Source organism: Daktulosphaira vitifoliae, unplaced genomic scaffold (assembly GCF_025091365.1).
Source record: "Daktulosphaira vitifoliae isolate Bord-2020 unplaced genomic scaffold, ASM2509136v1 Scaffold_1, whole genome shotgun sequence".
Classification (NCBI taxonomy): domain Eukaryota; kingdom Metazoa; phylum Arthropoda; class Insecta; order Hemiptera; family Phylloxeridae; genus Daktulosphaira; species Daktulosphaira vitifoliae.
The window spans coordinates 12,683,714-12,755,802 of NW_026099572.1; the positions used below are offsets into that span (position 1 = coordinate 12,683,714).

The 72,089-nt window shown below is 28.3% G+C and overlaps 7 protein-coding genes across 21 annotated transcripts; 4 read left to right on the forward strand and 3 right to left on the reverse strand.

The window, feature by feature from the left end:
- The first annotated feature begins 4,727 nt into the window (after positions 1-4,727).
- On the forward strand, positions 4,728-10,129 carry LOC126896355 (MATH and LRR domain-containing protein PFE0570w-like). The gene is made up of 2 exons (XM_050669057.1): positions 4,728-6,014; positions 9,802-10,129. The coding sequence occupies exons 1-2, from the start codon at positions 4,817-4,819 to the stop codon at positions 10,041-10,043; spliced, it is 1,440 nt and encodes a 479-aa protein (XP_050525014.1). The 5' UTR covers positions 4,728-4,816; the 3' UTR covers positions 10,044-10,129.
- A 5,327-nt stretch (positions 10,130-15,456) lies between these two features.
- Positions 15,457-16,035, forward strand: LOC126899769 (uncharacterized). The gene has a single exon (XM_050674996.1). The coding sequence runs from the start codon at positions 15,457-15,459 to the stop codon at positions 16,033-16,035; it is 579 nt and encodes a 192-aa protein (XP_050530953.1).
- A 9,811-nt stretch (positions 16,036-25,846) lies between these two features.
- Positions 25,847-28,139, forward strand: LOC126896277 (uncharacterized). Its single transcript, XM_050668928.1, has one exon. The coding sequence runs from the start codon at positions 26,214-26,216 to the stop codon at positions 28,056-28,058; it is 1,845 nt and encodes a 614-aa protein (XP_050524885.1). The 5' UTR covers positions 25,847-26,213; the 3' UTR covers positions 28,059-28,139.
- Positions 28,140-30,729: 2,590 nt separating this feature from the next.
- LOC126896174 (transient receptor potential cation channel trpm) lies at positions 30,730-46,285 on the reverse strand. 8 transcript variants are annotated; one of them, XR_007701795.1, is made up of 26 exons: positions 46,147-46,285; positions 45,919-45,961; positions 45,702-45,810; positions 43,050-43,132; positions 42,786-42,960; positions 42,498-42,711; positions 41,758-42,051; positions 41,059-41,215; positions 40,815-40,962; positions 40,359-40,542; positions 40,052-40,182; positions 39,860-39,987; positions 39,362-39,545; positions 39,112-39,301; positions 38,823-39,034; positions 38,556-38,744; positions 38,268-38,486; positions 38,044-38,201; positions 37,633-37,823; positions 37,353-37,534; positions 37,106-37,291; positions 34,341-34,697; positions 33,616-34,277; positions 32,401-32,704; positions 32,156-32,339; positions 30,730-30,851 (listed from the first exon to the last, which is right to left on the reverse strand). XR_007701795.1 is itself a non-coding variant. In XM_050668779.1 (25 exons), exons 3-25 carry the CDS (start codon positions 45,729-45,731, stop codon positions 32,214-32,216), a joined length of 4,647 nt encoding a protein of 1,548 aa, XP_050524736.1. In that variant the 5' UTR covers positions 45,732-45,810; positions 45,919-45,961; positions 46,147-46,285; the 3' UTR covers positions 31,835-32,213. The 8 variants fall into 8 exon arrangements, 6 of the variants coding, with proteins under 6 accessions (XP_050524736.1, XP_050524701.1, XP_050524713.1 ...); XR_007701796.1 differs by lacking the exon at positions 30,730-30,851 and adding an exon at positions 31,656-31,817; XM_050668779.1 differs by lacking the exon at positions 30,730-30,851 and having other exon boundaries at positions 31,835-32,339; positions 32,401-32,647.
- LOC126896285 (leukotriene A-4 hydrolase) lies at positions 44,850-49,890 on the forward strand. Of its 3 annotated transcripts, none has more exons than XM_050668937.1 (15): positions 44,850-45,015; positions 45,203-45,305; positions 46,395-46,658; positions 47,208-47,323; positions 47,383-47,516; positions 47,586-47,697; positions 47,759-47,827; positions 47,910-48,131; positions 48,191-48,331; positions 48,409-48,615; positions 48,678-48,819; positions 48,883-49,054; positions 49,113-49,340; positions 49,403-49,507; positions 49,585-49,890. In XM_050668937.1, the coding sequence occupies exons 3-15, from the start codon at positions 46,604-46,606 to the stop codon at positions 49,703-49,705; spliced, it is 1,824 nt and encodes a 607-aa protein (XP_050524894.1). In that variant the 5' UTR covers positions 44,850-45,015; positions 45,203-45,305; positions 46,395-46,603; the 3' UTR covers positions 49,706-49,890. The 3 variants fall into 3 exon arrangements, with proteins under 3 accessions (XP_050524894.1, XP_050524901.1, XP_050524910.1); XM_050668944.1 differs by having other exon boundaries at positions 46,479-46,658; XM_050668953.1 differs by lacking the exons at positions 44,850-45,015; positions 45,203-45,305 and having other exon boundaries at positions 46,385-46,658.
- Positions 49,891-51,067: 1,177 nt separating this feature from the next.
- Positions 51,068-53,157, reverse strand: LOC126905451 (charged multivesicular body protein 4b). Of its 6 annotated transcripts, none has more exons than XM_050685442.1 (6): positions 52,797-53,157; positions 52,544-52,721; positions 52,201-52,315; positions 51,996-52,125; positions 51,836-51,917; positions 51,068-51,228 (listed from the first exon to the last, which is right to left on the reverse strand). In XM_050685442.1, the coding sequence occupies exons 1-5, from the start codon at positions 52,975-52,977 to the stop codon at positions 51,856-51,858; spliced, it is 666 nt and encodes a 221-aa protein (XP_050541399.1). In that variant the 5' UTR covers positions 52,978-53,157; the 3' UTR covers positions 51,068-51,228; positions 51,836-51,855. The 6 variants fall into 6 exon arrangements, with proteins under 6 accessions (XP_050541399.1, XP_050541561.1, XP_050541311.1 ...); XM_050685604.1 differs by having other exon boundaries at positions 51,068-51,245; XM_050685354.1 differs by having other exon boundaries at positions 51,068-51,245; positions 51,990-52,125; positions 52,797-53,154.
- Positions 53,158-58,776: 5,619 nt separating this feature from the next.
- Positions 58,777-63,363, reverse strand: LOC126899844 (uncharacterized). The gene has a single exon (XM_050675110.1). It carries the CDS (start codon positions 63,361-63,363, stop codon positions 58,777-58,779), a length of 4,587 nt encoding a protein of 1,528 aa, XP_050531067.1.
- Between the last annotated feature and the right edge of the window lie 8,726 nt (positions 63,364-72,089).

Consider the following 72,089-nt stretch of genomic DNA (forward strand, 5'->3'; position numbering starts at 1 on the left):
AGTTTATCTCAGTCAATAAAAAGTTAATAAAAACATTTCTAGTCTTCATACTATAACGATTTAATAACATTGCGTGATACACATTTCAATAAATACTATTTTAACGAAAAAAAATTATAAGTGGACAATATAACAATGTATTATATTATATGAAATATATCATATTTCCTGAAGAATTTGAGTTGAGTTGGTCGAAATGAACGTTTAAAATCGTCTAAGCAAATTTTGTTAGGTCTTACACTTTAAATGCATTAAATCCAATGATGAAACCAGAGGCGTTAGCGGGCTGTAATCTCTTGCATGTCTTGGTGTGAATTGTCTTATAAAAAACCATTCAGGTTTTTTCATAATTTAAAATATTGCTGAATAAATGTACGTTATTTTGTAATTATTTTATTCTTTTGTTTACTAGATTTATGTTTGACGAATCAAATTATTAATGTCCTTACCATGCCATATTACAAGTTTGATAAAAGAAAAAAGAAAATCCTTCTGGTTCATTGGTAATAATATTCCTGTATAATAAATCACAACTACACATTTTTTTTATCAATATTTATTAGTACAAGCATTGTGTAATTTAAAATTTTTAATAAAAATCAAGTGAACGGTTGGAGGTTTAGAATGTCTACGTACATGTCCTATTGGCTACAATGAATAACTGTTATTGCCGGCAGCTATACATGTACATATCACAAATTTACTTTGCTTATGTCCTTAAAAGTAAGTTTGAGGTCAATTGTTATAAAAGTTGAAACTTTATAAAGTTTCAACACCTTATCAAAGTTATACATAACTTTGATAAGGTGACATTGTTCTTGAACTCGAAATAACTGCGTTTTGCTTTCTTAATCAATTTGTTATTTACTAATAAATTCATATTTTCTCATTTCAAGTAATAAACAACCATGACTATCCATTTAATAACTTTTTCACAACAATGTTACCTTGAAAAGTTCGATGATCGCATTTAAAGTTTGAAAACCTATCAGTTGCGAAAGGTGTGACGTTAACCTCGAAAATTCGAAGTAAAGGTGGGAACGTAGAATGTTAAGTGTAATTAAAAAAAAAACTTAAAAAGTGAACGGGATGAATTGTTATGGATGACTTAATAATATTATTTCTCACGGGTGAGTATGACGTTTGAAGTGTGCTACACTTTCAGTTAAGGACATCACGAAGGAAATCGTTTAGTGAACACGATTGTGAAGCTGGAATTGTTTGCCCATCATATATTAATAATTAATAATGAACGAAATCAAGTGATTTTTCGTTTTGATCGTTGATCCGGAACTAGGACGAGGTCTTCCGGCCATTTGTCAAACATTCACCACACGGTGGACATGGACAAAAAAAGCCCTAACCCAATAAATATGTATTCGTGGTAGGAAATAAAATGAATCAATTTTATAAACGTTCATATGAGATGCTCTGAGTCATTCACACTCAAATCAGCATACAAATTTTTTTTAAGAAATACTATATAAGTAATTATTAAGCCAAATGCATTAAGTATTTATAAGTGCACGGGTATAGAATATGACAACACAGAAATACTATGAAATCACACCACTCTATAATATATAAATGGAAACCAGATTGCCTAGAATTCTTATCGAAGAAAAGGTTATATCTGATGTTTATATGGTAGTTTATTAGTGTGTTATTACAAGTTTGCGGGGATAACTGCATTATTTTACATATGCAAATAGTTATTAAATAGCTATAACATTTTGGGGCCACGCAAATCTTAGACTATATCGACACAAGCTAAAAGTAGGGAATAAAGATCCTTGACCCTACCAATACTATTTTACCATTAAGTTAGAAATTTAAAAATCAAGATAGATCAGAAACAAATGCATACTCGTTTTATTATTGGCTTATGTATTTTATACGTACAGAAACCAGTGGCGTTGCTATAGATTGCTGGATGGGCTTCAGTTGGTCCTGAAATTTAAAAAAATATTATTATGTTATTTTGTTTGTCAATCATATCTTATCGTTCACAGTCTAAATTTAACAATTCAATATTCGAGAAATGCCGAGATAATAATTCTGAAATGTTAATATAGTCATATTATAAAAATGTATAGATTTCTTCTAATATAATAATAATTTAGAGATTTTTTTTTTCTTATTTAAGTAGTATTTATTTTTCGATTTTTGAGTGGTTAAATATTTTTTGTAATCAATCTCGTATAAGGGAAAATTAATTTTTTTAATTGTACATACATAGTATTTAACTAGTTCATATAATAGAAAATATTCCAACTAAGAAAATGACTAGACGATAACAACTTTTTAATCAGTAGTTCAGCAATTATGAATGTATATATATATAACCGTGTTGAAGTAGTAGATACGTCATGAAAATAATAACATAACTCACGTCTCATTTCCAGTTTACATTTAAAAATGTTAAGAACCCCCGAAAAACTAATTCAAACGTTGTTATCGATCAGTCATTTTCATAATTGGATCATTTTCTATTATATGAACTAGTTAAATATGTAGGTTGCAATTTAAAAGAATTAAGTTGGTACCCTTATGAGGGATAAGGGATAAACTTAAAAAAAACATTTAACTTTGCAAAAATCGAAAAATTCATACTTATAAACAAAATCAAATATTTTTTTCAAAACTATTGTAATTTTAGGACAAATTTAATGAATGATAAATCATTCACCATGCAATTATACTGAAATATTATAAATTTAATTTCTTACAACGTTATCAGAATGGTCGAATAATAATATTAAGACTATAATATTTTAACAAGTTATTAAGAAAATGTAATGTAATAATTACAAAATATTTCCAAAAGTTGTTTGCAAAACTTAAGCGAAGTATTCTACATTATAATTTTTTAACAATGTTTAACTTAAAATTTTAACATTAAACTTTTTAGATATATTTTTTCAAGATAATTTTATTATATTTTATCGATACTATTAATGATATATGTTATAAATGTATTTATCCCCGTAAATAACCGCAATATAATCAATACTCCCATTAATATTATACAATGTTTACATAAGGGCTAAAGCTCCCCTTTATTATACACGTTGAAAGTTATCTAGACCCTCCTAACTAATACCTAAGTATGCCACTACAAAATTTTTCATCTTTTCAGATATGGTATTTTTATTTCATCAATTAATTATATATACATTACTTTTATTTTACATAGCAATTCAATATTTTTCGAAGGGTTAAGTACCCCATTTCCCCTCCTGTGCTTATGACCTAACCAATTACTAAGACCATGGAATCGAGTTGCTAAAACTATGAGCAACCAATCTATTTGCAATAAAATTATCAACTCCCCTTAAAAAATTTCTGGCTACGCCTTTATCGAAACCTAAATTCGTACTATAGTGCACACCTAGTTAAAATCAATTTGTACTGTATTTTTTGACTGTATATTTTCAACAGCTTTTACAATAATGAAAAAGATGAATAAAAGTAGATTTTTTACTGTTTTCTTACTAAATAATTAAACAAATAGATACATTCTATACTTAAAAAATGTACTTTTATTCGTAATTTTATTTAATAAAAAAAACTGTATATAGAGTCAAAAATCAGAGATTTTGTCGTGGAGTTAAAACAAAAAAAAAACAGTACAATGAGGACGCGGCATAATTGGGATAAGCTGAGATAATATCTGAGAGTGATTAACACCACTATCATAAAAGCTACGACGTGAAGTTATTAAATTTTTTTAATAGATCAATTTTTAACAAATTTTGAACTACAGTATACAAAAACTTAAAATAAACATTTTCCAAACAAATGTTTTTTTTTTTTTAAGTTGCAAATTTGTTTTACTTTGACCCATAGAAGAAAACAATCGTCAAATCAGTCAAACTTTTTTATTTTACATTGTAGTACCTTTTAAATCTTTGATTTGTTACAGATAGGAAGTTTTCAGACTATCCGGAACTTTTTCAAAAATCGAGTTGAACAAATTCTTTTATACGTGTGTATGTAGTCATTTTCACACCTCTTTGTACTTAGAATTTTCATTGGATTTTTAAAGAAAAAAATACAAAAAAAAAACTTATTATTTCAAGTATACTTTATTAATATTTTATTAGCATAAGTGTTTTGAAAAAAAATTATAGTTGTTTTAATACGCAGCCATTTTTTTTTTTTTGAAAAACCCGTTTTTTTACGATAGCGTAATTTTGATATATTAAGGGATTTCTTCTAATCTTTGACGACGATACATTAAAAACGGGTTCATTTGATGTAGTATTGATCATTATAATCGGTTCAGTGAAAGCTGAAATAAAATTAATATTAATATAGTGTATTATATTGTATTATTAATAATTTGTTTTGAATATTTATTTTCTTTTATATTTTAAATGTATTTATTTTTTGAAAAATCTAGTTATTAATAGAGTTAAAAATAATGATATTAGTAATTAAATTTAACTTTTCATATATAGATCTAATAATTCCGACAGTTGAACAATTAAATACATATTTTATATAATAAACGTATACTTAAATAAATATATAAGAAAATTTATAAAAATAATACGCAATATTGTTTTTACAACTATTATCGCAATTTTTTTCAAGTTAAAACCATTAGGGATTCAACTTTACATAAAGAGGTGACAAAATGAAAATTTCTTTAATTTTTATATTAATAATATCCTTAAAAGTAAGCTTAAGTTATTATCTAAGATATTTACAGTGTTCCCATTCTCGTTATTTTTTAAATTTTTTTAATCATAATGAAAGATTTTTGTTTGAATTCGAAAAAAATAAAGATTATATCACAATCGAAAATCTTATGAACTATGGTAAGGCACTTCAAACACACAGTGAAGTAATCATGATATTTTTGGATGACTTAATGTACAATAGTGCAGATATATTTCCTTTTAATTTGATCGCTATAAATATGTACTTAAATAATGTTTCTGGTACTTTAAATATGATTACTCAAAATGGAAATGGTGAAAAAAATGATGCTAAAAATTTATTAAAAGGCTATAAGATTATTCATTTCGTAATTAAAGAAGAACTAAATATTTACATAAATAGTCATTGTAAGGAAATACAGTTTAATTATAATATGGTTAGTTGCAATCATCCTCCAATCGGTAAAAACGAGTATACTACTAGTAATCTAGTAAACATAAATAATTATCTCAAAAATAGAATACTATCGATGTTAAGTACATCAGTAGAAAGGAATTCATACGAAAATTTTCACCCGAAAAATATTTTGTTTTACCATTTAATGACCCGACAAATTCTCAGAGACAAAAATAATAGTATAAAAATAGATAATAGTCAACACATAGAATTAAATTTACTTCGATTTACTCCACTTAACGTTAAATGCTCTGACAGTACTCGTTTAACTATACAAGACGTTTTTGAATATATGAAATATAATTTTAATTCTAATGATGTGTTATCATACATAAAAATGGTAATTATGGCTACGTTTCGTCCAATAGCTATTGTTATTCGTAACTTTTTAACCTTAATTCAAGTTGCATCTTCAGAGAAGTCAGATAGTGTAGCATTGTGGTTAAAACCGAATCTTATTGTCATGGGTAAAACAATAAGAAAACATGTAATAGAATTCATTTCTTTATACCTAATCAATAATAAACATATATTTCTGAAAAAAAAAGTCTTAAATGGATTTAACATAGCCTTAAAAAATTACATTAATAACCAAAAGTTGACTGAAAGTGATAATAAAAATAATAATACATTAATTAAATCACTTTCAAATTTCTTTATCAAAAACAAATTATACTTTACATGTGATATATTTCTTACCAATAAAAGTATTACTGAAAATAATGCTGATGACATTAAAAATCAATTTAAACAAATCATGCAAAATGTTGATATCTATATGAACGATTTGAAAAAATGGAGTACCTATTTTAATATTATTATAAGAAATTTTAGGATTCGGTCTTTCAATGTTTCAGATTATAATACATTTTTTGATTATAAAGTTTTAAGTAAGTAAAAATGTTCTTTTTCAATACTTTATATTATATATGCACAATATAATCTACTTTATATTTAGAAAAACATAGCCGAGTCCCTGTGTCGTCGTCGGCCATATTATACGAAGTACATAATAATAATTCAACAATAAGATAATTGAAATAAAGAGGCTTGCTAAGTGAAAATAACAATTTTATGCTTCAAATTGTGCAAAATATTTTATAAAAATTTTGCCAATAATTTTTTTTATGGACTCATATTTTTTATAATTTTGAACGAAAATCACAATGCCTTTCGTATGACAATGGGATAGTTTTCAAAATAAGGCACAAATTACATATTTTATAATTTCTATTTTTAGCACGCTTATATTAGTTTCACCTGTATATATGTATGTTTGTATGTATGTATGTTTGTAACTCTCCACATGCCACATATCATTATTCTTCACGTGTCCCGTCGTTTATGGCCTTGAGTTTAGACTGTCGAAACACATTCGCCCCACCCCGCTCACCCCTCGCCCACAACACTATTCCTGTATAATTTTATTTTTGGTTTTCCGATCGTTTTATTCCTATAGCTGAGATAGCTCGATCATATTACGATTTTTACTAAATATATGAGTTTTAATTAGTGATGGGAAATATCGAATAGTAACTATCGAACTATTTGATAGTCATTCAAAAACTATTCGAATAGTTTTTAAAATATTTGATAGTCTATTCGAATAGTTTTTAAAATATTTGATAGTCTATTCGAATAGTTTTTAAAATATTTGATAGTTTATGCTAAAAATAAAATATTCGGTGGTATAACCACAATTCGAATAGTTTAAAATATTTGAAAATGCCCATTACTAATTTTTTAGTTTCGATGCGAAGCGGAGAAGGTATTAATTTTACTATGATGTGTTTTTTTTTTTTATGTCTGTTGCCACTTTTTATCAGCACTCACTGGACTGATTTCTTTCAAAAATACGTCAAATGATCACAAATCGTATCTAGTTGAAGACATTACCCTTAAAAATCGAAAAAAAATCCCTCGTTCCCCGCAAATGGGGGAAATATCCAAAAAAACTACAAATCGCTAATTTTCGAAATTTTTTCACATTTTTTTCTTAAAACTTCCATAAGTTTTAGAAAAATCAACAAATCTACATAATTTTTTTTTTATACTAAAACCTTAGATATTTACCTTTCATTTGATATCATTTTTTTGGAAATCTATCACTTAACTAGTTCATTAGGGGGGATTTAAAATAGCAACTTTTTTACAAAAAACTAACTTTTTCAACTTAATTTTTGAAAATGTTCAGGAAATACTGCGTCCTTTAAACATATATCAAATCAGAGCTTGTTTTATGTACTATTAAATGAAAAAAAAAAATTTGTCCCGACACTTTTTCTTCGATATTTAAACGGCTGCCGTAGTTAAAAAAACACTATTTTTGTGTTAAAATTTTCAATTTTCGATTTTAAATTTTCAACTTAAATACAAAAACCCAGCACAGTGAGGTGGTGGCACAGTGGCGTCGTGGCATAGATGATATCTGACAGTGATTAAAATCACTATCAAAAAATAACGCTTCGATGCAAATCTTTAGATAGTGTTTAATTTTAAAAAATTGGGTGGATTATTCCAAAAGCTACATGATCTGCTAGTTCATTATTAATATCCTAATTAAGATAAAGTATGTCGAATGAAAAAGGGATTATTAAAAAATATTATTTCTCATAAAAAAATAATGTTGATCCATACACTTTTCAATATGTCATAGCATTATAAAGTTAAAAATGTAAAACATAAAATCGAGAATTTTCACACAATAATAGCATTCGGTAGCCATTTTCACCATGAAGATAAAATAAAGTCCGAAATTTTTTTTTCGCATAATAAAGTAAATTACATTAGCTTTAATTTAAGATATATATAATAGATAAAAGTGTCAGACTTTCCGGAACACTTTCAAAATTTAAGTTGAAAAAGTAAATTTTTTGTGAAAAAGTTGTCATTTTAAATCCCTCCCTGTGGGCAGGTAAAGGGTCAGATATAAAAAAAATATATACCAAATGATAGGTTAAGACATCATGCATCTATAAAAAAAAAAATTATATTGATCCATACATCTTTCAAAAAGTTATAGCATTATAATCTTAACAAAAACGGTAGCACAGTGAGGTTACGGCATAGTGGAGACATTGCATAGTAGGGTCCAGTATAGATTTAATCTGACAGTGATTAAAATCACTATCATAAGAAACGCTTCGATGCAAATCTGTAGATAGTGTTTAATTTTAAAAAATTGATGGATAATTGCAAAAGCAACATCAACTTCTATTAAAATAAAATACAAAACCCATAATTATCATACAAAAATAGTATATTTTTCAATATGGTAGCCATTTGCGTATAGAAGATAGATCGTCGGGACAAATTTTTTTTTTTCATTTTGTAGTACATAAAATAAGCTTTAATTTTATATATGTTTAAAGGACGCAGTATTTCCGGAACATTTTCAAAAATTAAGTTGAAAAAGTTATTTTTTGTAAAAAAGTTACTATTTTAAATCCTCCCAGTGAGCAGAATAAGTGTTAGATTTTCAAAAAAAATTATATCAAATGAAAGGGAAATATCTAAGGTTTCAATACAAAAAAATATTATTTTTATTTGTTCATTTTTGAAAAAGTTATGGCAGTTTTAAGTACAAAAAACATCCCGATAAAATGTAATTTTTATCGCAAACATTACATTTTTTTTTAAATTTTCGACAGCCATTTGCACATAGAAGATAAGATGTCGGGACAAATTTTTTTTTTTCATTTGATAGTATATAACATAACCTTTGATTTGATATATGTTTAAAGGACGCAGTATTTCCGGAACATTTTCAAAAGTTCAGTTGAAAAAGATCTATGTTTTTTACAATATTTTAAGTTTTGAACGCCCCCTATATAAGGGGAAATTGTCCAATTTTAATAAAAAGTATGTCAAATGAAAGATGTACTTATAATGTATTTAGAAAAAAAAAATTTGTGCTGATATATACATTTTTCAAAAAGTTATAGCATTTTTAAGTTGAAAATTTAAAATCGAAAATCGAAAATTTTAACACAAAAATAGTGTTTTTTTAACTACGGCAGCCGTTTAAATGTAGAAAAAAAAGTGTCGGGACAAATTTTTTTTTTTCATTTTGTAGTACATAAAATAAGCTTTAATTTGATATATGTTTAAAGGACGCAGTCTTTCCGGAACATTTTCAAAAATTAAGTTGAAAAAATTAATTTTTGTAAAAAAGTTGCCATTTTAAATCCCCCCCAATGAGCAGGTTAAGTGATAGATTTTCAAAAAAATGATATCAAATGAAAGGTAAATATCTAAGGTTTTAGTATAAAAAAAAATTATGTTGATTTGTTGATTTTTCAAAAAGTTATGGAAGTTTTAAGAAAAAAAAGTGAAAAAATTTCGAAAATTAGCGATTTTTAAATTTGTAATTTTTTTGGATATTTCCCCCATTTACGGGGAACGAGGGAATTTTTTTCAATTTTTAAGGGTAATGTCTTCGACTAGATACGATTTGTGATCTTTTGACGTATCGTTGAAAGAAATCGGTTCGGTGAGAGCTGAGAAAAAGTGGTAACAGACACAAAAAAAAAAAAAAAAACACATCTTAGTAAAACCAATACCTTCTCAGCTTCGCATCGAAGCTAAAAATTCAATGACAAATTAAAATTATATTTAGAAAACTTTCTCATTTTGAATACCAAAGCAATTTTTGAATCCTTATTTTATTTATTTTAGATCGTATTTGTAATACTCAAGCACATTCTGAAATATACAATGCTAGTGTGAATAATAGTCATAAATTTAAAATTGAATATTATAAAGATGTAGATGCTGTGGAAGATGATATTACAAAATTTAACTTAGAGAATCTAAAAGATAATCCTGACAAAAGTAATATCGATACAAATGACTCCCTTCAAAATCAATCAACTTATAAACCTCTTTACATGATTGATTATTGGCCATATAATGTGTAAAGTGATATGATTAAAATTGTTTTTATAATAAATAATGTATATTTTCATAACTTACTTGCAAAGCCTTTGTCTTTCCATTTTAGTATAAAAAGTGATTTTTTTATACTAGCCACTCGATCTATTAAAATAATAGTTACAATAAAAAATTATTTTTGGTATTTTATTTTCATAAATTTCTTGATTTATAATTTATTAAAGATATATTTTTAATTCATCCCTTATAGCTTATAAGAGTGTTAAATTTATGTTTTAAATGACAACATACATATTTAACTAGTTAATAAAATCAAAAATGATTTAATTAAGAATATGACTTGTTGATGACAATTTTAGAAATAGTACTTCAGAAATTATTAACATTTTTAAATATAGAGTGGAGGAAGAGCACAGAAAAGTAATGATAAAAATAACATAACCTAAACTTTACCTCCACTATATATTTTAAAAGTTATAACTTCTAAAAAAAATAAAATAAAATGAATACCTTCTCAGCTTTGCATCGAAGCTAAAATAACAAAATAAACACATTATGATAAAATTAATATATTCTCAGCTTCGCATCGAAGCTGAGAAGGTATTGGTTTTACTAAGATGTGTTTTTTTTTTTTTTTTTGTGTCTGTTACCACTTTTTCTCAGCTCTCACCGAACGGATTTCTTTCAACGATACGTCAAAAGATCACAAATCGTATCTAGTCGAAGACATTACCCTTAAAAATTGAAAAAAATTCCCTCGTTCCCCGTAAAAGGGGGAAACCTCCAAAAAAATTACAAATTTAAAAATCGCTAATTTTCGAAATTTTTTCAATTTTTTTTACTTAAAAGTGCCATAACTTTTTCAAAAATGAACATATCAATATAATTCTTTTTTATATAGATGCATAATATCATTACCTTTCATTTGGTATATTTTTTTCATAAATTTAACCCTTAACCTGCCCACAAGGGGGGATTTAAAATGACAACTTTTTCACAAAAAATTAATTTTTTTAACTTAAATTTTGAAAATGTTCCGGAAGGTCTGACACTTTTATATATATCTTAAATTAAAGCTAATGTAATATGCTTTATCATGAAAAAAAAAAATTTCGGACTTTATCTTATCTTCATGGTGAAAATGGCTACCGAATGCTATTTTTGTGTGAAAATTTTCGATTTTGTATTTTCCATTTTTAACTTTATTATGCTATAACTTTTTGAAAAATGTATGAATCATTACAATTTTTTTATGAGAAGTAGTATTTATATAGATCTTTCATTCGACATACTGTTTTTTTAAATCGGACCATTTCCCTAAATACAGGGGGGATTCAAAACATAAAAATGCATATAGAAAGTAGAACTTTTTCAACGTAACTTTTGAAAGTGTTCCGGAAGGTCTGACACTTTTATATATATCTTAAATTAAAGCTAATGTAATATACTTTATAATGGTAAAAAAAAATTTCGGACTTTATTTTATCTTCATGGTGAAAACAGACATTAAACTTAATAAAAAAAATACGATTTTTGTAAAAAAATTCTTTTTTATATTTTTAACTTTATAATGCTATAACTTCTCGAAAGATGTATGGATCAATATAATTCTTTTTTTTGTAGATGCATGATGTCTTTACCTATCATTTGGTATATTTTTTTTATAAATCTGACTTTTTACCTGCCTACAGGGGGGGATTCAAAATGACAACTTTTTCACAAAAAATTGACTTTTTCAACTTAAATTTTGAAAGTGTTCCGGAAAGTCTGACACTTTTATATATATCTTAAATTAAAGCTAATGTAATATACTTTATCATGGAAAAAAAAAATTTCGGACTTTATTTTATCTTCAAGGTGAAAATGGCTACCAAATGCTATTATTGTGTGAAAATTCTCAATTTTATTTTTTACATTTTTAACATTATAATGCTATAACTTATTGAAAAGTGTATTGATCAATATAATTTTTTTATGGGAAATACTATTTTCTAATAATCTCTTTTTTATTCTACATACTTTGTCTTAATCAGGATATTAATAAGGAACTAGCAGTTTATGAAGCTTTTGGAATAATCCACCAATTTTTTAAAATTAAACACTATCTAAAGATTTGCATCGAAGCGTTTTTTTTTGATAGTGATTTTAATCACTGTCAGATATCATTATACTTGATCCAACTATGCCACGTCACCACTGTGCCGCGACCCCCCTGTGCTGGGTTTTTTTTTTATTTGAATCTCAATACATTTTTTTTTTTGTGTTTTCTGGAATGTTTAACTGTATAAAATGTCTACTGTATATATCTGGTAATTCCACCAAAGTCTTCAATTAAAAGAAATCGTTCTTATATAGTTTTTTTGTTTAAATTATTTAAATTGACTGTAGTATTTTTAACTTTTGTTTTGACTTTACCTTTACACAAGGGCGTATTCACATATTTTCCACCAACAGGAATTAAAAAATTTGCCGCCCTTCATTACATTATGACGTAAAGGGTTTATTTTTATATATTTTTGCCATAACACTACTAATTCTTTTTCAAAAAAAAAAAATTAAGTATTTAAAAATATTTTTCAAGCAAATCTATCTTCATTAATAAATGCTTGTAGCTATTAATATACATATCATAAATACACAATAAATGAAAACGATTATTATAATTATTAGCGAGTCAATATGTCATAACTACGATAGCAAAAATAACTAGCTTTTTATAAATATGTTGGCCTTCAATATTTGCGCCCCTTAAAATATGCTGCTGTAGGCTTTTGCCTGTATTGCCTGTATATAAATACGCCGCCGCCTTTACAATACAAAAGGCTATGTTATCAATGCTAATATCTATCTATTAGATATTGTAAACATAAATTATTATTACTCAGTTTGGTGAGAAGTCAGGAGTTGGGATTAAGGTGAGGAAGAAGAAAAGACTCAGTTGTGTGTCTACATTTTTTTGTGTGTATACTATGTAGTTTTTAAATTTTTTATCGTTAACATACTATTTATTTTGCCGCAAAAGTTTAGAAATCTAGTAATTAATATATATTTGTAAATCTCATATATTAGGGACGTTAAATATTTATATGATTTGTTTTTCTTGCGATTTCACTAATATTTTATTGGCTAATAGAGACCAAGGAGTTTAATATTTTGATTAATTATTTTACCATTAGATAGCTAATATACCCTTCCATCATTAAATCCTTTTAAAAGCTGATTCTCTAGGTTTTTTAATATTCAGGGCAAATTAAAGCATTAATTTTTATGTAATATAAAAAAAAGTTTATTTGACTCTCACGTTAATTTCTGTACAGATGTACTAGTGTACATTTAAACCTGGTACAAGAGTACAACCTTTGTGACTTCTATCGATAGCTCTATTTTCTTTTAAGAACATAAAATTATTTCGAAAAAATAAAATAAATTTAATATAATTCTAAATGAATTTGTGAATCTGTTCCAAGTACTATAGAGCTCATGTCTAATATCACAAAAAATATTCAGAAAAAGAATTGTTTAATTTTTTTATTTATGGTCATTTATTTTATTCCTAGTTAGTAAGATCTTAAAAATTATAGATGTATGGTTGGGTAATTTTCATTTGAAATCGTCGAAAACATTGGAATATATATTAGGATATTTGGGTCTTACTGGTGTTGGTAACAATTTACAACCACTACTAGCAAACGATGACTACTTAAACCTATCGCGTGCTGACTTTTCTTGATAGCTTACCATAAAAAAAATACACTTGAAAGTAATTTATATGTTATGACATCCTTAATTTTTACAAATTAAAAATGTTATCTAGTTATTTAAAATATAACGTAAATTAATAATAATAAAATTACAACATGACATTTTTACGAGGCTTCAAAGTTTGCTGATACTATAATTAAAACTCAATATATAATTTTTATAGGTCATAAAATATAAGACTTGTAGATCAATAGGGAATAAATACGAATGATTCGTTAGTGGTGATGACTCATTTCATCGAGCTTTCTCACATTAAACAACATGATATAATTATAACGATCTTTAAAATAAATTGAAAAGCAGTTATCTAATTAAATATTTGTACATTACGTTCAATGTTCCCTGGCCTTTAAGGTCAAGGACTCCCAATAGTGTTAACAGAGTTTATGAAGTTTATTTTCGTTAATATCAATACTTTTGTAATTTAGATATTAATAGAATTTAGCGATTTTAGACTTGTACCTCACTTTACTATTGTTAAAATATAACTTAAACGGTTTAGGTTTGTTTTGCAACACAAAACTTAATCAATTGTTAAATAATTAGCAAATTACGTATATTATTGAACGTGACAACATATGTTTAACAGGAGGATAATTAATTATTATTTAATTTTTCCTATTCGGTGAGTGTAGCCATTTCACGTTACACATGATGTTGTGGTGTATACGCGTGTAATACGAACGTATGTTATCACTAAATAGGTCAAGTGCATCGAGTAGCAGACGATAAACACTAGTTTTTACCATAATTGGGCCGATGTAATGTATAATTGTTATAATAAATATAATAAAATTCTATGCAAAAAAAGTATACATTTATACATTTTTTTTTGGTTTTATATATTTTCGAGGGCATACTGTTGTGGAATTATTTAGTCATAAAAACTTAAATATTTTATTGTAATATTATTCATATTCAACTATGAATAATAATGCTAAATTGCATAACATCAAAGTATAATTTGATACCTTTCACCCAATAATGGTATACTCAAAAGTTTATAATTTGCTAATAAAACTATTTGTGCCTCAGAGAATAATTTCCATGAACAAATAATCAGACTTGTAACCGTAATTGTAGGACCATCAAGTTCTTCTTCGATTTAGCATCAAATGAAAATTATTATGATTCTACGCCGATTTAACTTGCATTTGCTGATTTTCATAGCTACTTCGGTCGGTGTCGAAAGTGTTTTAAATTAAACATAAATATATAACATTTTAACAATCCTCCAAAAAAATGTATGTATTTATTTAATTTTGAGTAGGAATGTGTAACTGAAGTTATTAGGATGGTCCTTATTCATATTGGTAGATATTTTTTTAACATATTTATTATACAGTGCCCTCTAGATTAGTTCAGCCGCATGAGAAAGTAATGTAGGCAAAATTTGGAAGGTTTTACTTCTGGTGCCGTTTCAGGGTTAAAGAATGACAATAGAGGATAGTTTTTATGTTTTGAATTTAACTCGACAAGTATTACACTTAACATTAAAATATCTAGAACCTTAATTATAGAACTTATTATTGCTTATAAAAAATATGTTTACAAAAATGTTCGTAAAGGGTTTTTCAATAGGGACGCTACAAAAGTAAACCGATAGGGACAACAAACGACGCTATATTTTTTCCCGCTCTCTTGACATTTCTCTTCAGTAAGGTTTGCCATTTCATCATGGAAAGATATACGATCCAACAACGAGTCGAAATTATTAAAATTTACTACCGAAATTCGGAGTCAGTGGCCTCAACTTTAAGAGCGCTACGTGCAATTTATGGTCGTCATAATCGTCCTGCCAGATCAACAATTGAGCGTCTAGTGGAAAAATTTGAATCCACAGGCACAGTACAAAATGTTCCCGTGCCAGTGAGACAAAGAAGTGCCCGTAGTGTCGAGAATATTGCTGCCGCTAGCGCATCAATTGAGGAAGACCCAAATCAGTCTCTCACACGTCGTTCTCAAGAGTTGGGCGTATCTGTGACGTCGTTGTGGCGAATTTTGCGAAAAGATCTTGGCCTACATCCTTACAAGATCAAATTGACGCAAGAACTGAAGCCGCTTGACCACCAGAAGCGTCGTATGTTCGTGAATTGGGCTGAGCAACAACTTGAAAATGATCCGGATTTTCATCGAAAAATCATCTTCAGCGATGAGGCTCATTTCTGGCTGAATGGCTTCGTCAATAAGCAAAATATGCGTTATTGGTCAGGCAGCAATCCACACGTACTCCATGAGTCACCATTGCATCCCTAAAAAATTACGGTTTGGTGTGGTTTATGGGCCGGCGGCGTCATTGGGCCGTACTTCTTCCGTGATGATCAAGACCGGCACGTTACTGTGAATGGGAATCGCTACCGCTCAATGATAACCGAATATTTTTGGCCCGAATTGGATGATATGGACTTGGACAATATGTGGTTTCAACAGGACGGCGCCACAAGCCACACAGCGAATGTCACAATCGATTTATTGAAAACCAAGTTTGGTGAACGTGTTATCTCACGAAATGGCCCAGTCAATTGGCCGCCTCGGTCGTGCGATTTGACGCCGTTAGACTATTTCCTGTGGGGCTACGTCAAGTCTATGGTCTATGCCAACAAGCCAGCGACGATTGATAAACTTCGTACGAATATCGAACGTGAGATTGCCGCAGTATCGGCCGATCTATTCTTGAAAACCGTCGAAACTTGGGTTTAGCGTCTGGACTTCTGCAAGCGTGCCCGTGGTGGCCATGCAAAAGAAATCGAGTTCCATACATAATGGCATCGAATGTACTTTCACATGAATAAAGAATTTCATTGATATCCAAAACCGTTTTTGATTTATTTAAAAAAACTTTTGTAGCGTCCCTATTGAAAAACCCTTTATATCAATTATACTTTAAGAATAATAATAAATTTCCAAATTTAGCATAAAATTGTTTACAGTTATTGTAATATATTTGTAGTCTTGTTTAAATAATAATTAGTGAATAGCTTTTTTTATTTTACTTGTTTAAATATGCCATGAAACCAAGTTTATCTAGTAGGACCTATGAACTATCAAATTAGTGGAAGTAAATTGCCCTCTTCTTGGAATCTATTATATACCTGTAGGGGCAGGTTTAGAAGTATCATCAGCTGTCTTTAAAGCTTTGCTCAAATGGCCATTATTAGAAAAAGTATGTGCTTTTACGTTTGATACTACGGGCATGTATAATGAGGCATGTGACTTGTTGGAGCAACGTTTTGAAAGTCTTTAAAAAAATATTATTCTTAGCATATCGACACCATATTTTTGAACTTGTTTTACAAGATTTTTTTCAGAAGTTAAATTATATCTTTCAACCGAATCAGAAATATTATTGTTCAAAAGACTTTAACAGGGATGGAAAAAAACTGATAAAACACAATATTTTACGTCAGTGTCTGATACTTATGTTCATAATATATTAAAAGATGAAGCAGATGAAAATATTTTATACGCAAAAAATAAAATTAATTAAGATCTTCTTCGAGAGGATTATCAAGAATTTTTGGATCGTAATTATATTTTTGGGTGGTGTTCCTAGTAACTAACTACTATAAGTTGTTGTAACCCGCGTTTTTAAATCATTTTATATTTATTTTATTAATAGTCAGGAATAAGTTTAATACATATAATACAAAAAATGGAACAGTCAATGTAGTAAAATTCAAATCCTATTTATTCGTTAAACATTGTGTTATCTAAATTTCCATTGCCGGGGAAATTTACGTGATATTACCATTTTACACTGTGAAAAAAGTAAGATCTTAAGTTGATACATTCCGCACATCTTCATTGTATGTGTTAAACATATTAATGTTATTTACTTAGAATTAATTTGCTTGTGCTTTTAATTATTTAGTAGTCCGACGGAACTATTAAGTTAAGTATAAGCCAATTAAGCAAGTAAATATTAACAACACTTTAGTTAAATATTTTATTATTTCCCTATATTTAAATATTCAAGTTCGTGGTTTTGTGAAATTTAGTCAAAATTCACGAACCCGGGATAATGGAGTAATTATAAATCATCTTTCTACAAGAATTCTAGTTATCATTTATACATGAGTTTACTAAGTACTTAAATACCTTAAAGCTCAGAAGACATTATTTCTGTAAAAACTTTGATACCTATCTTGATCGCTACAGTAAAAAAATATTGAGTACAGCTTACCCAACGATCATAAAAACCTATAAAAAATAATTATTTCCTTTCATTAACTAATTTTTTTTTCTCTAATTAATTTTGTATTTAAATTTTACTAAATGCGATGGGAGTTATTGTTTTTTATATTCTGATGGTTTAAGGTCGTTGTAGGTTTATGTCCTTGCAATAGGTCGTTTTAAAGGTAGATAGGAGTTTTAAATTTAGTTTACATATTATGCTTAGTTGTTAGTCCGATTAACTAACACGGAAATTACTAAGTAACAAGGACTGAATAACTGATCACAACATTACTTGTTTTACAAATAAAATAATTGAAAAGAGGCACACAAATCAAGAAATTGTATACTTGACAATTACACTATAACACTAAATTAATTGAAAAATACAAGGTTAGGCAGTAACTAGTTAAAATTTATAAGTTCAGTTAGTTTAACTTTTTAACTTGATAAGTTTTATTTGTACTCTAACCTAAGTGGTTACTTAAAAGACGTTGGCCCTTTGTCAAGTAGTTTAAATTTAATAAGTAATCTTAATTTTTTTTAATAAGTTCAGTTAATGTACTGTAATTGTGAGTTGATAGATTATTTAAAATTGTAAAATCAAATCAATATTTTTCCAAAAATTAAAAAAAAATATTAGCTACAAGTTAATAATAATTTTTATTTATATTATATTCCGGGGAGGTATTGGACTTATTATAACTGTCTATTTTTGAACAACAATAACACTATTATGTGGTGTTTTTATTAATACTATAAAATGTTAAAAAATAGATTTCCTTCCAGTTTTTATGTTGGTTAGTTGGAATTTCCAAAAAAAATACATTTCATTGAACAGAAAAAAGTTCTACTCTACAATTTAACTTAAATTAAAAAGTTATTATTATTTTTAAAATAACTGGTAACTTAACCGAGTTCACTAATAAAACTCAGTAATTTAAAATTATTTTTTTTTAAGTAACTAGTCTAGCCTTGTAAATATGTAATTATAAATTTTAAATTAAATATAAATTGACGCATAGAGTTAAATTACTATATTTACTTTTTAAATGATAATTATTTTTTACGGGTCGGCCTGGCCTAATGGGTAGAAACGTATGTTTCGGCGCATAGGGTCCCGAGTTCGATCTCCAGGATGTCAACGAGATTTTTCTTGTGATTTTCTCTTATGATGTTTGTTTACTTGTGTAAGCCGGCTGTAATACCCGTCTCGTCCATTAATGGCCTAGCCAAGAACTATCTTTGACTTCCCAGCATGTGAAAGATGGCCCCCCAACCACTGTAGCATGTTAAGTTCGGAAAATAGAAGAATGTAAAACTGATAATTTTTTCAAAGGAAATTATTTTTACATCTAAGTATAATATAGATGAGATATATATAATTTATTACTATTATTTTTTGATAGATTGATTGTTCAGATATAGATAATAAAATCGTAAACCTACTATTTTATTAGAAGAAATCTAGATTTGTTAGTATAGGTAAAACAACTGCTACAGAGAAAATTGCGTTAAAATAAAGTGTTATCCAAATATTTTTCAAATTCATTTATATCAAACCAGTTTTTTAAACTTTATTTTAATAATAAAAAAAAAAAGTGTTGACAAAACTCAAATTTCATGAAGGTTTTTTTTTAATAATATGCTATATAAAATAACATTAAGTGCTAAGTATTATTTCGTTTAATAACAAGTCTAAAATAAATGTGAACAATTATTTTTGTTAATATCTATATACACTTTGCCTTGTTATTTTAGTCATTATTGTTTGTTAGCTATTACTATTATTTTTTTTTTTTAATTATTGTTGTAATTAATTTGAAATTTCAATCTATTGACGGTTTGCGTAAATAAATAATAATAATTTTTTTGACTTTATGCTTAATATGGCTTTTATAGGAATTGTCTTTAATTTTAATCTTTATTTTGAACTTTACACCTTCAAGTAGTTGCTATCAAGAAAAAAATTTTGCATCTGAACTAAAAATCTCATATGGGTACTACTACATTGCGCTTGTTTTCTTATTTGTAGAATTTGTAGTAGCCGATCATCATCAAAGACTTACAGAAAAAAAAACAACGCACGTTTACTTTCTGAACATAAACAGTAAATATGATCAAAAACGATTTTTAAAAGTTATTTTTAAGAAGAAACAGTTATTTTAAAGAAAATAATAAAAATTATTAAATTAATTACTGGGCCTATTTTGCTGATCTTTAAGTCGAAAAAAGACGAACTTTGTCAAGTTGAATTTGTTGTTATTAAACATTGAAACTTTCATTTTTAGAAATTTAAAAATATATTTATAATAGCAATGAAAAAAAACTTGAACCTTAACAAAATTTATATTTTTAATACTACAGTTACCTATCATTTTATATACTTTTGACAAAAAATCTAATAGAAACCCGAGTTAGAAGAAGGATTTGAACGAGGTTACCCAAGCAGTTAATTTATGAAAATTAATATGTATAAAATGACGTCTGCGTTTTTTATACATATGTCAAAATTAAACTTTTTAAGTTTAAGACAAGATCTAAAAAAAATATAGTAATCTGCTGTCCTGTCTTGTACGAATAATTGATCATAAAAGGAAAAAATTGTAAATTTTCTTCTAAATGTTACCAATGTTTATTTCCAAGTTTTTTTATGCACAATCGAATTAATGCGTTTTATGCTGGTGAGATATCAGATATCAATCTATTTTTGGTGTAATTGGCCAATTTTCATTATGGTAATTTCTAACTGTTTTTTTTATGTAATTATTTACTTTGAAAATTCGATAATTTTTTTATCTGATAAATTTCTTATACTTGAATTGTTTTTTACTTATTTATTAAATAAACTTATTAAAAACTGTATGTGTTTATATTATAATTTAAACTCTGTTCTTTTTATATGTAATAAATTTCAGTGCAAAAAGCTATTGTTTATATTAAGTTATAAATCATAACTATGAATGTATATAATATTATACATAGTATGATTTCGCGCCATTTACCTTGAACGTGTATAAAAACTAACATGCAGGAAGACATTTATCTAACTTATAACTTTTATACACTACTGTGAATATCCTAGAAGATAGACAATTCTATGTATGCTCGATAAAATGTAGTAGCTCTGTAATCTGTTAATTTTAATTACACGACAATGACCCATTAGCCTTTGATCTTGTATAGGTATATATAACGATGAAGCTGAATCATTTAATTTGTTTGTGGAGTAAAAAAGAATTGACGACTAATATAATAAACTTACTTATCAATATTAAAAACGTCTATTAAACACATCACATTCAATTATTTGTGTGTTTAATTCAGCGCATTCAATGTGTTTTAGTGCAAACAAAACAAATAAAAGTAATTACTGTCGATGATTTTAATGATGATTTTAGTGTAAAGAGCTTGATGAGGTGAAGGATCTTATGATTAGAAATAATGAGTATAAAACGTTCGATGTTTTTTTTTAATCCGAATGCATTGGTTTTATTGACCGAACGTAAACGCTTAACTGTTTACTCTGTTATTACTTAACAATCAATGGTTAATATTAATTAATTGGAGCTAAAAAGTTTAAATGTTATATCGATTGTCGATAAGTGATAATTGTATCAACGGCGTTGAAGTCAAGGATTTTTGCTTGTGAAAGGGCAAGGATTTTGTAGATGAGCAAATTTCTTAGTATGCGTAAACAGTCTTATTGTGAAATCTATATCAAAATACCAAAACATCTTCAGTGTTGATCAATTTTGGTCAAATAAAATTATGACATAACACAATAAAATGGTTACAATCCTTAGCAGTTCAAGGTGAATAATATGCTCATACTAACAATACTAACAAAGTTTAGCATAAAAATAAAACATGTTTAATGATCATTTTTTTTTTGAGATCAGTTAGTTTCAATTGATTAATGAGTTGTATATGACGTTCCTATTACAACAATTTAAGGCCATGAAGGCTAATCGAAAGTAACATGAGCGAATAGGGGAAATTAGGTTTGTTATGACGTACGTGAACATCGTAGTAATGGGCTTTGATATATTTTTAAGGTTAAAGAAGAACAAGGACGATTATGCTAAAAAAAAATGTTATCAAAAAACTACAGTGGAAAAGAGAAAAACGAAAAGTATGACAACACTAATTTTTAGGTCATGAAATTTTTTACTAAAAAATTTAAAATTATGTTACAGAAAATATATAATTCTTCCTTGAATTTTATAGTTGATATAAAATAAACATTTTTTGTCCGTTAAAATAATAAGATACGATAATAATATTAACATGAGGAACGGATCGAAGGACGTACTGTGGCATATACGAAAAAATATTCTTAATATATGTATGAATATTTATGTATATATATGTTCGTTCTTAGAGTTTTTAACACTAAATGGTCATGTCTTCATTTTTAAAATATCCGCCCTTGAAAAGTGAAGTAAGGTGAGGTTTAATATTTTTTTGTTGGTTAAAATAGGGCTTGTGACAATGAATATAAGTAATAATACGAAACACATATACATCATATAGAGTAACTGAATGGTCATTTCTTCAGCACTATTACATATGTTAAATTTTTATGGATACATCAATATATAAAAATAAAAGCATAATCGATGTACTAATCCTTTATCTATACTATTTATGTCATTCGAACGCGAAGATTTTTACTAAAAACCAAATAAAAAAAATATAATTAAAACAATCAAGGGCGAATAATTTGCCCGTAAGTCGAATATATAAACAATATAAACGAGTGTATCGTGACCATTCTCATTGTTTCCATTGTTCCCATTCCGAAAACAAAAAATAGAACTTATTATAACTATACATAACATGAGCGTAGCAATTTGGTAAATCCAGTTCGAAGGACTATTTGGGGAGTTAAGAATGATCACCTAAGATAGCAAGCGCGACTATTATCCTGAAATATGTGAACCAAGAGTTGAACTATTGAATAAGTAAAAAAAAAGTCACGCTTTCGAGTATTTTTGAGCTAATTGTCATGATTTTTAACTTTACTATTTCGAATAAATCCATTCTAGACCTTTAAAAATTTGACGATTGTTTAACAACTAATTCTATATTAGTTTATATCAATTGAGTGTACGCTAACTACTATAATAAAATAAAAACCAATTATTGACACATATACAATATAAATTTTGAAGAGAAAAATTATAATAAATACTTGACTTACAAGTTAAAATGTTTTGATAACCTCTTATTTAGCGTCTCAAATAATATAAATATATGTTGAAAATTGCGTACGTTCTTTTATAATTTAGTGATGCTAAACACTCCCTGATATCCCGATATATGTGCCTACCATCGAAAGAGTTGTGTTTTTGTTTAAAACTAGCTAAGAAATTATTGCAATGAATATTTGTTTTATGTTAATGAAAAAAAGTAGCTTTACGCATATATAAGGTAGTACATAGCATCCTCAGTTTTTTTTTTTATAATTTTGCACTATAAAAGGACTCGGGGTGCAAAACATGTTATGAATAGCATTGCAATTATGTTCTATTTAAAATTTCAGTGGAATATTACTAAGTAATACAAGAGCAACGTTACATGAAAATGTCATAATGAAATCTACATTAAAATATTTTTTGAGAAATCTAATCTTATATTTATATTAGAATTCACCACCTAGTATTTTTATTTACTTTTGATTTATGACAATGAGAATTGTGTTGGCTAAACGTTATTATAAAATTAAAGAAAATTCACTTTAATTATTATTAAAAATACTTCAGACTAAAACAGTAAATATATATATATATATATAATATATATAAATTATTCTATGGTAACACACATTTATAAATTAAATTAAATTTTAAAAAGTGCTGTTACACCACAAAATGTTTAGACTCGTCGTACAATTCGGTTATTAGACGACGGCAAAAATATAAGGTTTATTCATAATTTTGAAAAGTTTTGATGCATTTTGTATAGAAGTACATCTGAAAGTGGTGTATGAATTTTATTAAATAAATTTCATAACATTTTACATATCCTGAGCTGTTCCTAAAATGGGCGTGAGAATAGAGAAATCTCACCCTAACAAATAGACTAACTTGGGCGGTGGTTAAATGTGTGACAGTTTATTATATAGAGTGTTCAGTAAGTAAGGAAATGGGTTTCTATTGTTCTTATTGTTTGTAACGATTGACCTGCTTCCTTACTTATTGAACACTCCGCGTATTTTCATTTTAGTCGTATCCATCTACAGCACTAGTATAATTTTTACAAATATTCTTTAGAAACACAGTATATTTGTTCACAAAAATTAAATGATAAGATCTGTAAAATATTTAACTGCCCCTAATTTAACTATCACCTCAAATAATTTGACGGTATCTAATATTTCAAGAATATTCTTGATACTTTTGGATTTAAATTATGAAAAAGTATAATTATAATCCAGATAGATTTATATTTTTCAAAAATTTACTAGAATTTAAAATTAATATTGTATCAATGTTACATTCATTTACTTATGCAACATTAATTTGCAATAAGCATAAATTGATGTTCTGTAATATTACTCAAAAATAAAACTACAATGCTACTTGTTTGTTATTGCAACGTAATATGGAACATTGATATAATGTAACTTGAAGTTATACAAAAATAAGTATTAAATGTTTTATAAATGTTTAGGCTATTGAAATAGAACATAAATTGTAACAGTCTGCGTTATCATGAATACGTCAGTGCTTCGCTTGAATTGCGAGGCTCTAGTAAATTATAAACACATGAGCCATTTAGTAGTTTTTTAGCTTTTTTACTTTTGGTTTTAAGTTTATAACTTATCTGTACAATGCTTCCTAAATAGAAAAGCTTATTAATTAGACGATCTACCGAGTTCATATAACGGTGCTGTATGAAATAAGCTCATAAGGGAAGATACTGGTAATTCCGCCCACCTTGATGTAAATAATACAATTATTTGAGTAGATATTGTCAAAATCTTATTTATAATCCAGTTTGAGATGTACTATATCAAAACTAACATTTTTTGTTTTGAGAAATTATGTATAATTTCACATTACGTTGCTTTAATTTCTCTTAGCAAATAAAAATTAAAAGAAAGTAGATAATCTATATTTCAAAATAAAATTCTTTTCTCTACGTGAATTATTATAGATTTTGTAGTTAAATTTCCATGAGTGGGCGGCTTTACCAATATTCCCTTTAAATTAGTTCCATGTTTATGAAATAATATATTATTTTAAGCACCTCTTCTAGAAAATTCATAGCATAATGTTCTATTGATGTGAACAATAACATAAGAAGGGTAAACGAATACACAATCGGATTAAGACCTTATCAAGGAAATCCGGAAGTAAATTTATTTTAGATTGCACACATTTAACGAATAATTTTTTTTACGATTTTAAGCCAACATAATAAATTATTGGCAGTGACGATTGTATCATTTATATACATTGGAATAATAATGAATAAAAAGAACTGATCCGGCCACCTTCACAATCAAGGTCCACGTTAACGACACATACAGTACATTACATAGTCTCAATGCCGCAGTGTCCGGAAGAAGGAAGAGAACGCGACGGCGCAGGCGAGTGAACGCGTTGATTTGCAAAACAAGTAGCGTGTGCGAACTAGAATCGGAAGTGAAGTAAACAACGCGGCCGCCTAGCCGATCGCCGGCGGATACGAGTAAAAGGCGAGCGCGTACAAAACCCATGTGTTGTGATAAAGGTCTTTTCTTATGTTATACAATTATTATTATACGTAAGTGTTTTGTTTAACGCAAGCGGCGGTGTAAGTGGGGGCCAGGCGACATTGAACCACCAGCAGTCCAATAACCCTGGACGTACTCGCGCACATGTTATATAAGCAGGTGAATGCCGCGGGAGCGTTTTAGTTGGTTTTTTAATACATAACGTACAGCTGACGCCGTGGTAGTAAAATTACTAACCGCCGCCGAATCGCACAAGCCGCCGCAGCCGCCGCCGCGTAACATCGCAGCCGTGTTTTATGTGTGTGTGTAAGTGTGTGCAAGTGAGTGTGCGAGTGCCGCCCACCGTGTAGTGTGCGCTGTTCGGGGGGTTGTAGTTAATAAAGCACAAGACGCGCGTGGCTCGCGAGTGTGTGTGCCAGTGAACTAGTTGCACAACAGGAATCTCCCCCCAATTCAGTTCTCCAGATTGGTATTCGTTTCGTGTTATGCCAAAGTGGTTTTACACTATAATATTATAGAAAATTGATCAAAGAAGATGGCAACAGTTGAATTAGCACCAGTAACAGAAAAAATAATAGAAAAATTACCGGAGAAGACCGTAGAAGTAAAAGAATCGTTGACTAGCGACGTCAAAGAAATCTCCAAAGAGAACAAAGTGTTACCTACCAAAGCAATAGACATAATCGCCAAATCATTAGACTTGAAACGGGCCAGTGTGTCGTCTATAGACAGCGACATATCACTGTCGTACGACGCGGCTCCCTTTTACCCGCGGTCCCTCAAGCAAAACATGTCTTCGCCTAACAATTCCAGCGGATCCAGTACGGACGATGGTGGTCCCCAACAGCGTAGTGCTTCGACAACTAACGGTGGCCACATCGGCCACACCGACTCGTCAGATTCTGCTTACGAAGGAGGGCCAGTCAAGTCTGGAGACGAAGACAAGCCATTTATACCACCCGATGAGGAAACCACCAAGCGCATTCTTGATCAGGTCGAGTTTTACTTTTCAGATTCGAATATTGTCAAGGACGCTTTTCTTCTTAAACACGTGCGCCGAAACAAGGAAGGATACGTTTCGCTCAAGCTTATTTCATCGTTCAAGCGCGTCAAGCATTTAGCAAAAGATTGGAGAGCAGTAGCTCACGCTATATCTCGGTCTGAAAAACTCGAAATAAACGAATCTGGCACAAAATTACGTCGCAAGGAACCATTGCCTTCTTACGACCAAACGACTCCGTCACGTACCGTAGTAGCTATAAATTTACCCGAGGAAAAGCCAGTGACCATCGAGTCCGTTGCCGAACTATTCAGAAATTGCGGAGAAATAGCTTTAATTCGAGTTCTCCGTCCGGGTAACCCTATACCATCGGACGTCCGTCATTTCGTCAACAAGCACCCGGAAACTAGCACCAACGTGAGCGCATTGATCGAGTTTGTGCGTACCGAATCGGCACACAATGCTATCAGCAAAGACTGGAGCGTAGAAAAGGCCAAAGACGGACAAACCATGACAGTGATAGAGTTGAACGCTCCAGCGTCCAAAAAGAAGGCCTCCGCAGCAGCCAAGAAATCGCCAATGAATCGTTTGTTTGATATGGAATATTCGTCATCATGCCAAAGCGGTTCGGAAGCCGAGGATCTGCGTTCCAAGTTGCGCATGCAACGCAAAGTTTCGCCTAACACATTGATGCGATCCGATCCGAATTGGACCCAGCGACGTTGGTCCCGGGACTCAGGAACAGATAGTTCCGCATCTGGTTACTCGCGTCGTGATTCATACATACCGCCGGCTACACAACAACATCAAATGCCACTAACCGATTACAGTCACAGACGTATGTCTACTGGTTGGGATTCGAGTTCGGATAGTTACTACTCGGGACGGTCACGCTCCGGTAGCGGCGCATCCATACCAGAAACATTCGGTATGCGTCGGTTCTCGTTAGCTAATCGCCCGGAACAGCAACAACAGTCTTGCTGCTGCAGCTGCGGTCACGCACAACAACAGCAACCGCAGCCAATGGTCATGCGCAGACACTCTGCGCAAGAAAATCATCATTATGATTTGGGTAGACGATGCAGTAGCAGTAGCAGTAGCAGCGCTGGTGATTTTATGATACGTAAGGATTCAACATCGGACTTTTGTTGTGGCTCGCCAGCTGGTGGATTCCACCAAAATTGGTCACGCAAAAGCAGTTCTTCTTCGATGGGTGATAGACGCATGTCTATCGATTCATCCGATTCATCTGGACGGGGAAGCCGTAGGCAAAGTCTGGTAGCTCCAGACAACGTGGTTAGGATGCCCAAAGGCCCAGACGGTTGTGGAAGTCGAGGATTTCAACGCGAACCTCTTGTCGACACTACCCTCTATGAATAAAACAAACAGTTTCGCTGAACAATTATTATTGCTAATGTTAAAAAAAAAAAAAAAAAACCAATTTTAAATCATTTTAAACAAGTCATCCGCCAATGAAATGTCTTAAGCTAATGTTCAGTGTGAAAAAAAATCTTATCTTATTACCTTATTGTAGAAGAAAGTTACCATAACTGTATAAAAGCTACAAAGATATTGATATTAATTTATTATTTACTAAATAGTTGTTGCGATTCTAAATTTTATCATAGTCTCTATATAATTATAGAACGACTTAATTGATTTTTATTTTATTTCGAATATTCTTTTATTTATCTTAATTTAAAGAAACGAAAATTTCAATATTTATTTAATTTATAAAAACTTATGCATTATACATTATTTATAATAATTTAATATTTATTTATATAATATTGTATAAGGTACTATTCTAATAATTGGAAATGAATATTCCAACATAATACGTATACATTATTTATTTTATTTATCATATGCATTTATTAAGTTATCATTATAATAATATAATGCCTAGGTTTACGTCAATCTCGATTATATTATGTTACCGTAATATATTTATAAGACTATATTTGCTACAATATGGACGCGTAATATATTATTTATTATTATTTATAATATTCGTTTATTGAACCATAATAATAAAAATAAACGTGTAATATTTATTTTATTAAAATGTTTTGAATATTATTTATTATCATTTTTTAAAAAGACAAAAATTACATTTTTCAAAAGAGATAATTAATTTGTCAGTAAACATTAGTATCATTAACAGAACGCATTACTTGAGAACAGTCTTTTTATATAACTTTTTAATAAGGCTACTTTTTATTACTCTATCACAGGAGTCCACTATTTTTATTAACATAAAGATAAGAAACAAAGATCCAAAATATATACAGAAAAGTTATACAGGTACACATTTTAGCCATTTTTAATATTTTAATCAACAAATTAATTGCTTTTTAAGGATTGAAAATTAAATAATGAATATATTAATTACAAATTTTCATTTAGTCTATAAAAAAATCTTCGCAAATCCAAAATTGATTGGAAATTCAAACGAACACAAATGTATTAACAACAAAATATCAGCAGAATAATATAAATATAGGTACATTGTTATAATGTTTATGTAGAAAGTATAGAAAAATACATAAGCTATTATTATAACAATACATTATATTAATAGTTGCTGGACTGCATTGAAAAATAGTCATTTTAAACATGATTTCCATCAACGTTAAATTACATATAATTTGTCCAACATTTTATTAGAAACTTTATAGAATCACTCTTAAATTCATTTAGAGTAGAAAAGAGTTGAGAACGTCAATTTATTATTTATTTTTACTAAGAGGACTTAGTAAAGTTATGTAATGAGAACAGTTAACTTCCTGAAACTATTCACAAAATTTGAATATAAAATATTTGGCACTAGTTAGTGATATTAATACACATTACAGTCATCGTGGGGAATTCCTAATTGTGGCCAGATTAACTCGCAAGGTAAAAATTCAAAAGCAGCGAGAAGTATAAGCATAAGTAAATTAACACTATAAAGAGTACCTTGAATTAGCATGAGATAAACTGTTGTAATGAAAATGAGAGCACACCTGCCGTCATCACAGTAAGTTATTTTTCCTTGAATGGTCGATGCTAAGAATATGGGTTAAAAACTTCCATTATAATTTAAAAACAATTTTAGTCAATAATTATACCTTTATATATAACAATAACACTTAAAAGACGTGGTTCATGTATAACAGAAATTAGGTTACAACTTACCAGATAATGTAAATTTTGCCACGATTACTGCAACCGTAGTGTAGTAGATTTTAAAAATAAAAAATTTGGGAGTAAAAATTAATAACTATATATGTTCTTAATAGTTTAAAAAAATAATAAAATTTCAATTAAATTAGAATTGAATTTTTTGTTGAAAATCCTAAAGCTTCTACAAAAAATACCTCTTCTCTAAATAAAACTTATACCTGTTGATACAATTATCATATTGTTGAAATATTCAAATAATTATTGCAATCTTAGAAAAAAATCAAATTTTTTTTTTTTTGCTGATTACTCTTTAAGTAATGCAAAACATTCACTGATTCAAAAGTTATTAAAGATTTCATAACATGATGAGACACTGTTGACACTTTCATTTTGGAATTTATAACTAAAAGATATTTAATGAAATCTAGTTGATATTTAATTATTATGATTTAACATATAAAATAAATTAGGATTGGGTTTTTAACGAATCAAAGTCTATCACAATCTATTGACTAGATTTTGACATGTCAAATGAGGCCAAAAAAAGTTTTTATTATTTATAAATTGTAGTAAATTTTATTTTATTTTATTCTACAATTAATTATTTAAACTAACAGTCTTCGTTTATTTAAAATTTAGGTTGGAAAAGTTAATTATTTTTTCTAACTTGTAATGGTAGGTTAGATTTAAAAAAAATAAAGTTGAGTTAAAATTTATAATTTACTAAGTTTTAATAGTTAACTCGATTAAATGACTAATTACTTCAATAATTAATAATAATTAGGTCTGTGAATAATATGAATTTATAAAGTTTGTTGAATTAATCCGAATACACCATCAGCCAGTACAAATTTTTTTTAATTGAGTTGAAACTTACTGTTTTTTTCTGGCATTATTGTTGTTTTGCGTAGTGGGCGATTGAGGGGTTAATCCCTCCTAAAACGCCCAAAATAATTCTGTGTTATGTTAAAATTCAATGACAAAGTTGAACAAACTAGGTCCTCTCTAAAGTGGATCAAATAAAATTATAAATGCATATAATTCACACTTCTAATAGTAACTTTTTAATCTAATTCAAGTAAGCTAATGGAAAATTTTGCTGTTCATATAAAAGAATTTTTTTATTTGAAAGGAAGAATAAATTCCAACTATCTAATATAAAAATTATAATAAGGAAATCTATTTTTTAACATTTCAAAATATTACTAAAAACTTAAATACCGCATATTTCTGTTATTCCTGTTCAAGACATAGACAGTCCAATAACTTCACATGGGGTACAATTTTTATATTTATTAATATTAAATAATATTTTAAATATCTTGAGGAAATTTTATTTTATTTCAGTACTATACTAAATAATTTATTAACCACAACTGAACACTAACTTAGCTTATTAATTAATAACACCAAAGCTACTAAATAAGTTAAATGTAAAATTAACATAACTTCCAATCTTTTAATGCGTTAGTGTTCAAAATTGAAAAAATTGTCATATGTATAAAAATCTTAGGGTCCCGTAAATCATTAAGCCAACTTTCTCGCTGGTTGTGCCACTGAATTTGATCTATTTTTATTAAATGGGTCAATAATACCTATTGACTTATATAAAATTATTTTATATAACAAAATATGTGTAATTTATTAATAGTTTTTAATTTAAGAGTATATAATAGTAAGTTGGGTATAAGAAATACAATATAATTTTTAACATACATATTTTTTGAAACCAATTTTTGTAAAAGTTTAGTGTATATATTTTAAATATACGTGTTAAAAGCCTAGTTAGATTAATAAAATATTAAAATATAAATTTAAAAACAACTGTTTTTTTATTTGTTTTATAAGACAACCAGTTATGAGGAAAACTAACAAAAAAAAAAAACATTCATGACATTAACTATTATAATAGTTACTTAATGTTATAAATAATGAGATGATACTTGCATATCAAAAAAATTGTTAAGTAGCCTACATAAAAAAAAAAGTATATTTAAAAGTTTTATTTGATTATGAGTAGAAAAAATACATATAAATATACATATCAAAATAAAAACATAACTGAATTCAATAATAGTTTAAAATTGTATTTAACCGTCATAAAATCATACGGAATAGGTAACTATAAGTACACACATTTTTAATCAAATAAAGGAAAAATTCATTAAATTTACCCATTTAAGTACCCTAATGAATTCAATAATAGCTAAATGAATTCAATCACTAGTACATAAATTCCATTATACAATACAAATAAATAAATAAAAATTAAAAGAAAAGTTTCAATAACTCAATAATATTGTACTTACTAAATACATTTTTAATCTATGAATAGTTCTCTATCATAATTATAACATAATATTTGGTTTAATCCTGTTTTGTGGAAGACAAGCTGTTGAGCGGGTTAATAGATGTTGAACATTCAGAAGTTTGAGCAACAGTTAATGGCAGTTCGCTGGTTTCTGCATCTAAAGTGCTTGGTTGTGTAGATAACTGTAAATTAATTTAATGTTTTGTTTACATTTTATGTTTATTTTGATACATTAATACTAACACTTTTATAAACAGTAACATAGTCGTGTTGTATGATATTTGGAATATCAATAGAATTAGATGTATTCTGCTTATGGTGTCTAATCAGATCTTCCATTAAATGATAATCATTTTCTTCGGCATCTCTAAGATGTTCTTTTTCTAGATACCTGGCAATTTCCGGGTTAGACATTTCTGAAGCATGTCTCTTTCGTGATACAGGTGTATTTCCTCGTATGGGTGAATGATCACAATGTGGTGACAACATGCTAGGCGAACAAGTAGGACTAATTAGGCCACACACTGTTTCTAGCTCATCAGTTATGCTAGATTCAACGAAAATGAATGTTTTCTTTTAAAGTAAAGTCAAATGGTTGTTACAGTTTCCTACATGTGTATTTCTCAAATTTATTGAAGTAAATCAAGCATGAAACAAACTAAGTATAAATTTAATAAATTATTACCGTAACTCAGTAAAGCATTTATTTAATAAATGAATTTGAAATAACACTATAACAGCAAAGTTACTGGAGTAAATAAGTAAAAATTAATAGTAGTAAGCATACAGTATGAACATAAAAAACACATTATTCAGTAGCATTAAAAAAAAAATTTGTATTTTATAAGTAGTTCTATGTATTATCATTCTATTTGTTTTTTTAAATATATTAAGAAAAAAAGATGAAATATAAAATAAAAAGTAAAGTTAAAAGCATATGAGCACTATTTCTATTTTGATAGATATATATTTTGACAGGCTCTATTTGCAAGACAATTAATTAGCTTTGTAATTGGATTCTTCCTTTTCTTTAGTAAAGAACCATCACGTGTTCTTGTGCATGAAAAGTTAGAAAATCCAATTTCCCTTTTTTTAGGAAGTAGTGAGGGTCCTTAACTCAATAATAACTATATGAGTTGTACTTAAAGTTGCTACTAAAGGTGTTACTTTAAACCAAAAAATGTATTAAAAAAGATTATCATTATATCATTTTTTTCATTTAGAAAGTGTAAAATGGAGTATGTCAAATTTGAACAAAAGGCAAGTATGAAAAGTGTTGAATGTCACAAGTCTTTACCCACAAACAATATTAAATTAAAAAAAGTAAACAAATTGTAAGTTTTTGATAAGTTATAAGTTAAATTTTTGTAGTCTTTGCCAATTTTAATAAAATAAATAATACTAAAAATAATCAATAACTATAAATAAAGACATATTAGTAAAAATTAAAAAAATTACCTAGTATATTCTATACGTTTGTTTATCATCACCGGTCTACTCGATGGTGGAGCAAATACTTTAATTCGTGGTTCAATCCAAGCACTGCCCACACAAGATTTTGCCTTGGATACCTCACCAACTTTATTTTCTTCAGTTATATTATCAATATTATCAGTATTGCTTAAATCATCTATGTCTTTGTTATTCAAATCTGGCGATAAAGTACTTTCAGTATCATATTTTCTGTCAAGAGTTTTAGCAGAATGAGCAGACATTCTACGACAGTCATATGAATTTAGTTCCATACAAGGTCTATCATGATATGATGAAACACCATCTAATGAAAGCAGAAAATTGCTGTCTGATAAGTTTGAGTGACGTACTTCAGTGAAAGAAAATTTTTTTCTTCTATGACAAGTAGATGGAAGTAAATTATCTGATATATCTGATAATAAATCTGATCTTTCACTAATACACCTAGTCCTACCAACAGTAGGAAGTATTTTTGGTTCATTTTCAAATTCTGGTTCATACATGTTGTTTCTTTTATGAGCATTGTCACTACTACTTCCACTTTCATGATCACCACTTTGTGTAGCCATAAATCTATGAATTACACTTAATGTAGATAAAGTTTGATCCATCAATTCTTCTATTTTATGAAGTCTAAATTCTAATGACTATAATAAAACAGAATTTAATAAATAGTTGAAATAAAAAAAATACACTTCTTCTAGATTTACCTGTACAGACGAATTATGTGAATTTTCTTTTTGGTTAATATCTTCAACTTTTTGTTGTATATTTTCCATTTTATCCAAAGACATTTTAATTCGTTCTTCCATAGATACTTGTACTTTATAATCTTTTTCTCGAAAATACCCTTCCACACATTCTTCTTCAAAATCATAAAGTTGTTCTAATTCTTCATTACATAAAAATAATTTTAATCCATTATCATATGTCTCTTGAATACCTTGAATTTTGCGACACAAATATTTTGTTAACAAAAATACATGACAAAAAAAAATCAAAGGTGGTGGAAGAGCTGGTTTTTGTTCGTATTCCATAACAACAGTGAATCTTTGAAACATCCAAACCTGAAAATGCAATTTAAGCATTAAAAAATATTAAGCTGAAATAAAAATATTTATAACGACCCCTTTATTTAAAAAATGAGAATATTCAGTTATCGTTTTATAATATATATATATATATATATATATATTAGGGTGTCCCTTATTTTGAAAATTTTGGAAATTCTTCGGGCTCATCCCCCAAATTTGTGTGTATACATATAAAAATTGGCTACAAAAAATTTCAGGCCGATCAGATAAGTTTAACCCGTGCCAACTTGGGGTTGAAAATCGGCCAAAAGGGGTACTTTTTTAGTTTTTAGCAATTAACTCGTAAATTAGCGCTCTCACAAAAAAAAATATTAAAACTAAATTGTAGATCTAATTGTTTTGTATAAATTAAGTCCTTACAGTTTTTCTTTTAAATCCATTAGTTTTCTAGAAAAATGTCAAAATACATAATATTTCGTAAAATTGCCGAAATTAGCATATTTACGAATATTTTATCATATATGACGAACCATATGTGATACGACCTAATGTTTCATACAAAAATTGTTTAAAATTAAATTTTACGAAATAAAAGTAATAAGTACAAATTTCATTGAATCGATCGTTTTATTGCTATAGCTGAAATAACTCGATCATATTACGATTTTTACTAAATATATGAATTTTAATGCTAGATTCTGTTAGTTATCATCTGGTTCATTACAACACTTATCGTACAAGTACGGCGATAATACTATGGTATGACTGAATTAATGTATTGTTATTATTTTTAAATTATAAATAACTCTGGAAATCGTAAATTTATTACAAATCGCAGCAATAGATATAGTGAACTTATACTTATACCACTTTAGTCGCTCACATCGCGTATTAAGTTGAACTGCTTCCTATTGTGTTTTTCTTTTAGTGTACGTAAAAATGTCCGTAGTATTACGAAATGACAATAAAATATTTTTAATAGGGTCTTTGACTACTCAAATTTTAGGTTCAAAACTTCCATCCATTGGACAAGTTCTAAAAGTTTTTTTTTATAACCTAAGAATTGTTAATCTTACTATAAGAGCAAAAGCAGCATTGACTATTCGCGAGTGTAATATTTTCTGGGAAATGGACGATTCCATTTCAACCGAAATAAAAAAATTAATGGTTGTATTCCTTAATAATGAGTCAATAATAAACCCTAGCAAACGTTTTATTCTTTCATCGAGTGATATTGACAAATCATTTTCAGGTATAATAATTTTTGATATCTTTATTTTTTTATGACTATTAAGTGATTGATATTTTAGAAAAAACTGTAGCTTCTTTTTTGTCAAAAAGCAGTATGAATTTTTTTAAACGATTCGATATCAATACTAATTTTTTAAATTTGGATCCAAGTAATTGGAATACTGATAATTTTTATTTACACGAAAAAGAAATTGTATGTTCACTTAAAGTAGTAAATGACTCTGCAGAGAAAGCGGTTAAGCTAATAGAAGATTTTCATGAAAGTTTAACTGTAAACGATGAAAAAGCTGAGTTACTTTTACACTATGTCCAAGAGCATAGCATATTATATCCTAATTGCAACAAAGAAACATTAAAACATAGTTTTTAATGTATATTCTTGTTATAATTTGTGAATTATTTTGAATTTAACATTTTGTATTTTATGTAATAATTTTTTTTTTATTTATACATGAATATTGAGAAGTAAGTATAATTATGCGTTTAAGTCAAACAACTACATCAATTTACAATATAAATGAAATATATTTAAATTAAGCATTAAAATTCATATATTTAGTAAAAATCGTAATATGAATGAGTTATTTCAGCTATAGCAATAAAACGATCGATTCAATGAAATTTGTACTTATTACTTTTATTTCGTAAAATTTAATTTTAAACAATTTTTGTATGAAATATTAGGTCGTATCACATATGGTTCGTCATATATGATGAAATATTCGTAAATATGCTAATTTCGGCAATTTTACGAAATATTATGTATTTTGACATTTTTCTAGAAAATTAATGGATTTAAAAAAAAAACTTTAAGGACTTAATTTATACAAAACAATTAGATCTACAATTTAGTTTTAATATTTTTTTTTGTGAGAGCGCTAATTTACGAGTTAATTGCTAAAAACTAAAAAAGTACCCCTTTTGGCCGATTTTCAACCCCAAGTTGGCACGGGTTAAACTTATCTGATCGGCCTGAAATTTTTTGTAGCCAATTTTTATATGTATACACACAAATTTGGGGGATGAGCCCGAAGAATTTCCAAAATTTTCAAAATAAGGGACACCCTAATATATATGCTGAATTGAACAACATTTAATTATTTAGACAAAATTTTCCTATAGATTAAAATTTAAAAAACACTTAGTATACATATATTAAAAAAATTAGAGCTATTTAGTTCTTTATTTACCTGATGAGATATAGCATTAATATCATTAAATATATTGTTAAATACAGCAATCAAAAGATTAATAAGTAATATGTTGGCAATCAATAAATACATAGCCATTACTAAAGGTGTAATCCATCGTCCTGTTTCACAATGTTGCATTCCTTGAGTATCATCACATTCAGGATAAATTTCATCAGCATATACCTACAATTTTGTTAAAGTAAAAATATTTTTTGGACAACAATATAAAAATGATTTGCAATACTTCTCCATAGAGCATAAAATATGGTTGTAAAAATATATGCCTAATTAAAATCCAATCTGGATCAGAGTCTGGATGTAAAATAGACTGTCTACTGACACCAAAACTCATTAAAACTACCAGTAGTAGTACCACAAAATAAAGCATATTTTTGACCATTTTACCCATCATTGTTACAAGAGGTCCTGTTATAAATTAAATTATACATAGATGTATATAAATTATAATTAAATTAAAAAATCCTAATTCACAATGTTAGTTTGATAAAATAAATTTTTCTTACCCAGATATTTATTTACTCCAAGAATATTCAATATTCTTAAGTACCAATAAATAATATCTACACAAAACATTACTCGACCAATAGATTGAGAAGATTGTTTCAATCTTAGACATAAGCCAATTAAGAAAAATATTATTGCTGCTGCATCACACGGATTCCACATATTCCATGCCCATACTGAGAATTTATCGCTAAAAAGTTGTTTTAATTATTAATACATAAAATTTTCATATAACACTACTTCAATAAAAAGTGAAAAATTATAGCGCAAATATTTAAACTTTAATTAATTAAAAAATAATGCAATATGTGCAGTCTGTAAATTAGAAGAGTAGTGTATATAATAACAAAATTTGATTCTAATTAAAAATGTATATTTGCTTGATTTTTATAATACCATGTTGTACTAACCTTATGCTAGTAGGTTCAGATGATACAATTTCTCGTATTTTCTCACACCCAAAGGTGCATATATAAGCTATCACATAGAGTTCTTGCCAAGAGGGATCAGGTTCCATACGAACAAGTACAACATAAGTGAATAAAACTAAGAAGATAAAATATGCTGCCTAAAAATGTAAAGATTTTATACAATTAGTTACACGATTACACTTGAGTTTTGTTATGTCACTTACAGAATTAGCTAAGAACTTTGTTATAGGTGCAGTATAAAATTCAAAAATTTTACGCCTCAAAGGTAATGGACGCTGTCGTTTTAAATCAAATACACTATATTCATAAGGAGGAGATGCACATTTGTGTTCAAAATCTAAACTTTTTGTAGTGCCTAATGATCCACTTGGTAACATTGTTCCATGTTCAGCATTATCTCCATCTCCTGGGACTACTCCTCCCTAGAAAAAAAAAATATTGGTTTGTTTACTAAATTTCTAGTTTTAAGTTAATATAATTAAAAAATGTACATCTAAATTTGTTTCAACCAAGTTGAGTTGTGACCGATGAATACCACCTTCTTCCATACTTTCTGTTTCTTCATCCAATTCTAACCCATACAAATGTTCTTCTTCTGTTTGAGGCATTGACTGTAATTCTTCCCTAGATTTAAATTCTAATCTAGAAATATATGGTGGAAATAAAAGTCCCAGTAAAATCTAAAAGAAAATAATTACTTAAAGAATTTAAATTTATATAGTATTTATAATATTATAAATAAATAAAATTAGATATACTCTAATATTAGTATTTTTTCGTGTTCTAAGTCCACCCATCCAAAGATCAGCAAGAATTATTTGGCTACAAGGATGAGCTAATAAAGCTCGATGATTTGCAGCTACAGCTAAACTAAGACAAGTTTGACCACTCCAATTTTGTAGTTCTACTGTTAATAACTGTTGTGCTTGATCATCATCTTGACGATAGCAATAATCTAGTAGTTCCAAGGCTTTACATAAAAAAATATACAATTAGAATTTTGTAAATACAAAGTGTTTTATAACATTAGAAAAAAAAAAGGTATACCAATATCTTCAAAAACTTTAGCATAATTTCTTAATTCATCATAGATTTCAGTTTCTAAATCATCTTCAGCAGCTTCATGTGCCATAGCTTTGTATAGTTTGCAGGCAGCTAAGGATTTAACTAAAGCTTCTTCACCATGTTGCCACATCAATAATGCCATTTCTTGGCGTTTGGTAAGAACAGTCCAAATCTAAAAATAAATTATAAATAGTATTTTATACAAACTAGTACAAAAATAATAAGAACATACCAAAAGCTCATTGAAAGGATATTCAAATAATGTCTCATCTTCAGAATTTTCAGAATCTGCCAAAACACCTAATGTTAAATTATTTCCATAGTATCTAGTAAATGAAGCACTATTTCTGTGCATATTATTTAATCTTCGTGTTTGTGCATACATCATACGAAATTTGCGTCTTGTATATTGAGTTCTATGTTAAAACATATAATTAATGGATATAATAATAATTTTAGAATTGGTTTGAGTTATAATAATTATTTTGTTAATTAAATTTAGTTAATTCTCAATATTATATTAAAAAAATATATTTTTATAATAAAAAAAATTGTTTAATTTAATACCACAGAAAATCATCTACATGCTTTTTTGTCAAGTAATTTTAAAAATAAAGTTATAAATGCCATTGTATTTTGTGGGAATATAACACTTTGTCAATAATTCTTTTAAAATTAAAGTTCATGGAGCTACTTTTTTTGTGTAGTAAACCCTTTAATTTTATATTACCTGTAAGCTCCACCCATTAATTTGTTAATAACTAAACCAATGTCATGTAATGTATACATATATCCTTGAGGAATATGAGGTCGTACATCTCTTAATATATATCCTAAAGTATTTGTTGGACCTTGTTTCTATATAAAATAAAGACATTAATGAAAATATAGAAAACTTTTTAAAACAAAAATTACAGCTTACAGTATTATATAATTCTTCTAATCTTGATATTGTCAAGAATTTTTTCATACTAACACCATTTTCTAACAATAATTTTACAAAATCAATTCGATCATGTTCTAAAGCTTGCATCATAGATTCTTCTAAAGCACCTTTAAAATAATTTAGGTAATTTAACAGCTAGATAAAATTTTTTTCCAATAAAAAAAAGTATAAAAAATTAATAAACTTAAAATTATATTTTTTATTTGATTCTTAATAAATCTATTTATATTCCACAATAATTTTCTAAAGAAAAATAATGAATTTTAAGTATCTGAACACAAACCTGGTGGCCACTCTTGTCCATATACAAATATTTCTGATCTAGCAATATCAACACGATTCCATGTTAAAGCTAAACTTAATTGTTCAGAGGGTGATAAATGCTGACTTTTAAATAATGCAGTTAAAATGGTTTGATCTAATTCTTGAGATTTTTCTTGCCCATCACTTATTCGAAAAACTGTAATCTGCAGAATTATTGAACAATGAGTATTGATGTAACAAACCCTGATTTTTGGGTTCAAACTGAACTAGTTCTTTAATTTTTCAATCAAATTCGAATCCAAATATTTAACTCGAACTCATCATTAATTTTAATTATTTACAGGCAAAGTATGTGTTATATCATTATTTAATAACTCAATGGGTTATTTGAGTATACTAGTTCGATTTTTAAACATTGTTAGCAATAAGTATTAACACATTTAATATAAATAGATATTTATCATCCAATACAAACCATATTTTTGTATTTCGTGCATTCCAATAATTCTTGATACAGACATTCAGCTTGTTCTTGTCCAATTTCAAATGCACGTCTGATGTTGTCTAAAATGTACTCTTTCATATTTTCTAAAACAGTTTGTTCTCCAGTATCCGATGCATATCTGGTTAAAAAGGTATATCCACCTTTTTCATTTATGTCTAATGACTAACTATTTTAAGCACTTAAATAATTTAGGAAACAATACTAATTTTTTTACTTGTGTGTGAATGCTATTAAATCAGCTGCTCTACCAGAACCATCACAAACAACTACTGGCACAGGTGGTGTATCAGTTACATACTCCAAAACAGCTCTAATGGTATTTGTTCCACCTTCAATTACTAAACACACAACAGGAGTACTATAATGTGCACCTAAAAGAATAATATATTTATACATTTTAGCTTTAGCTGATAAAAAGAAATATGATAATAAATTGTCTCAAAAATATTTTCTATTAATTACAAATACAAGGAATACTATATCTTCTTTGAAAAATATATATCAGTTTTGTAAGTATATAGATAATTGTTCAAAAATTTAAACTAAAAATTATAGTTTGTTATACATTACTTAATTTTATTGAGTATAAAAAATTAACATTTTTAAGAGAACCTATTATATACATAAAAATATATATGACAAAGAAGGCAACAATTAAAAATATTAACTTTGTGGCAATGAGATATTTCAGTTTTTTATTGCTCTATAAATTAATTTTATTATAGTTTTAAGATATTGGAAATAAATTTCTTAGATAATAAATAAACAGATTTAGATAGACAAACTAAGTTAGTTATTTACTTAGTAGTACTAAATATTTGGGAAAATGAGACATTACTTATTAGTTGAGTATACACCACATTTATAAACTATCAAATATTTGTGAGACACCATTTTTCACTATTTAGTATACTTGGATGAAGTTTTTGAATAGAAATATATTTTTCAAGCTTTCTGCGAAGTACAATTTCTGCCCCATAACGTGCTGATGTGCCATTGTCTACTAAAAGAAAATATGTGTGTCTATTATTTAATACTGCTAGCTTAGACCTTGGCGATGATATAGAATGATAAGGGACATCTTTATTGTGTCCTATAAGTTCATGATTATTTTCAATGATACCCCAAGGGGCAATCCCAATAGAAACAATTCTTCCTGTTCTCTGAGAATCTAGTAATAGTGCATCACCAACTTGACGAGTAACACCTAAAAAAAAAATAATTAAACATTAAATTTTAATTATAATTAATTAATAAATATTATATTTAATTAAATAGGTATCTTGTCTTGTAAATAGTAAAGGAGTATGTAAAGGACAAATAGCTTCTTCATAATTGTTCAAGATTTTGTTGTAGGGGAGAATTATACATAGGACATTTTCTTATTATCTATTTTATATTGTATTATTAAACATAATTTTGTTAACACAACAATTAGGTTTATTAAGAGGAGATTTTAATCACTATTCTCTCTGGGTATGCAATATTCCATCATATATTAAGAAATTTTTGCAAACCCAATTCTGTTTATATCGAAACACATTAAAATAAAAAAATAGAATCAGTAATTTATTTAATTTTTAAAAAACTTGATAAAAAAAAAAACATTTAAATTATACTAAAAACGAAAATAATCAGGTTATTTTATATTACCTGTATTAGTTCCACCCGTAAATACCCAAGCTCCAGTTGTTTTAGCTGCTTTCAGAAGACCTTTTCGTAATACTTTTTTTAATTTAGGCTGTAATTCAAAATTTGCTTTTCCTCCTTGAATAGTAATTAAAAGTTTTGGAAGTTCAAGTCCCCATTCTCGTGTAAAAAGATGTAATATTAATTCGGGTCGAGTATCATGTGATAATCTTACATACTAAAAATGAATAATTGTACAATTAAATTTATTATATTTAAAGTCTTTTTGTAACTTAATAATAATAATAATACTTGAGCTTTAGTTGGATGTGGACCTCCTTGAAATTCAATGGTACCATATGCATCAGTTGGTGAAAGTATTGTATGTTTAAGAGGTGACCATGCTTCATTAGAACTGTTAGGGTCTAATTGAATTGAGCCATTACCTCCCCCACAATGGAATGTTAAGGAAAGTCCACAGCTACATCTTTAATAAAAAAAATTAATATTAGGATATGATGTATAGTTGGTAACTTTTTTAAATCTACAGTAAAAATATTTTAAAATAATTTATACCTATTTTTATCTAGTTTACTTGGAATAAAATTAACACAATCTCTTTTTTGAAATGATGCCTCAACCCAACTCCGAGCTCTGCACTAAAATTTAATTGAGGATAATTATTATTAAATAAAGCTAATTTGATTATTAATGTTAAAAATATTTTAAACATGTTAAGTATAAATTAAGTTTAGTTTCTTACTGTTGTATATCTATTGCATAACTCTATTATATCGTTATTATTATTTAATTTTTAAATTATAAATATACACATATATAATATGTCTATGTTTTCATGTGTAAATATATTACATTACTATTATTAAAATAAATTTTAGTGTGTTATAGTACTTATTACATAATGTAATTTAAATAATTTCGATTGGATATAGATCTGAAATATAAATTTTCAAAATTATAAATTCATGAATTGAACTTAAAAATAATAAAAGAAAATTTTGCTTTTAAGCTAAAATAATTAAATCAATAATTGTTAACATAATCAGACTTTTTAAGTAGTTTTTACATTATTTTAATTAAGCTTAATTAATTAAAAACATCTTCTCTTGACTTCAAAACACACTATCAAGAAGAGAACAAGTCATCATCAATCAAATGAAGATAAACTACAGCTACTATATGGCAAAAGAAGCCCTCAAGTATATTCTAAATGTAGAATCCTTTTTATAATTAAACATATTATGACCGAATGTAAAAAATATAAAACCTAAAGAATCAGATACCAAACCTTAAACCATCTTCAATTAATTCTCATATCAGACCCTTAATTAACAAAAAACTACTGAAATTCCTAAAGACAACAAAGTGATCCAATCTTATTTAAAGTATTAAAAACATATTATTGAAAAACTTTTGTAAATATTGTTAATAACAATATGTATTATGTGTGAACTAATGGAGGTTTTTATTATATATATATATATATAAATTAAATTAAATAACAATGACTATTATACTTATAGTTATAACGATCTGTTCATATATACATTTTTTGAAATATATTATTCTCTCTATAATTATTTGAGTCTTTAATATCAAACCACATAATAATTAAAACAGTTAAAGGTACTATAATTCTAGCTTACTAATTTGTTATGGTTTTTACACTATTTTTTGCATATGTCAATACATACTTACAAAACTATCCATACATGATAATTTGGCTTATATAAGCATTTATGAGTTTTAAACTATTTTATAATAATTTTTATTAAACATAAAATTTATACTGTATATCATTTAACATTTCACAAATTGTTGAATTTTTCTACTAGCAAACTATCTAAGATAAGAAAGAATATAATTTTTTGTTACATAAACCTTTATCACTATTTAAACTTTGAATATAACATCAAAGTAAATAAAATAATGTATAATATATATATATCATTTTCTTTATTCAAAACATTTTCAAATACTTTAAACATCTCAAGTTTCATAACCCATTGAGTATTTTTTTTAAGTTAATTTTATGTAGGTTTGCACTTGAATAATTATATTGAATTTAAAAATGGCATAGTACTTGGAAGATAAGTACTATTAAAATATGTCTTATAGAACTTATTCATTTATCTTTCACAATTGTTACTAGCAAGTAAAATATCGTAATCGAATACAGTTTATAATATAAGTTATAACAGTATAAAATTTTAATTTAACATTTTCTAAATATTATTTATAAAGAAAAATGATTAAATTATTAATAGAATTTATTAAGTCTAAAACAATAAAAAATTTGTCTTATTAAAAATTAGCTTTGAATATGTAACAAAAAGATTTAAAATTGTTTAATTAAACTTTTTTTTATAATTGAAAACAATTTACTAAAGATTATTAAGAATTTTAGAGCATAATGAATTTACAAATTTGTGTTATTAAATTGGAAAATGTGAGATCCAATCTAAAAAATATTTACCAAGATTATAAACTTTCTAATTTACATTGGCTAAAAATTTTAAAAGTGAGTAGTCTTTATTTTTTCTAATTTAATTAAACTGAGTAATTATACTAAAATCCATCACAAGTTGAATTTAATATATATAAATTATAAATTATTATTTAATAATTTTTTTTTTATTATTATTATTTTAAAATGATAATTTATTAATTTTTTAAAATTTCATATTACCAAATTATTTAATTTATAGGAGTATACTATAAAACCTATATACACATTAACAAGTGGAATGTGCTTCCTTACCTTGAGCCAATAAAATTGTGTCCTAACAAAATATACCTAGAGAATAAAAGGTAAGTGATGATATTTATAAAATGAGTTAAATAGTTTTTTTCTACATAGGGAATACTTTTAAATGTAAACATGTATTCTAAAAATATTTCACCTTAAGAACACTACTTCCATTTGAAACACAGGCTACTCGTTTATAAATTTATAATAAAACCTAACACATAATTGTGTATGCAACTTTAAATTAGTTTAATAGATAAAAGACTGTTTATATAGATTATTTTAATATTATATAAACACATTGTATAAACAAATTTTAATTGAACAATTCTTTTGTTTTAAAATTATAATTCTACATTAACTGTACCAAAACATATTACAAATATGTACTTAAAACATTAACTCTAGAAGTGAAATCTAAAAATATATATTCAAAGAGAATAATAAGAAATACATACTTTTTTGGACTTGTTTATTCTTGAAATCATAGTGTTTTAGAACTATATATATTTTTAGTAAGATGTAAAGTCCAGCTCTTAAAGTTTCTACCATTGTCAGCCAATAGATCTGAAAAAAAAATTATTAAATAAAAAGTTCTTATTAGTACAATTGTTTTGAAGAAAAGTCACATCACTGTTAAAATTTTCAAGTTGTTTTTTTACTATAATGACATACCGAGTTATTACTAGGTCCTTTATATGGCCAAAACAGTGCAACACTACACACAAGTACAGCATATTAAACATTAATTAAAGATTATTAATAACTATGTTTAAATTATGTTAAATTATTTATATAGCTACATTTACTTCTGTATACAACAATATTACAAAGTAGACCATTAATTAAATATTTTAGTTGAACTGGAAATTATTAATAAAGATGAACAAGATATTAACTTACCCGAATTAATTACATTTTGGAAAATTTACAAACTTAAAATTTTAATACTGTATAGTAATTATGATTGATCAATTCGAAATGTGAACCCATATTAACTCATTAAAAATAATTTCTTATCACGTTTCATACGTATAACTGCTGGCGCATTCTCCTATAGTACTATTATATTATTATCAAAAAAAAAAAAAAAAACAATAATTGATATTGTTGCAACAGGTTGGATCTTTATTCATTTTGACTTTTTGTAGAGTGCTAGTGATAAAACCGGCAAAATGTATTATCTTATATCGCATTTAAGAGTGCTGAAAAACTGTTGATTACTAATCTTGTAGGGAATCAAGTGTTGTCACTCTATTCACAATTAATCAGTCGATTTAAGTGTGTCTCATTTGTTTTTGGTGCGTGTGTATCAGTTAATATTTGATTAAGCTCGTAAAACAATTACTTTAAGTGAAAAATGAATTCAAACAAGAGACTTAGCCCTAATGATCCTGGTTCATATTCTTTACCAGGTATTTTATTTTAAGTTTTATTATATTAATTAATTAATTAATTTTTTTTTTTTTGTATGACAGATGAATTTAACTATATCCTTAATAACTTTAGGTTTAAAATTTAATTAATTTTATTCGTTGTAGCATGAAAATGTATTAGTTACTCAGTATCTTACTGAAAATAAAGGATCAACATTTTTTTTATAAATAGTAATTGAAATTTATTGAATTGGTCATTGTATCTATATTTTTTATATTACATTTGGTACATAAAACAATACATTTTTTTACATATATTTTTCACATTTTATAATGACTACTACTTAATGAGATTATTTATCTATCAGTAAATATTAGTAATTAAAAAATGTAATATGTACTTATTAAAATTATTAAAATCAGTTTTTTGTTTCTTAGAAGTAATTATCGTCTGCATATTAAGTACCTGTAGTTTTATGTATTATGAATATTTAATTAGACATAAGTGGATACTCTTGAAATTTATTCAAAAAAATATCTTATAATTTTAGTAATGTGTAAAAAGTAATATTTTAAATATTTTTTTAGAAAGAGTAGCTGTTTCTCATATTAATCTAGAATTAGAGGTGGATTTTACCAATGAAAAACTCAAGGGATTTGTTGATTTATCCATTAATAAGATTGATGAACAATGCAACCAGATTGTATTCTTTTTTTTTTTAATAATATGAACAATTTTTTCAAAAATAATTAATTTTTTTAGATTTTAGATATATTAGATTTAAATGTTGTCAGTATTATTAATAGAGACAATGGATCTGCATTGGAATATACTATCGGTGACCGTTTGGATGTTTTTGGATCCAAACTGGAAGTTCAAATACCTTTGTGTAAAACGTAAAGTTTTTTATTTTATTTTATGTTTCAATATTGTCATATTTTTTTGAAATAAAATAAATATTCTAGTTCCACAATTCGAATTGCATATGAGACATCTAAAACTGCTACTGCTTTACAATGGTTGTTACCAGAACAAACTCTTGGAAAAAAGTATCCTTACCTGTTTAGTCAAAATCAAGTATGTATAATTATTAATATAGTTTTTTATATTTAAAATATAATTTGCTTTATATTGATAGCCATCTCATGCTCGCTCTATGTTACCATGTCAAGATACTCCATCAATAAAATCAACTTATTCTGCTAAAGTAATGATACATAAATATTAAATATGTATTCTGATTTAAGAAAAGTTAATTTTTTAAATAACTTTCAATTATTTTTTTATAGATAACAGTGCCAAAGCCATTAACAGCTTTAATGAGTGCTGTTTCGATAGATATAATTGATTGTGGAGATAGTCGTAAATTTTTATTTGAACAAACTGTTCCAGTACAATCATATCTCATTGCAATAGCTGTTGGTAATCTAGTAAGTAAGACTATTAGCCCTATGTCTAAGGTATGGTCTGAACCTGAAGAAATTGATAAAGCAGTTTATGAGTTTGAAGAAGTAAATAATTCTTCCACTTATTAATTTGAAAATAAATTAATAAAAAAATATAATTATAGATACCAGAGTTATTAAAATGTGCAGAAAAAGTTTGTGGTCCTTATGTATGGAAAATTTATGATGTTCTTGTTATGCCTCCTTCATTTCCATTTGGTGGAATGGAAAATCCTTGTTTAACATTTGTGACTCCTACATTATTAGTGAGTTAAAAAAATAATTCAATAAAATTTTAGAGATTTTTAATATTATTTATTTTATAAAAATAAAAATATTATAGGCAGGTGATAGGAGTCTTGTTGATGTCATAGCTCATGAAATAGCCCACAGTTGGACTGGAAACTTGGTAACAAATTGTAATTTTGAACATTTTTGGTTAAATGAAGGTTTTACTGTATACGTTGAACGAAGAATAAATGGTTTATTGTACGGTGAAAGTTCAAGGGAATTTGCAGCTTTAGGTGGTCTTGAAGACCTTAGACAAGCTGTAATAATAAAATAAAATAATTGTATTTTATATATTGAAATAATTGTAATTTTTACAATTAGGTTATAGATTTAGGTGCACAAAATCCACTAACAAAATTAGTAGTAGATTTGAGTGGAATTGATCCAGATGATGCATTTTCTACATGTCCATATGAAAAAGGTCATACCTTTTTATTTTATCTGGAGAAATTGTTTGGTGCAGGTAAAATGGAACTAGTACATTTTAATAAAATATTAAATTAATAATTGTTCTACAATTTTACAGAAAAATTTTATTTATTTTTCAAAAGTTATGTTGATAAATTCAAGTACAAGTCAATTAGTACAGAAGATTTTAAGTCATATCTACTATCTTATTTTCGTACTAATAATAAAACATTACAAATTGATTGGGATTTGTGGTTGTATACTCTAGGCATGCCTCCAATAATTCCACCGTTAGATTTTCATTTTTAAAAATTTTTACTTATTAATAATTATTGAATTTTTATAAAGATATGACTCAAGTTATCAAGATGTGTGTGAAAAATTATTAGACCGATGGATTAAATGGGATGGATCAGATGAACCATTTAATGAATCTGATATATCATGTTTTCAAACATCTCAAAAAATTCAATTTTTAGCTCTCCTTTTGAAAAATAATATAACATTAATTAAAATTAAAGCTATGCAAAAAGCATACAATTTTAATAACAATAGGAATTGTGAGATTCTATTAAGGTAGATAAAAATTAATTTATAAATTCACATCTAAATTATAATAATAATTATTTTATAAATAGGTGGTTCAGAAGTTGTTTAAAAGTTAAATGGTTGGATCCATTGGAACTTATATTTAAGTTTATTAATAATACAGGTAGAATGAAGTATGTCCGTCCTATATATAGGTATTAAATTGTTTTATCATAGTTTATTATAATTTTGTATTGACTTCCTGAAATTAAAATTTAAAAATACTTTAAAGGGATTTATATAATTGGGATGAAGTGCGTCAAAAAGCAATTGAAAATTTCGAAAAAAATAAACAATGTATGATGTATGTTTGTCAATATACAGTTTCAAAAGACCTTCATTTAAGAGATTAGAAAAATGTAATTTGATTTTCGAAGGATATTTATAAATTTTTAAAATTTAAATTATACAATTGAGATATATTTATATTTAATTGTATTTTTGTTGTATAAAATAAAATATTTAATATTAATGGTCTTAATGTGTTTAGCATTGATAATTGTAACATTGTTTCTAAAATATACATCTGGACTTTTTAGTGGTTTTTGTCTTTAGTTTAACATTTTTTAGTTTTAAATTAATATTTGCTTTGGTATAAAGCCAAGAAGGTATTAATTTTTTATTTGTGTCCTTCATTTTTCTCAGCTCTCACTTTGCCAATTTTTTTTAACAATATGTCATAAGATAACAACTTGTATCTGGTAAAAGATATTACCTTCAAAAATTGAAAAATATTTCCCTTTTATCAAATAAAATGTTGCTTACCCAAATTTATCCATATAGACAAATAAAATCATTCATTTCTAATATTTTTAAAGTGAACATTGTTAAATTAAGTTTAATATGATAATAAGTTTCAACTGCAAAGTTAGATAATTTTATTTTGTTTTTTATTAAAATTTGGTAAATACCAGTCTATAATATTCCAATTTTTTTGATAACATTTTACTGTATAAATTATTTCTAAAAATATTATTTTGGATTTAATCAAAAAGAACAATGGATTTTTACAATTATAATAAATTTTATAACACGCTAAATTGAGTAGATATTTTTAAACAATTTTTTTATTGTTTTTTTAGTTAAAATAAATCATTGAAATGAATTAGTTCTGAATACTTCAATTGTAATATCATTTTAAACACTAAGAGTTACATAGAAACGATAATTATGATTTCTATTGGTATGATTTATTTCAATAAAAATGCAAAAAAAACAGTGATTTTAATGAAAATATGAGCTTTTCTCATATTATAAAATTTCCTGACTGCATATTTATCTTAACAATACAATTTTTGTATTTATCATAAAATTTTCTATTTAATGATGTCAATTTTAAACTTGCAAGTTTAGCTAAGTTACCTCACAAGTATCCATTTGAAAGATAGTTCCAATTCTTCCATAAGACCCTTATGCAGTGTATTAAGTATTAAGATATACTTCCGTAATCAACTATTGATAGAGATATTAAAAATTATTATTACATAAAACATATCGTTTTCTACAAATTATCTGAGGATAATTATTTTTAAAAGATTTTTAGTAGATTGGGATTTTTTGTTTTTTATTTTTCATGATAATTGAAATTATTTTTTATTCATATTTTTATTGATTGTTCTTAATTAATAGGAAGTGTTAAGTTCAAATAATAATTTTAATTAAATGTATTTTTCACATTAGAGTATATGAGGAATTCTAAGTGATATATGAAACACTTGAAACATTGGTAGTTCATTATAATCATTAATTAGAATAAGGTTACAACACAAATAAATGGTATATAATATTAACAGTTGGGTTATTGTAATGTATAAAATAAATTATTCCCAACAATCTTTCTGTCAATAGCATATATTTACTTTCTCTCTTAAGGTACCTGAAAATTAGAAATTACTATTCTTAAATAATTTTAGTCTTTATTAATGGCTAAAAAATCACAAACTTTGACATAAATGATAAAAATATATAACTAATTAAAATAATTGAAACTATTTGATAATAATAATAAATCGTAAGTATAATTAATATTAGTAATAAAATGAAAAAATGTTATGGTAAAAAGTAAATATAAATAGTAATTACAAAGTAACTAAATTAAATGTTGAATTCTTCTTCAACAAAATATATTTAAATTATCATATAACATAATATAATTGTGTTCACATGGTTAATAAAATGTGACCAATCCAATGAAAAATTAGAATATTGTTGAATATGCCTTGAAAAAAACATTTATTAAAACTCAGTTTTTTCAATTTTTTTTTATTGCATCCAATTTAAATTAAAAAAATATATATTGTACTTATATTTTTTTTGAAAGATTTTTTAAGTTGAGAATAATAGAGTTAAATTTAATTTAATCATAAACCAAGCATCCAAGATATTCAAATATAAATATAATTTGTATTAGATAAGATGATGTCTATACATTTTATTTTGTTTAAAAACCTAATAAATCAACATTATATTATGTATTTTTTTACCATTTTTAAACAGCCAAAAGTTAAGAAGCCCACTTTTCTAATTCTCTCATATCATCTTCGTCCTCTTCTACTTTTGTTTTAGCTGAAATAATATTAATTCAATATTCAAATACCTAATAGTAGATAACTGTTGATTTTATATTAAAAGTTATACCGCGGCCTCTTCCACTAGGCTCACTAGTTGGAACTGCAGGTGTTGGCAAATCTGTAATTGGTGTTTTTCCAGTATTCAATAATTCTTTGTCTAATTCTTCTTGTTCTAATTCTTCTAATTCTCTTTGGAGATCATCCTAACAAAATAAATTACATATTAAGTATTAATTGTACATTAATGCTCTTATTGTACATATAAATTATAATTTTACCTCATCTACATCCAGACCTATTCCAACAGGATTAGATATGGCCTCAGATATTTCTTTGGATAAATCTTGTGATTCAGCTATATCGTCCATCATACTATGAACATCTTCTACATTCCTAAAATCAATCACAATAGATGATTAGATCATGAAAAATAAATTATTCAAAATATTAAAAACTACTGATATATTTAATGAGAAAAAACGAAGGTTTACATAAATTCATATTTATATAGGTGTTCATTAAGTGAGAAAAATAGTTTCTATTATTCTAATTTATCATAAATTGACCTGTTTCTTTACATATATAAAAAATAATCATAATAAAAATTTATCAAAAACTTGCATATTTTGATGAGCAGATTTAAGTGCATCAGCAGCTGTTTTCATTGTAGTCAACACTGCATTATTTGTATTTGCACCTTCTAATGCATCTCGCTGTGTTTCAATTGTTAACATAGTTCCATCAATTTGTGCTAACTGTTGTTCATATCGTTTTTTACGTTTTAATGCTTGTAAAGCAGCTGTTAGAATAAATAATTATTATATTAATATTTATATATAAATTAACGATACCATATTTTGATATTCATAATTACCTCGTTTATTTGTTGTACCATTTTTCTTAGCGATTTCTAATTCTTGATCAATTTTTTTCTGTAAATATTCTTGTTTTTTTATCAATAAGTCTTCTGTTGCTCTCAATTTTTGGATGGCATCTTCAGTGGTAGGACCTTTTTCTTCTTTTTTACTACCAAACAATTTGCCTAAGAAACTCATTTTTGATAATAATCTATTTATCTCGAAGTATTATATTATTTCATAAATTAAAGTTGTGTATTTTATAAAATAGAGTCAACTCATGAGGAATGTACCAACTATGAAAATAAATTATATTTGCGTTATTAATTCTATTGTTAACTAAAAAAGATAGTGATATTTCTATTTTATTGTTGTCATTCTTAGTCATATGTTTTTCCCACTAATATGAACGAGTAAAATCGTTGTCATATAATCTATTTGAGTATATGATAACACAAGCTCAAAGAAATTCTACAAATAAGCATGGAAGAAATAACCAACAAATTAGTAAACAGTCGTTTTCTATAGAAACAATACAGTTATGAAATAACATATCATTCAATCAATTTAGAATAAAAAATATATATATTTGCAGTTTTTTCGAGTTCATTAAAATTTAAGATACATTTATTTAATTTTTGAAAAATCTTGTAAGTTCATATTTATTTGTTTAGCTTTAAATTTAAGGTAAGTAATTATTTTTTGTAAACTTATAACATTTTTTTAATTTTAGTAGTCGTAAATATTCTGTGTGTTGTTGAGTTAATATCTTAACACCTATTGTTTTTTTTAATTAGTTTAGTTTTTCATGGTGATGAAGAATAGGCAAATAGATCTTAGAGGATCCAAAGTAAAATAATAGACGTATCTTCCACCGTCCCTGGATATCATTATTATTTTGGGAAGTGGTTGGTACGGTTATTTTTAGTCTATGCATAGTATTAAATGAACATGTATAGTTAATATTCTCTCGAATGTAAGTGATGTTCCCAGATTTTTGTTCTAGAGGGAGTTACAGTAATATCATTACAGTTATAAGATCCATGTCAGATAAGAACATTTTGACAAAATTTTATTTTTTCTTTATCGTTGAGAATCAAGTAATAAATTAAAAGAATGTAAAAAAACCATTAAAAATGTTTTTACGTCGTACTAAATTGGTGTACCAAAACATTTTACTACTTAATAAAAAATAACTGTTTCTTCATCACGTAATTATTTTCGTTTCTCAAAGATGTGTCTTCTACATTTTACATTTAAAATTCCTGAAAATTATAATTCTTGTTAAATGCAACTGATAGTAGAGTTAATGGATTATAAGACATAAATAATAATTTTATAATNAATTGAGAAATCTCCAGTGGCCGAACATTTATTGACACATAATCACTCTATTAAAACCATAAAACTAATTAAAAACGTAAATAATTACAAAGAACTTAATATCAGAGAAGCAATAGAAATGTTTAAAAATAAAAACAATTTAATTAATTGGGTTCTTGGCCCACTGAAAAATTTATTATTAAACTTCTGTAAACTGGAAAAATGTGATAATATTACTTAGTGATAACGTCACTAGGTGATAAGGTCACTAGGGGTATATAAGAGAGTTTTTTCTAGTCGGGGTGTCAGTATGTGTTTAGCGTTGATAATGGTAACATTGTTTCCGAAATACGTATCCGCGACATTTCATTAATTTTTTGTGGCTTTGAGTTTAATATTTTTAATATTTTTTAGTTTTTTAAATTAATAATATTTTTAATATAGTTTGCAAGCTGGCTTTTAGATTAGTAATTCGGCCTGTAACAACAACGTGGTTTGCCACTTGCATAACGACTAGCTAGAGTAGCAAGGGTCGCCACCACCTAGGCGAGGTGTCACACCTATCAGATATTATTACCGGACCATAGGTGGAATTTAATTTTAAGTTAATTAAAAGTGTAATCTAAGTTAATATGTCGTTATATGTATAAATTACTATAATGCCTCGTGGTTTATAGAACACAATTATGACAATCAAAGTTGTATGTGGTTGATATGTAAAACATACCGTAGCCCGTGTCTAGATTAAGGAATAGGAATGAAATACACGTGAGTATTTAAGTTACTCGCGCAATAAAATAAATATTACAGTTGAAAATAATAAGGAAATTTAATTTAATTGTTAAAAAAAGAAAATTAAGTTAAACATGGACAAAAATGCGAATGCATCAAAAACCATGTCTACAAATAAAGGCAATACAAATAAAATAAAATATTTAAACAAATAATATTACAAACATCACGGACGGTATTGGAACACATCCGTTAATGTTAATCGGAAATTAATGAAGAACACCAGGAGCGGTCTGGACACTCGCTCCTTAGCGTTGGCTAGAAGAAAAGGGAAACACGTGCTCTCCACACATAAACAAAATTAAGTTAATTTACAATAAAATAAAATGAAATAAAATAATTAATAAAATATAGCTCATTACATAAATATAATATAAAAAAGAAAACGATACCCGGTCTCCGAAGAGACCCATCCGATGGTCTGGATGCTTCGTCGAAAAGACCTGGCCGTTCGCCGTTGGCGGCTCTACTCCATCATTGTAAAAAGAGTGTCAATAAAACAACAAATGTGTGTACCCTAGCACGGTCAATGACAGAAGAAAGAATAGAGAAGAGTCAACACCGATCTAACGGCAATTTCAAATCGATAACGGCCTGTCTTTTTGGAAGGGATCAATACTGATAAACAATTCGATTTTAATTATATTTCTCTTTTATCGCCTTATCTAGCGGTCAGAGGCAAAATAATGAGTGGTTGACACCGCTGTGTCAGAAAAAGGTTCTTTCGCGCGATAAAATAAATAAGTAGACAAAAAAAAAAAATGATAAACGGTCCACCTTCGAATTTGTGATGTTACAAGTTTTAATTTTACTTAAAAAATAATTTGTTTAACCTTTTGAATTATAAATATATGATTTTCATTAGTCTGAAAATATTCATTACATAACCATAACGCAATTATGGGAGATGGGTCTCAGAATCCTACAAGATAAAAAAATATCAATGCCGAGGATTGGAACTATAAGGCCCACCGAGATTTATGTCCACTTACACCTGGCTCAGAAACCTTCAGTGACGTTTTTTTTTTGTCATCATTTTTTATTTTAAAATTTTTAATTTGTTTATATTTAGGTATAAATCTACTTTACCGGACACTTATTGTTTTTTTAATTAGTTTAGTTTTTCATGGTGATGAAGAATATTTAAATAGAAATTTAGCGGTAACAAATGGTTTGAAAGTTACATCATCTTAAAGTTTATGAATTGGTTAATACCTTATTAACCAATTTTTTTCAAAAATTGTTCAGTTCCAAATTGAATGCTATATAATGCGTCTGTATTATATAACGTATATTTTAACGTCACAAATTGTTGTGCCGTTGTTATTGCAGACCGACAAAAAGCCCACTTGCAATACAATAACGCGAAGTTTTCGGGAGGCGGCTATTATCAGCTGGACGTCGTTTCTCTGAACTGTTAAAAGACGAGTAAATTATAATAATATATAGTAATTTGTACGTATAATGTATAGGATATATTATAAATTTATATAGTTTTTGTATTATCTATTTTTGAACACAAATGATTACACGAAAATGCATTTTAGTCCGGTGTAGAGAGAGATGGTGAATTTTGTTTTTACACAAGAGTGCTTGAATAAATATCTTAATATTGTTAATACGACAATATATTGTTAATCTTTATAGAATATTTGATAAAACCATCTCTCATCATGATCTTTTTTTTTTACTTCAAACTGTAGTATGACAAAAAATTTCCCGCAGGGGAATCCGCAAGGATTACGGGCCTAACAACCCCGCGGACCCTAGTTATTTCAGTGGGGGTGGCAACACGTACCACTGCTCTTAGCCGGTCATGACTTTGGTTAGTTGGGACCGGTAGGCCTGGGCATACCTGCTTGCTAACAGCGAATAGGCCCCCCTAACCCAGCCATACCAAGTGAAAGGGTTGCTAACTTGTCACAGGGTAGTTAGCCGAAAGGTAAAGTGACCATTGGGATCCTCTATGGCACCTGGCGCACCATAGAGTATACAGCCTTATCACAGTATCGAGCTCTGCTGTGATGGACCTTTATTTCTCGACTTCTCGTGGGAATTATATGGATAAAAACATAGAAAAATCACAAAACAACGAACTTGTGACGATCAGGGGTCCTACGAACCTGTCGGAACAAGATCGTGAACTGGCGACTCTTCGCAGAAGAATCGCCGAACTTGAAGGTCTCAATGCCAAAAACGGGACACTTGGTGAACCGTCTACTAGCAAAGAGACAGCAACGTCAGAAAACGTAGACCAGGAGTCGCAAGATCAACTGGGAGCAGTAGCTGACAAAATCGAGGGTCTAAAACTTAGACCTGAGAAACTGAGCGGCAGTCAGAGGCGCAAGCTGAAGAGGAGCCGAGCAAACATGGAGGGGCAGAAGAACCTACCAAAGGAGGGAGACAAGGGAACCGATGACTTGAAAAAGTCAAAGGGAACCGAAGCTCAAAAACCTGAGGACAAGGGTCAAGAACTTCCATGTAAGAAAACTCATTGGGTACCGACCTACAGGGACATGGTAACCGATGATAAAAAAAGTGGCTCTGGTCCTCGCAGGCTACCCCACTAACAAGTTGACCACAGAGCTACTCGNAGTTGACCACAGAGCAGGGGCTACTCATTGAGTCTTGTGTTGGAGACTTGATACTGTCGGGTACTGATGGAACCGACGTACCAAGGTTTGAAGACACCAGACTCACTGATGGAGCACTTGTGATCAGTGCAGCCCAAGAGAACTCTCTTAAGTGGCTCACTGACCATGTCAACCTGATAAAACCTTGGGACGGTGCAGAACTCCATTTGGAAGCCTACAACCCGATCAAGTATAAACGGATGGTCACTCATATACCAGGGCTGCTAAAAGAGTCCAAGAAGATCTTGGAAATTTTGGCAAAACAAAACCCAGGGCTGAACACGGCGATCTGGAAAGTCCACCATGAGACAGAGGTTGGCCCGAAAGGACAAACTTTGTTCCTAAGTGTGGACGAAAACAGCATGGTCAAACTGGAGGAACTGAAGCGCAGTCCATATTTTGGAATGGGCAGAGTTTGCTTCACAGATTATGTTGCCAAGCAGCCACCAGCCCGGAAGGATGTGAAAAAATTCACACCTCANTAGTGTGACTCGCGCTAACATACCGGCCACCATTTTACACTTGTAAAATCAAACAAAATAATTGAAAATATAGTATACAAACATGATCAAATTCAGAAATAAACATAAAATTAAATAAATAATTAATAATAAACATCAAAAATTTTTGATAAACAATTTTTCCCTTTTAGAAATAAATATAAAATTAAATAAATAATTAATAATAAACATCAAAAATTTTAGACAAACAATTTTTCTTTTTTAGAAATAAATATAAAATTAAATAAATAATTAATAATAAACATCAAAAATTTTAGACAAACAATTTTTCTTTTTTAGAAATAAATATAAAATTAAATAAATAATTAATAATAAACATCAAAAATTTTAGACAAACAATTTTTCTTTTTTAGAAATAAATATAAAATTAAATAAATAATTAATAATAAACATCAAAAATTTTAGACAAACAATTTTTCTTTTTTAGAAATAAATATAAAATTAAATAAATAATTAATAATAAACATCAAAAATTTTAGACAAACAATTTTTCTTTTTTAGAAATAAATATAAAATTAAATAAATAATTAATAATAAACATCAAAAATTTTAGACAAACAATTTTTCTTTTTTAGAAATAAATATAAAATTAAATAAATAATTAATAATAAACATCAAAAATTTTAGACAAACAATTTTTCTTTTTTAGAAATAAATATAAAATTAAATAAATAATTAATAATAAACATCAAAATTTTTAGATAATCAATTTATTTATTTTTTTTTTTTCAATTTTTCACAGCTTCTTGGTGATTTTTCGATAAAAATAAATTTTTTAATTCTTTCAATCTATTGTTGCTTCCTGCGAAATTTGTGGCGTTATCTGAATAAATAAATTTTCCGATACCTCGACGACTCCACATTCGTTTCAGTGCGCTTAAAAACGCATTTGTTGTTAAGTCACCTACTAGTTCAATATGAACGGCCTTACAAGAAAAGCACACGAAAATACATACATATGCCTTTATTTTAGTAGAGTTTCGTCTTAAACTATTTTTAATATAGATAGGCCCACAAAAATCCACGCCCGTTGCATAAAATGCTTTGTCGAAACTTGTAACTCGCGTGCTCGGTAAGTTGCCCATAATCGGTTGAAATACCATTGGTTTAGATTTGAAACAAGGTATGCATTTATGCACAGTATACCTTGCTATATTTCGTCCATTGATGGGCCAATATTGTTCACGAACAGCCGCTAATAAAGCCTGTGGCCCAGAATGCAGCAATCGAATATGTTCATACTTGAATAGTAGCATAGTGAAAGCTGATTTTGATGGTAGTAAAATTGGATTTTTTCTATCATTACTAATGGACGCTGAATTATTTAACCGGCCAACAACACGAATTAAACCATTATTGTCGACGAAAGGGTTAAGAAAAAACAATTTACTCTTCTTTTTTATTGACTCTCCTTTATGTAAACATTGTAATTCTTCAGAAAAATATTGAGATTGCACGACTAACAATAATTTTTGTCTAGCCCGAATAGTTTCTTCTGGGTCGATGTAAATAGTGTAAATACATTTTGAATTTGACGACCGCTTATCTCTTACAATTTTTCTCCATCTTAGAATATACGCTGTTATGTTGAGTAATTTAGTTAATGATGAAAACCGTTCCGTGATATCAAACTTTTCAATTTTTGTTAATGTGACTACGAATTGTTTTTCTTCTAAATCATCTTTTACTACTATAATTTTTTGACAATTGTTATTAGGCCAATTTGATTCGTCATGAGTTAGCCACGTTGGACCTGTCCACCATAATTTATTTTCTATTAGTGCTTTTGGACTGCATCCTCGGGATATGATATCTGCCGGATTATCCGTTGAACGTACGTGCTTCCATTGTGCAGCCGTAGAAGTGTTATGTATTTCTCCGACGCGGTGAGAAACAAACGTTTTCCATCGAGAGGATGGTGAATTTATCCATGCAAGAACGATTTGTGAGTCTGACCAATACCATATTTTACTTGTACAACAATTAAGTTTTGGAATTAATTTATTGACGAGACGCACTGATAATACGGCGGCACACAGTTCCAGTCGCGCGAGTGAAATAACTTTTAATGGAGCGACTCGCGATTTTGACGCAATAAGTCGAACTATACGCGACCCGTCTGCGTCTTTTGCCATTAAATAAATACACGAACCGTATGCACTGATCGACGCGTCCGCAAAAGCGTGAATTTGCATGTCGCACACATTGTTACAACCAATTATTCTTCGCGGTATTTTTATTTTTTCGATATCTACTAGTTCGTTACGATACGCTTCCCATTCCCGACTAATGTGTGCGGGCAGCTCGTCGTCCCAATCCGTTTTCAGTTGCCATAGCTGTTGCATTATCTTTTTCGCTGATACTACAACCGGTCCTATTAGTCCGAGCGGGTCAAATATTGTCGCTATAGTAGATAATATTGTACGTTTAGAACTCGATTGTTTACTTGATTCGATGTCATTATATTTGTATTGATAATAATCATCCCATGGACTCCACAATAAGCCCAACGTTTTTATTGCGCTGCCGTCAATATTCATAACATAATGCGGGTCATTACTTATGTTCTTTATAGTTGACAACAATGACGGTTCATTTGATATCCATTTTCTTAATGTAAACCCAGCGCTATCGGTAATTTTTATTATTTGATCTCTCAGTGTTATGGCTTCTTCAATAGTGTTTGCGCCGCCCAAATAATCGTCAACATACAAATCTGTCGAAATTGCTTTGCTTGCCGACGGATATTTAGTGCAATTCTCATCTGCCAATTTTTTGAGACACGCCGTAGCGATGTATGGAGCACTTGTGGTTCCATATGTAACTGTTGACAGACAATATTCTTTTAATTCTTCGTGTGGTTGAGATCGCCAAAATATTTTTTGCAAAACTCTATCCTTTTTAGCTACCCATATTTGCCTATACATTTTAGCTATATCTGCTGACAGCACGTACTTGTGTACCCGAAAGCGTGCTAAAATACATATAAGTTCATCTTGAATTACCGGCCCTTTCATAAGTATTTGATTCAAGCTTGTTCCTGAAGTGGACTGTGCAGATGCGTCGAATACAACACGGGTTTGTGTTGTTGCACTGTGGTTGCGTAAAACAGCATGGTGTGGCATATAGTATGATATTTCGTTTGTTGATTGCGATTCTTCCATATGATTCAATTTTAAGTATTCATCCATAAATTCAATGTACTTTACACGAAGATCATTATTTTTTCGTAAATTATTTTCTGTAGCTAGAAAACGTCGCCGCGCCATTGCCTTTGAATCACCAAGTAATTCAACGTTGTTTTTCAGTGGGAGTTCAACAATAAATTTTCCCGTAGGTTCACGTTTTACTGTTTGTTCAAAATGCTCGACACAAGACCTTTCTTCAATGCTGAGTTTTTTGTTTGAACCCATTTCTTCTACTTGCCAAAATTTTGACATCAAATCATTTAAATTTACTTGGTTATCAATTACAATCGAATTGAAAAATGTTTTTGTAGTTGTTTGTGCTAAACTGGACACAGATCCCGCAACTATCCAGCCTAGTTCTGTTTCTTGGAAAATTATTTCAGTTGCATCTACCTTATGTTTACCGGCCTTTAGTATACTATAGAAACATTCAGCACCGAGTAGTACATCTATTTTGCCAGGTACGTCGTAATGTGGGTCAGCTAATTTAACGTTATTAGGTATATTTATACCAGTTGTGTTTATTGTTTCGTTTGGTAAAAATGAAGTTATTTTTGATAACGTTAAAAAATCGAGTTGGCTACTGTAATTACTATTTTGTGACTGAATTAATGTTGTTATAGAGTAAAATGATTTACCTTTAGAATTATCTACACCAGATATACTAATATTTACTCTTTTTCGTGGCGATTTTAATCTTTGCGCTAACTCAGTGGTTATAAAATTAGTTTGAGAGCCTGAATCGAGCAGTGCTCTTACAATGAATGTTTCATTAAAATGGCTTTTAATTTTTATTATTGCTGTTGATAACAAAACTTGTTTTTGTTCTGCACACGTCACATGTGTACTTATGATTTGTTCATCACTTTGCTCTTCGGGTATGTGAAGTAATGTATTATGTGCTTCTCCACATTTCCTGCAGCCTGAAAATTTACATAATTGGTTTTCTGAATGATGAGCCAAACATACATTACAAATGCTTAATTGAGTAACCTTTTGATGACGCTCTTTTATTGTTAGGTCTAAAAATTTTTTGCAATGATATATAGCATGAGTTGTTTCATTGCATAAATAACATTTAAATTTTTTTGAAGTCGCATGCAATACGGTCCTTTTTTGATAATCAAATCGTTTCTTTTCCTTTTTTTGATTGTCACCGCATTCATTTAACCTTTTTGCACTTTCAACCGCTTCTAATAGTTGACAGTGATTATTTAAAAATTCAATTATGTCTTTGACTTCTGAGACTTCAGTTTTTGGTGCTTGCTTTTCCCACGCTCGCAATGTGTTTGTGTCAAGTTTTGTTGATATGACGTGAATCATCAGAGGACCCCATAAATTAACATCGTGGCCTAAATTTTCTAGTGCTTTCATGTTGCCGACTAAATCGTCAGTAAACATTCGCAGATTGTCCGCTGATTCCTCGATAACTGGTTTTATATCATAAATGGCTTTTGTATGTTGTTGCACCAAAATCCGTTTATTATTGAACCTGTTGTTCAAACTATCCCATGCTATCTTATAATTTTTTGCCGATGTTTCGAAGCATTGTATTACTTTCAATGCGTCGCCCGACAAAGCTGCTTTTAGATAAAAAAACCTTTGTACATCAGTTAATGCTTCGTTCTCGTGAATTAACGCATTAAATATATCATTGAATGTTGACCATTCTTTATAGCTGCCGCTAAATGTAGGTACACTTAATGGCGCTAATTTTACAATTGATGGTTGATTAGATACACAACTGTTTGTTAGTGTTGACGTCATTATGGGTGGTTGTGATGTGTTTCGAATATCTACCGTGTGATTTATTTCTTCTATTTCTGCTTGATCACTAGCCAATATTCGTTCATACTCTGATACTGCCTCAAAGTACATTTCTTCAAACTGAATTCTGTATGGATCTTCTGGGCTTTCTGGATCTCTGAGTTCTTCAATTTCAGCCTGAATCTTTTGAAATTCATTCCATACTTCTTCAATTTTTTGTCGGCGTACTTTGAGTGAAGTCCTATCCCCACCTTTCTGTGCTGCTGCAGACACGAAAGTAACAAACCTTGTCAATTGACCTTTGATTGTACCTCGCCTACCATATAATACTGCATTCTCCACAGCTGGCTGCTCGGCCATTGTATGCTTATGAGCAAAGAAAACCCAATATTTTTTTTAGCTTAGTGTAAACAAGTATAATTAATTATATTTAAATAACTAAAACACACTACCCGAACTTTACGCACATACGCACTTTTTGTACTCGAAAATTTATTTATTTTTTAATTATTCATATAATTGAAGATCGAAGGACCAGAAATGTTGGTGAGCGGGATTATTAACCGTTAAAAAATCGAACGCTCAATTAACCTTATTTTTTTTAATTTGTTTGATTAATGTAATGAATATTAAATTTAATATGAATAAATAAAATGTACAAAATATTTGTTCCTTAATTTTATTTATAATTAAAACTTACATGAAAATATTTAAATACAAATGTAACCTTGATTAATATTGGAGCGCGTCGCTGATGGTTCAGCGGTGGAACGTACACTGATTAGACTTAATACTAAAGACACATTGCTGACCAGCCAAACCAAGATAAAAGACCATACTATAGTGTGACTCGCGCTAACAATAGCATTAATAGACATCAAATAAGCACCCTGACTGGTCTACTGACAGGACATGGTCACCTGCTTAAGCATCTTAACGCAATGGGGGTATCGGAATCACCATTGTGCAGGAAGTGTGGAGTAGAAGAGGAAGACTCATTTCACATCATGTGCGAATGTGAAGCCTTGTCCACACTAAGATCAAACTACTTGAATAAACCATTTCCTGAAAAAGAGGATATTAAAAACCTAAAACCCAGAGAGATACTTAATTTCGCCAGAAAGACAGGACTCTTTGGTCATCTTTAGAGGTGACTTTATGGTTGGTAATGTATTAACACTTTGGTGATAACATTTAGGTGGGTAAACCGAATCAAGACAATTCGGTATGAGGTGCGCACAATGGACCAACAGGTCTGAGTGCATGGGCATTATGTCCACCTCAATAATAACTAAAACTAAAACTAAAATGACAAAAAATTATTTAAAAAAGAGAGATACTCGACACTTATAATTTAGCATTATACCATTGAAACACTACTTTTAATTATGTTAGTTACACAATTTAATAGCGCATAATTGCGTTATTTAAGGATGCTTTTAATAAATGCATCATTTCAATATTATAATTAATATATTTAAAAATGCATTTAATTTTATTAATATAATTACATTTTTATTATTAAATATAATTAATATTTATTTCTATCGAGCATTATTGTTATGGGATTAAAAGCTGTCTTATTCTAAAAATCGGCATCCACCGCATCATTGATTTTTTGATTGTGTTTGACGATTAACCTGCAAATTTTAATTAACCTGATATTTTTGATAAGTTTTACTTAATTAATAATTAATGATTATATAAGTAATACTTAATTCAGTAAACATTTGTATGGACAATTTTATTATATGATATTTCATGAGATCACACCCTTGTTGTATTTGAACTTAATATTGGTTCAACCCAAACCTCACATTTTTCCATCACTTCGGGTCAAGTCAAAAATTCATTATTAAACTTGTGTAAACTGGCAAAATGTAAACATATTTTTCAGTTATAACGTCACTAGGAGTATATAAGCGATTATTTTCGGTGGAGTGTCACTATGTGTTTAACCATGGTAACGGTAACAATGTTCCCGAAATACGTATCTGCGATTTTTTAGTAATTTTTTGTGGTTTTTTGAGTTAAATATTTTGAAGTTTAAATTTAATATTTTTAATATAATTTTGACTTTAAATAATCTTTAGCCACAAGTGATCAATTTTCGTTATATAATTCTTCCTCTAAAAATAATAACCTTTTGTTATTCTCCACCAAAAGATTTTATTACGTTTATATAAGTAAAAAATAGAACTAAAAATTTTCATTTAGGTTAGTTTTTAATTTTTGTGGTATTTAAGATGTACAAAATAAACTTTTATCATGTAATTCGGTAATCAACAATCTTTTGATATGCGGACCATATTTTTGTTGAATGTCGCAAAAAAATTTATTTATGTATAATATTTGCATATTATATATCTTCTTCTTCCTCGCCTTAATCCCAACTACTTGGGATCGGCCACCCTTATTCTAAACTTCCACTTGACACGATCTCCCACATCATTTACACTCACATCAGCTGTCCTCAAATCGCATTCAATAGCATCCTTCCATCTCTTTTGGTCTTCCTCTACCTCTTCTTCCTTCAACATTTATTTCTATAACTGTTCTTACAGCTTCCGATTCTTTTATCATCATAGCATGACTAAACAATCTAAGTCTATTTTCTGTCATCTTATCCACGATTGACGCAACACCTTTACTTCCTCTTATATGCTCGTTCCTTATCCTATCTTCTCTAGTCACTCCACTCATCCAACTAAGCATTCTTATCTCTGCTCTACTTTCTTATCAAGCACCCAACACTATGAACCATATATCATAGCTGGTCTTATTACAGTCTTTTAGAATTTACCTTTCAGCTTCATTGGAATTCTTTTATCGCATAAGACTCCAGAAGCTTCTCTCCACTTTAACCACCCGCACTTAATTCTGTGTTTTATATCCTCGTCAATACTACCACTCTTTTGCATAACTGACCCTAAATACTTAAAACCTTCTACCTCTCCAATCACGTCCTCGCCTATTGTCACTGACCTCCTCATTTCACCTACCTCGTGTTCTCCTTTGTCACACTCGTACTCTATATACTCTGTCATACTTCTACTTATTCTTAAACCCTTTTCTTCAAGAGCTGATCTCCACACCTCTAGCCTTTGATTAATTTCCTCCCTATTTTCTCCTATTAACACTATATCGTCAGCAAACAACATGCACCACGGCACCTCTCCTTGTATTTCTCTAGTAATTTCATCCATCACTATAGAGAATATGTAAGGGCTAAAAGCAGAACCTTGGTGCACTCCTACTCCTACTCTTACCCGAAAACCTTCTGATATTCCTCCTATGCTTTTTATCCTGGTACAAGTGCCATCATACATATCTTCTATTATATTAATGTACCTTTTCGGGACTCCCTTTCTTATTAATAACCACTTTAAAACTATGTATAATATATATTTACATATAAAGTTTCAAATTAAGTTACATTATTTGACTATATTTTAATAAAGATAATTTATAAATTTAAAAATACAATAACAAATTTAATACGATATTTGAACTTGTATTATTTCCTTATAACATGATTAAATCATATAAGTCTATTTTCTCTTATCTTATCTACAATTAACGCTACATCTATAATCTCTCTTTTATGTTCGTTCTTTATCCTATCTTCTCTAGTCACTTTGCTCATCCATCTAAGCATTCTCATGTCTATTACACCCATTCTCTGCTCTATTCTTTCAACCGCCCAACACTCTAAAACAAGGCTTACAATCTGTATCAAAAAAAGGGGTTACTGTTTTAATAACCGTGACATTTGTAAACCTATTATTAATGAGTGGGTTTTTACCATACGTATGGTTCTTGATAATCGATTTTGATATTTATTGTTAATAGCTTAATCGGTTTTCAATTTTTAAGGTACCGTTAATCGTTTAAAACCGGGTTTTAACAGTTAAAATAATTTTTTTTTTAATGATGAAATACACTACACACAGCTAATACACAGCTTGGGTGTTCTTATAGGAAGAACTATTAGATAGTAGCGTAACTAGGGTGCCAAGAGGCACCCTAGCCTGGTGCTTGGCTCCCTAATATTGAATACTCAATATTGTGTATCCAATATTACTATTACATTTTAACAATCATATCTTACTTTATTTTTTAGTGATGTTTCTACACCTAAGTTTTCCATTATTTTCTTTAATTTTTTTGGCTTTGAATAGATCTGCATATTGCAATTTGTGATGCGCAAATACATGTTTCTCTAAGTTTCTTTAACACTGGATTCTTCAATTAAATAAATATTTAAATTATATAATTAAGAATTATAATTTTGGTGTAATATTTATTGCACATTTAAAAATAAAACGTGTCGGCGTTACAATAATACGTACACAAATACACTGCGTTCAGTACAAAGAAGGGCATATTTCAGTTTCGTGTGCTTCCGTTCGGACTTAAAAATACACCCATGACCTTCGTACGTTTAATGAATGAAGTACTTAGGGGATATATTGATGACTTTGTTCAGGTTTATCTGAACAATACTTTGATTTTTTCGAACAGTGTCGAAACGCATTTAGATCACCTTAGCAAGGTTCTCGAGCGCTTAATGCGTCACGGCCTAACATGATGCCATACTAAAAAGTGTAAGATCTGCTTCATTGGAATTTCCTTTTTAGGGCACTGGGTGTATGGGCTAGGCATAGACAAAGAGCCGGAATGTAAGGAATTTACGAACATTTTTAGGGGTATGCAGCTGGTATAGTCAGTTTGTTGATAAGTACGCTGACAACATCGACCCACTCATCCATCTATTAAAGAAAGGGGAAAAGTGGTCGTGGTCACAATCGCAACAAAACTCATTCGAGCACATCAAATCGGCGATACGGCTAATATGACTTACCACGTCTCTCTCCCCCCGACTACACAAAAACATTTTGCCTACAAACCGACACTAGTGAACTAAGCGTATGGGCGGTTTACTTCAACACGGACAATAACCGGAGAAAATGGATATCGTAGCTTATGCGAGTAAGAAGCTGTCAGGTACGCAAAAACTTTATGTCGTTATTGAGTGCGAATGTCTAGCGATCATATGGGCAACCTATAAATTTAGGTCGTACTTAGAATAAGCCTCTTTCGAATTGTACACAGATAATTCAGTGTTGACTTATTTGCACAAAGCAAAGGGCACAAATAGTAAGTTGACCCACTGGGCGCTACTCCTGGGTAACCTAAATTTTACCACGACACACATTTCTTAAAATTAAACACTATTTACCGATTTGTATCGAAACGTTTCTTATGATAGTGATTTTAATCACTAACAAATATCATCTATACTTGTCCCAATTATGCCACGTCTATACTGTGCTGCGACCCAACTGTGCTACCGTTTTTACTTATAATTTTTAAGTAAAATTTTGTGAAAGTTCTTATAAAAAATCAATTCTAATTACATTTAATCCTTATTATTTAATTATTGAATTTTATTATTTACTGATTTTCAAATCTTATTAAAGATAAATTAATATCATTTTATAATTTTATTTAAAAAGTTCTATCATTTTTATGACCAAAGCCAAATAGTTAAATTTTTGCACTTTTTATTTTTTTTTAGATCGTATTTGTAATACTCGATCACATTTTGAAATATACAGTTCTATTAAGAATGATAATAATAAAAAAAATATAGAATATTATAAAGATAAGGAAGATGTGGATGAAGATTATTCAACTATTGGAAAAAAATAACAACATTTAACTTAGAGGATGAAAAAGATGTCAATGATGAAAATGATTTTGATACAAATAAGTCCATTGAAAATCAGTCAACTTATAACCCTATTTATATTTTTGATTATTGGCCATACGACATGTAATGTAAAATTTATATTATTTTTTTATAATGATTTCTGTATATCATCATTACTTATTTAGAAAGATTTTATTTTTTCCTTTTTCTACACGATATTTTTTAATTGTAAACAAACATTTGTCTTAGTAAAATAGAAAAATTAAGAAGCAAACTAATATTTGTCTCGGTAACAAAACTGCATTTATCGATAAAAAAATTGTCAATTCTATTTCTTTTCCGTGTATGACATTAATTTTATATACTACATTCTCTTGTTCAAATTTTTATTAAGTCTCAATTAAAATATAAAGATAGATGTTTTAAATTGTTTGTGTAATGAATGCTGTATAGAGGATGCTTAATTTTTAATGAACCACTTATTTAATAAAAATAATAATAACATGAGTATTTTTTTATTAGTTTCCTTTAATTCAATGCTTTTCTTTTTTTTTTGCAATTGTAAAGTTTTTTTAATGATTACTCCTTATACCTTGTGTTTGAACGAAACGCCCGGTATTATTGTGCGGGTTAGTTACGTTCGATTTCGTGCCTATGATTATGCTATAGAAAGAAATTGGGAGTGGTCTGTATATGAGATTAAGGATGGAAGAAATCATAAGAATTACAAAACAAGGGTTATGTATTAAAATAGCAATATATATAAAATATCATAAAATTGTAGATTGAGAGGGGTGCACCTAATACCATTAATAACTATACGCATGACATTGTCGGAACCGGCGTGTACTGCGACTACACGTCCCATACGCCAATCCCTTGGTGGTCTGTTTGGAGCTTCTACAATAATCAAGTTGTTGGGTTCCTTGATGTTCCATTTTTGACGTCCCGTAGTGTCGTTAAATATTTACAGGTCCACCTCTTCCAAAATGTCTGGTGGAGTATTTTTCCCCAAATTAAAACGTTTGTACACCCAAGATATTTGTGAAATGTTATACATTAATGAATCGATCAGGTCGTTAATTTTATTGAATTTACACCAAGGTGTAGCCATTGTGATTAAAGTCTCAAGATCTAATAGGGCTTACTGTAGTTGCGATTTGCATTCATCGTCTTTTCAATTGTTTCGATTGAATCTAAAAGCTCGTAATGTATTCGCTTCAAACTGAGCATTTTTGAGCAGATTGTCGAGTAACATAGTATATTTACTTTTCTTTAGACTATCCATTTTGATTTATTATTATGTTTTTGTTATTATTATTATTCTTTTTCTTTCTTGTAAAATTTGGAAGAATTTATCTTCCAACACCGAGAGTATGTTGTATACACATAGGACGAATATGTAAGGTTGCCATACGTCCCGGTATACCGGGACATGTCACCAGTTCATGACTTCGGTCCCACTAGACCCTCCAAAAGTCCCGGTTATGTATAAATAATATTAGTTCCAATAATTATATTAAATTATATTTTTATAAAAATTATATTTATATTCTAAAACCATGAATTTCACATCGGACACTCTTATCTTATATTTACTGATAATAATTGAACTGTGCTTATTATGCTATTATAGTTAGTTAAATATAGAACACACAAAAATACTAATATGATATACCATCGGGCGTCAGTCAACATGCATGCATTAGTTCGAATCTAACCAACGTCGTGTGATATCTGTATTCTCGTTTATCGTGATTTTGTATTTTCGTATGACGTTATTATAACCAGTGACTAGTTTTACAATTTACAAGTAGTCAACAATGCCAAAAAGAAAGTGTCATTTTTCAGATAATTACACCAAAGAATGTTTGTTTATAAAAAGGGGTCGAAATGAATATGAAGCACATTGCACAATATGCAATATATTTATTTCCGTTAGTCAAAGTGGTAAGACTTCAATTTATGACCACAACAAGTCTAATACTCATAAGTCCAATACATCGATAACGTTCTCTTCACGAGATATTTCAACATTTATGGTTAAAGAAAACATTCCAGAAGATATTTTAGTTTGTGCCGCAGAATTAACAACAGCTTACAAAGTTGTTAACCACCATCAATCATTTAGTTCATTGGATTGTAACACAAAACTCAATCCAGATTCAAAAATTGTCGCGAAACAATCAACTGCGCGGACTAAAGCAACAGCAATCATCAAAAATATATTGGCACCACATTCTTTGCAAACAATTAAAGAAGAGATTGAACTAGTTCCTTTCTATGGAGTTCTTACGGACGCTAACAATCATAATGTGGAAAAATTGTTTCCTCTTATAATTCAATATTTTTCCGAAACAAAAGGTATGCAATTAAAATTAATAAAGCTTAATTCTTTGGAAAATGAAACTTCAGAGACTATAGTGAAATTTTGTATAAACACATTAAATAATTTAAATATTTATTTACATAAACTAATCGCGTACAGTGCAGGTAATACAAATACTAATTTTGGTGGGAGAGATAGACATGGAACAAATAATGTTTATTTTAAACTTCAATCCATATTATCTAAAGATATCGAAGGCATAGGTTGTCCAGCTCATATTTTACATAATACAGCATCTACATCCGCTGACGTACTTTCTGTTGACGTGGAGTCTATAGTAATTAAAATGTATAAATATTTTTCCATATTTACAGTAAGAAATTAACGTCTTAAATCATTTTGTGAGGAGGTTGATGTACATTATGCTAATTTACAGTCTCATTCGAGAACTCGATGGCTGTCTTTGTTGCCAGCAATTGAACGTATTCTACAGTTATGGGAATCACTAAAAAATTTCTTTCTCGAAGAAACAAGACCATCAAAAGCAATCGTCGATTTTTTTAACAATCCGTTGTCACAAATTTATTTCTTGTTTTTACATTGTCAAACATTTTTATTTGAGAAGCAAATTAAAAAAATAGAAAAATCTGATATTACCATTATAGAAGTCAAAAAAATTATAAATGATTTAGAATAAACACTTTCAGAACGCGCTGAAAGCTAATTTTTTGGGAATCAAAACTAAAATTGAATATAATAAAATAAAAGACGATGCTCAGCTTTTTGTTTCGATAAAATTATTCGACGAAGAAGTCGATAATTATTACAAAACAGCACGGGAGTATTTACAACAATGGAGTAATCCTCTTATAAAATTTGAGGTATTTTCATGGATGGATCTTACTTCTTCGTTGCATTGGCAAGACGTTGAAAAGACAATAACTTATTTAAAAGAAAAGGGAATTGATATCACGGATAGTTGCTTTGAAGAAATATTGTATCTTAAAAATTTCATTGACAAACAGTAATTTGATGAAGATT

Coding starts and splice junctions, on each gene's coding strand:
- LOC126896355 (XM_050669057.1), top strand. CDS start 4,817: ATGAACTATGGTAAGGCACTTCAAACACACAGTGAAGTAATCATGATA. Junction 6,015..9,801: donor TTTTGATTATAAAGTTTTAA/GTAAGTAAAAAT, acceptor TATTTATTTTAG/ATCGTATTTGTAATACTCAA.
- LOC126899769 (XM_050674996.1), top strand. CDS start 15,457: ATGGAAAGATATACGATCCAACAACGAGTCGAAATTATTAAAATTTAC.
- LOC126896277 (XM_050668928.1), top strand. CDS start 26,214: ATGGCAACAGTTGAATTAGCACCAGTAACAGAAAAAATAATAGAAAAA.
- LOC126896174 (XM_050668744.1), bottom strand. CDS start 45,731: ATGATTTCAAGAATAAACAAGTCCAAAAAA. Junction 39,035..39,111: donor TAAAGTTTTTGAAGATATTG/GTATACCTTTTT, acceptor TTTTATGTAAAG/CCTTGGAACTACTAGATTAT. Junction 37,292..37,352: donor ATTTTATGCTCTATGGAGAA/GTATTGCAAATC, acceptor ACAAAATTGTAG/GTATATGCTGATGAAATTTA.
- LOC126896285 (XM_050668937.1), top strand. CDS start 46,604: ATGAATTCAAACAAGAGACTTAGCCCTAATGATCCTGGTTCATATTCT. Junction 47,517..47,585: donor CAAATACCTTTGTGTAAAAC/GTAAAGTTTTTT, acceptor TAAATATTCTAG/TTCCACAATTCGAATTGCAT. Junction 48,616..48,677: donor TTGAAGACCTTAGACAAGCT/GTAATAATAAAA, acceptor TTTTACAATTAG/GTTATAGATTTAGGTGCACA.
- LOC126905451 (XM_050685354.1), bottom strand. CDS start 52,977: ATGAGTTTCTTAGGCAAATTGTTTGGTAGTAAAAAAGAAGAAAAAGGT. Junction 52,722..52,796: donor TGGTACAACAAATAAACGAG/GTAATTATGAAT, acceptor TTATTCTAACAG/CTGCTTTACAAGCATTAAAA. Junction 52,126..52,200: donor TAGGTCTGGATGTAGATGAG/GTAAAATTATAA, acceptor TTATTTTGTTAG/GATGATCTCCAAAGAGAATT.
- LOC126899844 (XM_050675110.1), bottom strand. CDS start 63,363: ATGGCCGAGCAGCCAGCTGTGGAGAATGCAGTATTATATGGTAGGCGA.